The sequence below is a fragment of the Wyeomyia smithii genome, chromosome 2, assembly GCF_029784165.1.
Source record: "Wyeomyia smithii strain HCP4-BCI-WySm-NY-G18 chromosome 2, ASM2978416v1, whole genome shotgun sequence".
Taxonomy (NCBI): domain Eukaryota; kingdom Metazoa; phylum Arthropoda; class Insecta; order Diptera; family Culicidae; genus Wyeomyia; species Wyeomyia smithii.
The window spans coordinates 202,072,524-202,130,658 of NC_073695.1; the positions used below are offsets into that span (position 1 = coordinate 202,072,524).

The 58,135-nt window shown below is 40.5% G+C and overlaps 1 protein-coding gene across 3 annotated transcripts; it reads left to right on the forward strand.

Moving 5' to 3' along the window:
• The first annotated feature begins 925 nt into the window (after positions 1-925).
• Positions 926-23,375, forward strand: LOC129724385 (proton-associated sugar transporter A-like). 3 transcript variants are annotated; one of them, XM_055679264.1, is made up of 7 exons: positions 926-1,462; positions 20,350-20,414; positions 20,938-21,211; positions 21,274-21,536; positions 21,592-21,876; positions 21,947-22,860; positions 22,930-23,375. In XM_055679264.1, the coding sequence occupies exons 2-7, from the start codon at positions 20,378-20,380 to the stop codon at positions 23,158-23,160; spliced, it is 2,004 nt and encodes a 667-aa protein (XP_055535239.1). In that variant the 5' UTR covers positions 926-1,462; positions 20,350-20,377; the 3' UTR covers positions 23,161-23,375. The 3 variants fall into 3 exon arrangements, with proteins under 3 accessions (XP_055535239.1, XP_055535240.1, XP_055535238.1); XM_055679263.1 differs by lacking the exon at positions 926-1,462 and adding an exon at positions 11,157-11,262; XM_055679265.1 differs by lacking the exon at positions 20,350-20,414 and having other exon boundaries at positions 928-1,462.
• The last annotated feature ends 34,760 nt before the right edge of the window (positions 23,376-58,135 follow it).

Genomic DNA, 58,135 nt, shown 5'->3' on the forward strand with positions numbered 1-58,135 from the left:
ACTGTTGGCTCTATTCACGGTAAAGACACATAGGTACTTGGTTCATATTTCATTTTTAGCACGAATACTATTCAGTTTGAAGAGTAAAGGTAAGAAAAACACTGAGTGTGTGTCACACTTTACTCTAGGGCATCCAAAAATTTCCCTACTCAATTTACATTCTTCTGAGACGTAGTTTAGCGGTAAACAAATTAATTTGAATTTAATCTGCAATATAGGTTTCCGGGATGGCATACTGCACTGTTCATTCGTATAACTTCACCGGCAGCCCGTGAAAATCAATGATCCGGATCGGCAAAAACAACTGCTTAGAATAATATAGGGCAGTCTGTATACAGCAATCGCGGTAACCGACTTCCGTAATATGGTGAGTTCTACCTTACAAGCGGAGTAACGATATACTTAGAAAGATACCAATAGACAAAGTGGAACGAAAAATCAAATCATGGATCTTAGAGCAATAGTTACAACTATAAAAGAGAGATTCATCTAGAGAATCCTTATTTGAACTTCAATACTGCTGTAAGTTGTAACATACACTTTCTTGCGTTCCACATACACGCATACTGTGAGGGGTACTGTTTCGAGAACATCGTGAAAGTCCCTTTCAGCCACAGTTGGTCGAAGTCGATAAAAATTCGTCTAAAAAAATATAATAATAAAATACAATTTACACACGCAACAAAATATTCGTTTTGAAAGAAAAATCAATGAAAGTCTTAATTTTCCTCAGAATTTCAAAGTCATTTCAGGTAAATCGGAGATGTAATGAATTGTGAAACCTTTTGGTTCCACTGTGCGTAGCGGTGATGCTGCCAGACAATACTGATAAGCCTGTCGACGCTAGATTGATATGACCGAGTGCTGCAGCCGAGAATCACGGATTCAAGTTTTGGTACAATTCTTCTATAAATATGAAACCCGTTGCACTGTCAGCACTTAGTCGGTCCAAGTTCGTTGATCATTAATTAAGTCGGTACGAAGTTTTGTGGGTGGATTTTAAGGAATAGCTGCCTTCTTCGCGTTCGTGTCGCCTGTAGGTTCCGTCTACTGTTAGGTACTCGTGCTCATTAAAATTTAGTACTAGAGTGCAGAAATCATGTGTACCACATAGCAGGTTCCGTGGAGTTACATTTAACAGTCGAGTGTTCTCCTTCGCCAACTAGGCCAAAGACGTAGAACTCGCTGCCGTTCTGAGCAGCACTCCGCCGATAGAAAGTTCACCCTGGGTAGTGTCCAGCGAGGTGTAAACGTTATGTGTAAAGTGCCGGGTCTACCGTTGTATCTGATCCATTCCTACAAGAAGCGCCGCATCAAGATCGGTAATAGTAGAAACAATAGCAGCCTTGGTGGCGGCCTAAGTAAAAGACACAACAGTTGCAGTATTCAATTACTGCAGTGCCGCATCGAGTGCATCAAGAGTCAGATTTGAGCGAAAGGAGGGCGGCGGTCTAGCAGAGAGGTAAGTGGCCTAATTAAATTAAGGTTTTGGGAAACTGAATCGGAGAAATAATGGGGATGTTTGTTAGTTATTTCCATGTTTCTTGTAGTTAGATAATATTCACTTTAACAAATTTTTAATTGTTTTGTGACGCTTTAAATACTTTTTGTGCATTTTTGTTCAGTTCCGATCTATTTTTGCGTTCCTCACTGGGACCAGAAACATTGATATTTTGAGATATCGCACTTCTGGTATTCCTGAACGCAAGTCATTATATTGATTGAGACAAAAGATTGTTGCTCACTTTGTATACAGGATATGCCCTCAAGACATTAAAATAATCAAGCTCTAATTATCATTTGGAGTCAGATAAAACATCCCTGACGGTTTAATGTTGACTTTCACAGAATATACCTAAATATAGAAAACAAAGACGTAGTCCTTCACCAAAGAGAAAAGTATCTCTACGCTCTGTTTCCATTTAACCTATTGCTGGATAAACCTATCGTGTGTATTTTCTTTAGCCAGTGAACCGTAAGTAAGACAATCTCGGTTTATAAACACGCGGGCTTAAAATAAAGGAATAACTAGCGACAGTCGTTTGTGAATATTCATGAAGCAATTGCATTTTGCAGCTGTTTACTTGCTGCAGTCTGACGTCAAATTGAAAAAGAGCTCGATTATTATTATGCAAAACGATTCCCAGCAAGGAGTGCATAGGTTGAAGTTTATTTGAGTTCGATGTTTCATGATATTGGGGTTCATGTAATTCAATTCCTAGAAAATGTTGACAAAACAAACCTTGTAGAAGTTGTGTAAACCGTAGGTTTTTATGGTGTATGTTAATACTGCACTTTTTTAACCGCAGTTGGTCACTGAAATCAGTCAACCTGAAAACACGGTTGAAAAGTATTATACAACGATACATGAAAAAATAAACCCGTTCTAAATGCTTCTCTTTTAAAATATATATATGAAAATTTCGCGACCTATTTAAATAGTTCTGCAGAAGCAAATGAAGCAAGCAGATTATTATGTTTTTGTTTTATTATTGGAATTATTTGTCGTAGGTACAAAACCTCTAAAAATATTTAGTTTCGTGTGGTGCCTTTTTCTGTTTACATCAACCAGAAAATTAATTTTATTCACTAGTGAGCTTTCATAATCCATCACAAATGGATTAGAGTTAGGAACCCTTTTCCGGCTCATCATCGAGAGTAACAAACAGTACAGTTTTTTTCTTGAGTTCTGGCTGATGGCCATATTGGGTTTGAAGTCAATTTTTTCCCTAAGCAGTAAACAAAAATGCACACGAAAAATAGAGAAATGTTGTTCAATATAAGTATTATTTATTACCATTAGTAGCGCAGGCACTGCTAGTGATGGAAGGAATTACTAGTACACCCAATCTGGTCTACTTGGCATGCTGTTAGCAGGAAAAATGGTAAATTGTAATTGTAATAATTAAGTACACGGGTGCAAACTCCGTTTAAAATCAAATTCGCTTTTGAACGAAAATATGAATTTTGTAAATTCAGTCTGGAATTGAGTATGAGTCGCTGTATAAAAAGTCAATTACAAACTCAATTATTATCCACAACAATAAGTTTAGGTTCCTTTCTAGCATGAGAAGAAGGAGATATTGAGGAGTGAATTATATTAATTGAGCATACTGTTAAATTATGATGTTTGCCTACGTAAAACTCAAGAATCTCTTGATATTGTAGCTCGTAGAAACTTTGTCGCAGATCGCAGAGCAGTAATTACCTATAAACTTTGGTGAAAGGGCTTTTCAGATAGTTGCTCTTAAATTTTAATAGAACTAGGACCATTAAACTACTTAAACTAATAAAACATTATCCAATATGAGTATTCACAGAATCGGAAATATTATCAAATGCCGGAGTTAAACTGCAGATGTTTTGTTAAAATAAAAAGATAAAGAGGTTATGTATGAGACACGACCATAAAATTGACGTAGAAGTGCGACAGTCTAGCTTATGTCAGTGTATTTCTTTTAATAGGTTTGTGAGTACACATGATTTGGGTGATGAATTTGATGGTCCTAAGCGGTTAATTTTAGATATATTTAACTCAACAATTTCTAACCCCACGATTACAATAGACTATCTTGTATTAATATATCTCTGACTTTTATCTAATATTCGATAAAACAACTCTTTGCAATTAAGATGACGACCTTAAAAAGATTCAAAATGGTATCTCTCAATTTACAGTCTGTGGATATCATTCCGGCTTTGTAAATACTCATATTAGCTAGTATTGAACCATTTTTGGCTGTTTTCTGAATACTGGAAGTTATTATCTTCTAAAGGGGGCATCTGTCGTGTATTCCAGCTTCTGGACATCATCCTGATTAATTCAGTTTCCAGAAACCGGATTCCCGAACTTAAAAACGGCGACTGGGGTTGATTACCGACCTCTGGATATCTTCCAGGTTCCGAAAATACTCATATTGGATCTATTCGAATTAGTTCTCAACTCTGATTTGTCGAAATCTGCGTTCAAGACAAGGCTCTACTCAATAGTGAATTTATTTATTTATTTATTTGTCAGCGACTCGAACTTGTTACAACAGAGTTTCCATAGACTGTAAATTTTTCTAAGGCTCTAATTCTATTCTTAAAAATACAGTTAGAAATATTAGGGACATAGTAGGGACATAAAACGACACATTACATAACAATGAAGGACTGTCAAGATTCCCCTGAATCAGACCAAACGCAAAAATCCTCTGCAGCTTAGTACGTCTGGAATTAAGTGTCTCCAAGGCGATAAGTTTACAGCGGCTTTCATAACTGGGTAGGTTAGCTGGGTCAGACCAAGACAAGTGGCGAAGGACAAATCGAATAAAGCAACGCTGGACTCTCTCTAGTCGAATAATTTGCGTTGTATGAACTGGCGACCACACGCATACCGCATATTCCAAAATGCTCCGAACCAGCGAGCAAAATAGCGCCTTGAGAGCATAAATGTCGTTGAAGTCTTTGATGGTACGTCGAATAAATCCTAGTGTTGCGAACGCTTTAGCGGTTGTGATAGAGATGTGCTCGTCGAACTTGAGTTTACTATCAACGATGACTCCAAGATCTCGGATAGAAGCAACGCGTTGCAAGGTCTTTACTCCAATAGAGTAATCGAGTTCGGTTCTAGTTTGCCGGCGGGAAAATGTTATGGATTTACGTTTATTTCCATCCCGTTTTTGAGGCACCAACGATGTAGCTCATTTATATCCGTCTGTAGTACATAACAATCGAGGTGAGTCTTCACAATGCGATAAGTTGTTAAATCGTCAGCGTACAGTGAATTCTCACATTTCAAACGAGAGCACAGATCGTTGATGAATAATATAAATATGAGCGGACCGAGGACACTACCTTGTGGAACGCCAGAAGATGCGAGAATGCGAGCCATTGACGTTGACGAAAGCATTTCGCTCTGTCAAATAGGAGCGCAGCCAATTCGTAATTCAGCATGGAAAACCCAAGTAATTGAAATAGTTATCATCATGAATTCACAATATTCTGTGTTTTAGTCAATGCTCAGCTAATTTTTTAACCGATTGCAGCAAGTTGTCATTAAAAATTGCCAGAGTTATTGGTATTTGAATTTGGACAGTTTTCGTGACACTCTCGATATTTTCGGTTTTCAAATTTGTACCTATCCCTATCCTAGAATGTTGCCGTAAGACGTAAATTCTGCGTCAAAAAAACAACTTAAAATGGTCAAATATCATCCAATATGGGTATTTCCGGATTTGGGATAATGCCCACAAGCCAGACACTGTTTTGAAATCGAAAATGGAACCGTCCAGTTTTTGGAAAACAGCCAAAAAGGACCAAATACGAGCTTATATCGGGATAATGCCCGGAAGCCGGGAATTAACTCCAGACGTCATTTGGAAATCTGTTTCTTATTTTCTTATTTTATCGATGATGCTTATCCATAAAACTCGGTCTATGGCTGCTTCACTCCAGTCGCCCTTAAGCCCGTTGCATTCTCGCATCCTCGTCGACAACACACATCCAACACGATCGAAGTTTGTCTCGACGTCGTCGGCCTCTATCGGGGGCTCTGTTAAATGTTATCTTTGCGTGTCGCCTCTCCGTCATCCGCCATGTAATCTGCCGTATTTCATCAGCTTGACAATATCAGCATGTTTGCATACTTCGTACAGCTCGTGATTCATGGACCTGCGCCACACTTCAGTTTTCTTGTTTGCCTCCGAGTATTGATAGCAGGATTATACGCTTGAAGTCCTCCTCCCACGTCCACGATTTATGTCCGTGGAGGGCCACAGGGAGGATCAGTGTCCAATAGAGCGTAAATTTCATGCGGATCTGTAAGCTGCGGGACCTAAGCTGGCTACGCAATTCGTAATAAGCTCTGTCCGTTACCACAATCCGCCTCTTCACGTAGCGGTTCACCCCATTATCACACGTTACGACTGTATCAAGATAGACAAATTCATCAACCAATTCGAAAGTATCCCCATCCATTACCACCGCAGCACCTACGCCCTTAGGACTACCACGCTCTCAGCCAGACACCATGCACACTGGGGTCGCTTTTTACGCGGTTAGTTGTACCGCATTTAAAAGATTAGGTTCGATATATATATACTAAACTTATTTGACACTGCGTACAAATAATCTTCCGAATCGAGTAAAAACAATCCGCGTTACTGTAAAAATATCCGGTTTAAAAAACGCATAAAAACAATCCACGTAAAAGGTGACCCCAGTGTACTTTGTTTGGGCAATTTGACGGCTCTACGATTAATACCAACGTTACCGATGTCGTCCGCGAAGCTTCGAAGTAAGTGAGAATCGTAATGATGATGCCGCAGACTCAGCGTTACCCGTTCCAACATCGCGCCATACTGAACCATCACCACCTATCGTCTTGGAGCCACCAACCAACAACAGCCACCTAACTGAACCATCATCACCTGTCGACCAGCAGCCACCAGCCACCAACAGCATCACCACAGCTCACCTTAACTCTAACAGCGAACCAACAACAACTGCACCGGATCAACAGCCTAACGAAGCCATGTATCGGTCATTGCTTTACATCCCCAAGCTCACTGATCGACTCATCAAATCCTTCCGAAGACAATTCCCTAATTTGACCATCGCCACCAGAATCAATTCCACTGTTAGCAAATTCCATAGTTACGTAAAGGACCCTATAAACAAATTCGACAACTCAAATATTATTTATAAAATACCATGCATTGACTGCAGCAACTGCTACATCGGAATGACCACGAACAAATTGAATACAAGATTATCCGGACACACATCGCATGTAAACAAGCTGGCCAAAATTTTGGAAGCGAACACCGACACAAACACACAAAACAACGAACTAAGAGAGCTAAGAGAAAAGACAGCATTAATCGAACATTGTATCAACACCAAACACAGTTTCAATTTCGACAAGACTCACATACTAGATAGAGCCCCGAACTCACACCATCTGCCATTTTTGGAGATGTGTCATATCTATTGAACACCCAACACAGTAAACAGACGAGTTGATATAGACAACCTCAACACAGCCTATGCCGGCATATTACACAAACTAAACCACACAGAATCAAACAATATGCCAGATAGCTCAAGCTCAATAGAAGCAGAATAACTGCCATACTTATCCGACACTGAAATCCGACAGTTACCCGCCACTTAGTGTACTATATGTGATAAGGTTTGAAATTGTTTGTGACTGCCAATACCGACAACTGTTTATAATTGTAACTTTGTTTTTCGTTATGTTTAGTGATGTTAACGATTATGACCAACTAAATGTGTAAATGACAACTAGTTTAGTGAACAAACAACTTGACATAGTTCGACCAAAATTATTGTGAGTTTCTAAATGTTTAAAATATGTTTGTCTATTGTTAAATACAATTCTTTTTACCAGTTTCCCTTGAAAAAGACGCAAACCAAGCGTTGAAACGTCGGGACGAATTAAAACCGTGTCGTTCTAAATTTATTTAAAGACTGCTAAGCCGTAATCACAGCGATTTAAATAATATAATTCGTTGGGACTGGGTAACTGGGTAACTGTCAGTTTTTCCGTTGCGCTAATGGGGCACTGATGCTACCACGAACGCCGATTGAAAAAAATCTTTATATTACTTAATACCACGCTATAGCCATTCAGAATCAACGCCTTTTATCCACTGCATTCGAATATTTCGTTTTCACTCGGACTTTCAGCAGCACCAAACACAAAGAGCTGGGAAAGGCAGCCAGCACTCACCGGTGGCATACTCCCGTCCTCCGCACCCTTCACAAAGACTTCTAAGGAACCATGCTGGAACCATTTTTCACCGTTTTAAACGCGACTAAACATTAATCGACAGTGACAGAGAGATCCCGACACGACCGCTCGATGTGACTCTTACATCAGCCTTTCTCATCACAACGAAAACAATGGGGATTGCAATTCCACCCAATTTCTAAAGCACTTTAGCACAACAAACCGGAAAATATTTGCGAATATTCTAGAAATACACAAAAAAATCGCTAGCGAAAACATATTACGTCTATTCGCGATCGCAGCTTGCTACGATCTTCACTCCAATGAAAGTTGATTTCATTGGAGTGAAGTTGAAAGTTGAAAGTTGAGTTGTGATATCGGGTTCGATTCCCGATCTGGTCGAGGATCTTTTCGATCTGGAAATGTTCTCGATTCAGCACTGGGGAACGGTGTATCGTTGTACTTATCCTACAACATGCAAAATGTGCCGGAAACAATATCAGCCGGGTGCCAATCATGGCTACTTCGAGATTATGATCTCCGAAAAGACCGCACTTCGATGACTCGTACTACAGATACAGATACCTGCCCTTGACCGCAGTGAAGTTCAAGCCGTTCACATCCCCGACGATCTCTATGTCATGTTTTGGGCACTCTCCATTTGTTTTCTCAAGGAGTTCTAAAACTCCTTCGTTACGTCGTCGGTTTTATCGTTTTTCGGCGCATACATGTCAATAAGGCTGAATTTACAGAATCTGCTCTTGTTCCTCAATACGCATAGACGGTCGTTAATAAGCCTCCACCTAATGAAACGCTTCGTTTAGATCTCTAGTAGCTCTGTCGCTGCCACTGTAGTAGATGTGGCTTTTGAAAGAACTGCCCGCGGTCGGGTCTACCGCCCGCTATTCACGTTCTTCAGTTTTAGCTCAAGGTACCTCTTGTATGGCTGCTACCCTACCTTCACTTTTGAGCGAATCCACAAAAAAAAACGGGCAACTAATTTTATCGACCATTTTTGATTTGGTTGAAATTTTGCATAGACGTTTCTATAGGCAAAAGATGCCATTTTGTGCTATTGGTTTACTGTTTTGGAACACTACTCATTTTTGAAAAGCTAGAAAAATGCTATTTTGGGAAGATATTGATGATTATAAATATTTTTAGGGCCAAAATGGTTTGTTTGATCGGTGTAGATAATAGTTTTGTCTCACCGAAAAAAAAAACTCTAAAAATATTATTTATTTAAAAAAAAATTTAAATAAAAAATTGAAAATAATTATCTAGAAAAGCTCATATTTGAATAATCTGTTTTTTTTAATTTTTTTTATTTACCTCAATAATGTTACCCGTTTTCTTTTATAAAAAAAGATTTAAAAAAAAATGAGCTTTTTAGATCGGGTATCGAACGTCTTCGTCAGTGGTTTTCTTTGGCAGTTTTTCTGCAGCAATCTTATGTAAAAGAGGGCCGAAGAAAACCACTGACGAAGACGTTCGATACCTTTATTAATTTCAAATATTTCTTTTACCTTTTTTTCAAATACGAATATTTTTTTTAGAGTGTATTTTTTCTGAAAGCCAAAATTATTATCTACTACTTTGCCGATGACTTTACATCGATCAAACAAACCGTTTTGGCCCTAAAAATATATGTAATCATCAAAACCTTCTCAAAATAGCATTTTTCAATTACTTCTCAAAAATGAGTCGTGTTCCAAAAAATTTAACCAATAGCACAGAAACGTCACAAGATGCCCTGGTGTGCCAGTTGGAGCAGAGTCCTAATAGTATCCAATCATTGTCCTTTTCCGTTTGCCTAAGTCTATGCTGATAATTCCGATTCGGGTTATTGTGGTAATATTTTTTCATTTTATAAATTATCAAAGATACACATTTAAAATTTATTGTTGGGTCTCGGTAATTTATAGCCGGGAACGGCACCACAGGTAACAGCTGTCACATTTTTTTTTGTAAATCTTGGTTCACCAAATTAAAATTTCTGCACAAAATATCTAAAATAATGACAACTGTAATGTTTTTTCAACCGAGCACTCAGTGGTGCCGTTCTCGGCAATAAATTACCGAGACCCGGCAAAAAATGTAAGTGTGTAGTTTCAGTTTGTCCTACATTAGTAACAGCTTTTTCATCCAAACAACATTCATGAGACACGGTACAAAGTAAAGGCTTATGTCCAATGATTCAATTCTATGCAAAAAGTCCCGATTAAATTCTGCATAATGTTTTTGGCAAAAAAAAAAATAAAAAAAAGAATGATTCCTTTGCAGCTCGTTATTGATAACTTTTTTCTACTAGACATTTATTTAAACTACTTATTAGATTTAGATTTTACAATCGGATCTTCGCCCTTTTTAAAACGAACGAAATGATCTGTTTTCTTATCAATCCTTTTCTAATTTTATTTTACTGATACAATTTTGTTTTGCTTCAAAACTTCCTTTTTACTTGTGGTCAAAACCATAGAACGATTTTATGAGATGTTAACAAAATACTAACTATATATAAGAACTTGTCATTCTAATTAAACAATGCATTTTGGAGCGAAAAACAAACTTGATTTCAAAAGTTCCAAAATAATTGCTCAGCCAATTTTTACAGTAAGGGATCATAAAAACCTCAGCACAGTATACAGATTAAAGCACTTTTTTTATCTGTATAATCTATAATATATTATCGACAGTACCTGTTGCCTGAATAGTTGCGGAAGTGGAATTTTACATTCCTGTTTCAAATCATTGTTACCAGACCGGCCTAGATTTGGGTCAGCACTGAGTGCATCCGCAATGTTCCGTGTTGACAGATTAGCTCCGCTGGTGGTTGCAGGTATGACAACAACAATGTTCAAGCCATCAAAACACTTCAAGCTCAAGTGCCCTAACATCACGAAGTATCAACCAAAGATTTGAGGAGATTACCGTCGGTCTGGCTCGGTTATGTCTGAAGAAAAAAACCCCAAATTTATATTACCCCGAAGTCTTAATTGTTTCAAAACGATTTACGAATAGTAAAGCACTTTTCATATAAATTTATTATATGGTCGTAGTAAAAATTTGACAAGTCTAGAATAATAATTATATATATATATGAATAGTATTGATAACGCCTTTGTACAATATTCGTTCGAGACTGCCGAGAACGTTCACTATCATTTGTTGAAAATCTGGATTTGTGATCAATTCGTTATGAACTCATTGATGCATTCATCAAACACCGGAACCGACAAGTAGGTATGTGCACTAACTGTCTAAACGGTTGATCATCATCGGTCACATTACAGGGATTAAGGAAGGGCTGGCTCTTGTCAGTGAATGGCCACTTGCTAGCGCTTGACCGGTTACTATTATTAGCTGGGACGGGTCTAACGATGATCCTCGTACTGCAGTTTTTTAGAAACACTTGCCCGGAGTGGATCTTCCATCCACTGGCAGTATAATTTTTTTCTTCTACGGCGTGTCAGCTTGAGTGACACCAAGAGTGCAGTACCGGTTTTGACGTTTAGAATATCAGTGTTAGTATTAAAATTTGTTTTTTTTTTGCTGTTTGAGGAGTTGCCAAAGAAGAAAAGTGAACCGATTATTGGTTTATAATCAGGAGCAACTGAAGCAACAAAGTGTTATCTCGGTTTTATGATTCTAGCAAGAGGTCATGTTGTACACAAGCAAAGAGGTTTTTTTATGAGAGAATAGCGTCTAACCGTCTGAGGCTGTTTTGGTTAGCTTATGATAGAATAATGTTTTGATTTCATCAGCTGCTGATAATTGTAGCAGCGCTGTGCCGATTAAAGTTAGTTCCATCGGATAAACCATTGAGCTAGAACCCGAATAAATCAGCTGGTGTTACAGATGGTGGTTTATTGCAGAAGTCAAGAGATGATTGCCTTTTAGAACGAAAACTGTATTGATACTGCAAATTATCAGTGTAAAATTTACCAGTTAGATTAGCTGAAAACAAACTGGTGAATGTAAATAATTATTTTCTTTTATTGTAAGAAATGATGTCATTCGAATCACAATACCCTAGAGGTATATGTAGCTTCGAGTGATCAGTCAGTTTATGAAATCATAGAAGGTCCTCGCGAACTTCGTATTGGTAGGATCATTTTCAGTTACTAAGAGGAAATTATTACTCGTATTAGCAAACTATGGCAGAAGCGAAGTATTAAAGTGGAATTAATGTTATATTTCAAGTAGGTAGTTCAAGTAGTTCTCATTTGCTTTTAAGTAAAGCCGATTTCAGCGTTTTTAGTCAATGACTTCGACCTGTAAACAGTTTGTTTCAATATATTGTTTCTGCGGATGAGTGGTTTGTATTTTTACAAAGTAGATTCACAAAGAAGTGATAAAGGCGGAAGAAATGTGTTCTTGAAGCCCTGAAACAAAGGTGAAATCATGTGAACAATTTTAACCATACAATGTCATGATATACAGCGGGAGTTATAGTTATTGTGTTATCTAACACCTCAGAATAGTTGAAAACCGTAGCCAATGATATGAATGAATAGAATAATAAACGAGATGAAAAACTCTCTGAATCTAGATGCGGGTTTTTCACGATGAAGCAAAGTTGGGGCACAAACAAACAGACGTGCCTCTTCGAAGAAAAATCCTGAAAAATAATCGTCCTTATTCGAAACGTTACACTCATGCGCCACCATGTAGACTTATTGCCTACTAACTTATTTTCGTAAAACGGTTTTTGTCTTTGATAAAGAATGTGCACGCTTGCTTATAGCGACACTAGCGCCATTACTGCTCACTAAGCAAAATTTCAAAATAATCGTTATTTTTTTGGTCGATGAAATCGTCATTGAGTGGCACGTCTGTTTGTCTTTGATTGGGGTGTCAGTTTAGTTATGCGATGTCAAATTCGGTTTTTCGGTGGTGCCAACATCGCTGAAAAACGAAGTGTGTTATTATGGCTGTTTTTTAGCGAATTTATTAACATCTCAAGCAATTCTCACGTAGTACTTTTTCTTTGCGGTGGCCATTTATTGTGGGATTCTTGATGCGGAAATTTTTCAGAGACTCATTTGTGTTTTTCCGTAAGCCAGCTTAGAAGCGACGAACTCGGCGTGCAATTATTCTTTGACACCAAGCATTTAATTCTTTCAGTTTAGCTGCTGCAAAGCTGGTCTGAGTAACAGTTGTTTTTAGAGAGCTGTAATTATGGCGTTTTATAGGTAAACTAAATCCTCCTGTTAGTGAAACTAATTCCTTCCTAAAGTAAAACTGACCAGAGGAATATTAATCTTTTCCAGGGTATTGTAACTGGCGATATAGGCACGTGTAACGAGGTTTCGATAAGACTACTTCCTTTTGACATAATAAGTCCCCCTCAGAATAAACCTGGCCAAAAGGAAAATGCTACCAAGGATTTTTTTTTGAATTATCCAGAGTATAGAACTTTCAAACGAACAAACGGGCCATCACTGTCTCGATGATGTTTTTTTTAATAACGATATTGGGAGCACCGTTTCGTTATCCCTCGTGGCTAAAGTACGACACGGAAAGAATTCAATCGTTCTCTTTGCGTCTTGCGAAGCTGGGAAAATGACAGAACTTAAAAAAAAGGTGGAGCCACTTGCAACATTGATCTTAAATTAACATCGCGATATTATACAAGTTCATACATCGAACGGGACTGATCCTCATGCATTTGAGCGATGATTGAGTACAATTTGCAACTACATTGATAGACCTTTTTCAAAGTTATTACACATATCGGTGCACATACTGCGGTCAACATTCGCAACAGATACGCAGTAATTTGTTTTTCACCAGAACTCGACAATACTGTGCGTAAACATCTATACCGATTTTAACCGTTATGAACTCAGAAATTTTAATACACGTAAGCATTCGACAGGGTACCCGGGTACCCACCAAAAGGAAATGCTTCTTCAATTCTTGGCCAATTGTCGATCTTGACCCGTCAAAAGATTGTACGTTTTCATTGTACGGGGCCCATTGGGTTCTCGTAAATCCGGACCTTCGAGACCATGTTCAAGATCGGGAATCTGCTCCGAAACAGCCATTCCGGACAACTAATCAGATGGACTCGAAATAAATGAAAATCAACTCCTGGAGTGATTCCATGAATTTTGATACCAATGTTGGTCGGTTTTATTGGCAATTGTACTAATTTGACTCACCGGAACATGCGCCCGAAGATCCGGATTTACAGAAACCAGATGCGGTCACTGGTTCATGTTGGTCTCGGTTTCTAAAAGTAGACAGAATTTACATTCTTTTCACAGGCCAAGATCGAAAATCGGTCAAGAAATGAAAAAGCAAGAAACATTTCTTTAACTGGGTACCCGGGTACCCTGCCGAGTATTTAATGGGAAAAAAATCGAGGACCTGCCCTGCTGCTATAAACAGTCTGATGATGGGAAATGGTGTATTTCCAATTGAGGTAAACCTTGTTTTTCGAAGCAATAAAGTCTGAAAAGGTACCCGGGTACCCTGCCGTGTTCATAACAATTAATAAAAAATCCGGCGTGTTTTGCTGAAAGTGCTAAATCCGTATCAGAAAATAAATTACACTTCATTTTAAATATAAGGACGTCTAAAGGAGAACGGTTAATTTGACAGAGTTTTTTTTTGTTCCCTAGCCGCACAGTTGCAATATGCAACACGCATTGGCGGTGTGGACTGTTGCGTGACTGAGAGTACGGCACCTCCTAGTATCTGCGTCTATCAGACGAGAGAATTATTTGATTGTGTTTATTGCAAGTTGCAAGAATATTATTTTACGTCTTGCGAAACTGGGGAAATGACACGACTTGAAAAAATGCTAGTTGCTTAAACATGGGTCTGAAATAAGCAAAGCGAACAGAGACTGAGCTCGTGATTAATTACCTGGTGCTTTTTCAATCGGTTTTAGTTCTTTGTATCACTGGTTTGCAACTGAAAACTTTACCTTGCGATTAAGATATTTATGTAAAAGATCTACTTAGTGAAAGTAATTGTGCATGCATTCACAACGGCACATAGTGCGTACGATTTGACTGCGAACCTGGACCAAAAAAGATTGATTTCAAACTCAACATTTCAGAAATTTACTAATAAAAAGCTTTTGAATGAATCGCGGCGAATGAAAGAAAAGAAAACGATTGATTAAAGCAGATAGGTTAGAATACTTCTTCAAAAATATTCGCTCGAAAGGCTGAAAATTGAGGCAAATAGTAATTATTAATCCATCTGACTGCATCAATCTACATGAACAAAACTTAAACTATCACAACTATATTTCAAGCGGAGAGGTTAAAAAGTTTTGGACGGTTTTCGAAAGTTTCACAGGATTGAGAAACATCTAATAAATTAACATAAACGTATGCGTTAAGAAAATGGGCTTTTTTTGGATGGTAATAAAAAAAATAACTGAGACAGATAACACTGTGCTACAAATGAAAAAAAAAAAAATGCAAGAACTTCTGAAGTCACCTAGTGTAGGTTGTAGGTCTTGTTGAGTGTAACATTTGCTCATACTATAAATTTTCCAAACACCCCCAAAATCTGAAGTTATGGTCAAAATACGGTTTTTTGGACCTCAGTGCATAAATTTTGTTTAACTCAGTCATTTCTCAACCGATTTTCAATATATAGGCAGTTTTGGAAATAAAATAAATAGAGCTTTCAAAACATCTACTAGTTTGTACTAATATCACTGAAACATGTTGAGTTATTTGAGTTTAACTATAATTTTTTAGATTTTTTCACGCAATTTTTCAATTTAATTTGAAATTTGCCACTTGTTTTTGTGAAAAAGATACTACAAATATACTAAACTTTTGAAATAATATTCAATGACGAAACAAACAAAAGTGGTTTTGTGAAAATCGGTGAATATTTGGCTGAGTTATATATTTTTTAAGAAACCAGAATTTTTGGCTTCTATCCCACAATTATTTCGCGGTGCTACAAATGGTGAAAAAACACAAGAACTTCTGGAGTGACCTAGTGTAGGTTGTAGATCTTGTTGAGTGTGACATTCGCTCATACTAGAAATTTTCCAACACCCCCAAAATCTGAAGTTATGGTCAAAATACGGTTTTTTGGACCACAGGGCATACATTTTTTTAACTCAGTCATTTCTCAACCGATTTTCAATATTTAGACAGTTTTGGAAAGAAGATAAACAGAGCTTTCGAAACATCTACTGGTTTGTACTAGTATCTCTAAAACATGTTGAGTAATTTGAGTTTAAATATAATTATTTATATTTTTTCACACAATTTTTTAATGTGAGGTCTATGAACTGGGTTTTGATCATAACTTCTAATTTTAGGGGTATTTGAAACTTTAGGTATGCGCGCTATTAACACTTGACTAGAGCTATTACCCACACTAGGTCACATCAAAAGCTCTTGCATTTTTCATCATTTGTTGCACCGTGAAACAATTGTGCGTTAGATGCCAAAAAATCGGGTTTTCTCAAAAAACCCATAACTCAGCCAAATATTCACCGATTTTCACAAAACCACTTTTGTTTGATTCGTCATTGAATATTATTTCAAAATTTTATTGCATTTGTAGTATCTTTCTCACAAAAATAGGTGACAAATTTCAAGTTATGTTGAAAAATAGCATGTAAAAGTCTAAAAAATTATATTTAAACTCAAATAACTCAACATGTTTTAGTGATATTAGTACAAACCTGTAAATATTTTGAAAGCTCTGTTTATCTTCTTTCCAAAACTGCCTAAAAATTGAAAATCGGTTGAGAAATGACTGAGTTAAAAAAAATGTATGTCCTGAGGTCCAAAAAACCGTATTTTGACCATTACTTCAGATTTTGGAGGTGTTTGGAAAATTTCTAGTATGAGCTAATGTTACACTCAACAAGACCTACAACCTACACTAGGTCACTCCAGAAGTTCTTGTGTTTTTTCAGCATTTGTAGCACCACGAAATAATTGTGGGATAGAAGCCAAAAATTCTGGTTTTCTTAAAAAATATATAACTCAGTCAAATATTCACCGATTTTCACAAAACCACTTTTGTTTGATTTGTCATTGAATATAATTTCGGAAGTTTAATGTATTTGTAGTAACATTCTCACAAAAACAGGTGGCAAATTTCAAATTAAATTGAAAAATTACGTGAAAAAAACTAAAAAAATATATTTAAACTCAAATAACTTAACATGTTTTAGTGATATTAGTACAAACTAGTGGATGTTTTGAAAGCTCTGTTTATCTTTTTTCCAAAACTGCCTCAATATTGAAAATCGGTTGAGAAATGACTGAGTTAAACAAAATTTGTATGCACTGAGGTCCAAAGAACCGCTTTTGACCATAACTTCAGATTTTGAGGGTGTTTGGAAAATTTCTAGTATGAGCGAATGTTACATTCAACAAGACCTACAACCTACACTAGGTCACTTCAGAAGGTCTAAATCGCTTTAGCACAGTGTAATTGATCTTGATAAGTTTCCCATGGAAGGTAATCATGTTAACCTTTTCACAAAAAGAAAATTACGACCTTGTGTGTAGCCCTCCGGAAGTTAACCGGAACATTCGCCATGGCGGACGAAAACATGCGTGTAAGCATGTTTTTTATATCTGTCCTCGTTTTATTTATCAATTCCTCCTCGGTTTCCACGACAAAATTGTTGGAATAGATCTTACGCTTATGGTTTGGGCAGGAATCGTCGATGGGACGCAACTTGGGGACGTTGAGCGAGTTCGCCAACTTGGGTAGCACATCGATATTCAGCCGCTCCATCTCCTCCAACGAACGCTTCGAGTAGTGGGCCAACGCCAGATCCGGCCAAAACACCGCGTCTTCGGCCTTTCGATGTTTCTTGATGAACGACGCAACTTCCGGCAGGCATTTCGTACTACAAATTTCCCTGTTTGTTTCGTGTTGATTGTCAGCCACGGCAACACCTTCTTGGGGAACTTGTTGTGTGAAATAAACTTCACCTCGGTGTTCACTTCCTTCGTGGGGGAAGTAAAATACGAAGTGCCCTGCCAGTCGTTGCCATCCAGGGTGAGACAGGTCTCGTCGTCCATCACTACCGCCACGTAGTGATTTGCCGGGAAAATCGACTTGACCATCTTATTCAGGCGCTGCCGCTGCGTCATTGCCTGTAGCTCAGAGACTAGTGGACATCCGGCTTTCTAGCTGAACGTACGTAGCGATGTAGCCACTTTTCCCTCGGTCTTCCTCCTCAGCGTCCTTTGGAGCATATTGTCGCTCAGGGTCGTCGGCCGTCCGGAACCGGGCTTTCTTTCAATGCACTGTTTGTTGTCCAAAAGTGCCAAGAAGGTGTAGATGCCGGAACGGGCGTATGCGATGTCCAAGAACTACCCCACGATGCCCTTTTTCGACGCGACGGGGTACCGTTTTTTGAACGCGCACACTTCTGAACGAAGAAGCTTCACTGTTTTTGCCATCACGGTTAGAGTTCGACTGATAGAGCTGTCAAATTTTTTCTGCTGACTCATGGGTTAATATGATTTATGCTGCATGCGTAGTTTCGTCAGCGCGTGTAAAGGTAAACCCATGAAAAATCGTCAAATTTTGTCAATTTTTTTGTAACAACGAAATACATTTTGTTAAACCCTCTACGAATCGCTAGGTTTGTATTTCCCGTAATTAGCTCGTTTAAAGTAAGGTCGTAAACAATCTCTAGATCTCATTACCGGTACATTCAGGTTATTTGCACAGAAGGTGGGGAGAGTTAATGTCACTAAGGAACAATTTGGCAGCGCTCTAGCTGAGTTTCGCCGACACTGTAGAGCAGGGTTGATATTTGTTGACAGTCTTGAGTGAAAGTGAAAAAAGGCATCCAGAAACGTTATTTTTTTACAATCTTTTTAGAGTTCTCCCTTTCCGCTTTTTGCATGGAAGTGAACTGTCAAAACACCTCATTATATTTCATGCGATGAAAGCAAGACAACAAAATCAGTTTATCAGTTAACGAAGATTGTCAAGGCATCGGTCAGTGTCAATGAAAAAGTGTTTCGGTGAGGTTTATTTTGGTTGAGTAGACTGTTTGTTTTTCTTTTTCGCTTTGAAGTGAAGATCATTTGGTTGGATTTGTCGTCAAATTTTATTCCGTAACCATGAACGATGCGTGCGATCTATTTCATCTGAGTATAACAGCACGTTACTAGGACGAAAATCTAGTGTATCTGAAAGAGTGCTGCGATCATTGGAAGTGAAAATTGAAAATGATTGGCTGTAGTTTTCGAAGAATTTTGCTGGGGAAAATGACTTTTATCAGCACTGCTGTAGAGTTTCCATGTCAAGTAGAGTGGCAAGTCTGTAGGGTCGCAAGTAGTAGGGATTACGAAAAATTTTGGCAGCTCTAATGATGAATTCAAGATTTATATTTGCTTTAGCAATAGTATTTGAGTAATGGTCTCTAAACGAAAGCTGCGAGTCCAATAAAACTTCAAGATCTCTAACAACACCAACTTTGACGACCGGACATCCGTCAATTTCTTTAACCCACTCAAAAGCAGGTTTCTTTCTCGTGAAGGATAGGACACAGCATTTCTGTGCGCTAATGACTGGTTAATGTGCGTGGACACCATTTTTTCGAACATTTTAATTAGCCATTTTAGTTGAATGCCGTTTTCTACTGATTCGACGATAACGAAGATTTTGAGATCTACAGTATACGCAAATTTACAGCCAGGAAGTAGAAATAGACAGACATCGTTGAAAATGATCGAGTACAGTAAAGGTCCCAAGTTACTTCCCCGAGGCACTCACGGTAGGTTTCCAGACGAATTTTGCGTTGATGAAAATAACTTAGACATCATTTTTCAAGCTCTAAGTGTTGCCTTGATTAAAAATTACTAACATCTGAGAGTTTTTAGCCTTCCAACAACTAGAAGTCGCCATTTGGAACCCCAAGATGGCACCCGATATTAATTTCTCGTTGCAGGGCGTTATATGTGCTCTAGAAATAATAAATAATATAAGAAAATATTTGAATATTTTCTCAGTATTCTAGAAACTAGAAGACGCCAGCATGGATATTAAATGCTATCGAACCCCTGTTTGGAGTTTCAAAGCATAGAACCGGATCTGGACACATCTCGATATTGTGGAATATTCTAATATTTTTCTTGGTTTTACCCAGCTGTAAAGAAACCTGAAGTCGCCAATTTAATTTCAGAATGGTATCAGACAGGAATTTGCAAGGCAAAACGAATGATTACGATCAACAGAGCGGTTTTCTGCAGAAATTGGAATTTTCCCAAAGTGCTTAGAAAAATTTGACAATCCATTTTTATTTTGAATGATTTATTTTAAAAGTGATGTAGTTAACTAAAATGTATGAAAAATTAGAAATCAAACAATTCATTCGATCTTGTTTCGGAAACGATTTCTAGTTACCTTCTTTCTAGCGTTATTTGACTCAAGAGCATTTAAAAACTGATTCGAATTTAGGTAAAATTAAATGGGTAGCCTAAAACCAACATAAAAATAATACTTTTATGCAATTCATCGTAACAATAAAGGTAAAATTAAATAAAAAATTCTAAACCTGATTCCAGGGTACAAAATAACCATAGAATAAAAAATTGATGCACTACTTTGATTCTCAACTAATTTATTTTCATATGAACCAGCAACTAAAAAATTCATCCGTAAGGAACAATGCAAAGCTTACGCAATACGTTCAACGCCATCAAAGGTAGGAGTTTTTAACGGCAGCTACGGAGGTTAACAAGTTGTTACATATTTTTGTCGATTGGTATTCCACTAACCCTTATTCACATCTTTGATTGAAAAATACTGAACTTGGCATTACGTGGCAATAAGAGACGATCGGTTATCATCTCAATCACTAGCAGGGTTTGTGTTGGATTATTGCTAATGATTGGAATTTCGGATTACTTTTGATTTTGAATTATAGCGTTTTTTTTTTATTTTAACACAGACTAAAATTTGCGAAATTATAAGTGACTACGTTTCAAGGGAACCAAATTTGTAAATTCGAGAAACAAAACTCTTTAAACAGTCCGATATTATAACCAGAACGGTTATCATCTTATCAGCTAACGCTTCATCACTCTCTCCATCAGTTTACTTTCACTAACCGCACGGGGTTGATTTTCCGATTCAGTTCCACTCTGGAGTCCCCAAAAACTCTTTCATCTTTTCCGAAACGACACCGATGTTACGCAATCTTAAATGTGCCCTCAATTTCGTTGCAGTCAGCTTCCTCGAGAGCAGTACGATCTGGAAGCACCCGCAGCGAAACCATCGAACTGCGCGGCATTCGGCATCGAAGCGGTACAGGACGAACGGTCAGCTTCAGCGTCCCGAGTGCGACGATACCAACGAAGAGGACGACTACGGCAACATGGTAGCCGGAGCGGTGAGAAACTTTCATCACGAGCAGCGCAATGATCCGCTGGTGCGGGAAATGCGCCGAGTGCGTGAGATCAACGCTCAACGCTACAAGGAGGACTACTCGCACGTATTCCGGTAATTGTCCTTGACAATGGTCTCGTTCTATTGAAACATAATCCCGTTTTTTCCATCGCCAGGTCTAAAACCCGGTGGGACTTCATTCGGCTCTCGTTCGTTATCATGGGCATAGAGTTTGTTTATTCGGCAGAAACAGCCTTCGTTTCGCCAATTCTTCTGGGAATTGGTGTTGAACATCAGCTGATGACTCTGGTGTGGGCTATTTCTCCACTGGTGGGATTCTTTCTGGCCCCTATTCTAGGCACCGTCAGTGACCGCTGTCAGAGCAAGCTTGGTCGAAGGAGGCCCGTCCTGCTGTGGCTATCCCTTAGTTTGATTATCGGTGAGTTATAATCAATCAATCAATTGTTTATTTTCAACTGAACAGAACGTTTCAGGCTGTATTCTTGTGCCATACGGTGAAAACATTGGCAAGTGGTTTGGCGATCTGGGAGAAATCTTTCCCGAGACATCCCCTGGGAACGTTACAGAAGTATTGAACTCTAACTTGACAGCATTCCTACCGTATGAGTTTTACCGCATCGAACAAGAAGTTACGGAGCACGAGATGAACTACAAATGGGCCATATTTTTCACCATTTTGGGTACATTGCTGATGGACTTTAGTGCGGATACGTCTCAAACACCGGCCCGGGCTTACTTGCTAGATGTTTGTTTACCAGGTGAGGTTCCTCCACGAATTCATTTTCCAATCGGTCTTAATTCAATCTTCTGTTATTTCTCCAAAACCAGAGGATCACGGTCGTGCGTGTAGTACCTTTTCGATCATGGCCGGAATTGGTGGCAGTCTCGGGTACGCCCTTGGCGGCTTTAACTGGGATGATACCAGCTTCGGAGAGTTCCTCGGTGGAAGCATCAAAACCGTGTTTACCATTGTCACGCTTCTGTTCTTGGTCGGTTTGACGTTAACCGTGACTAGCTTTCGGGAGATTCCGTTGCCCGTGATGGAGAAGGATGACCTGCTGAAGCCGTTAACGGAGTCCACGATTAAAAAAGAGCGCGCGCGGCTAAACGATAAGATCTTCTTCATCAAGGATGTTAGTCGGACATTCGCGATGCAGCTACAAACGATCGACGGAAAGCAGGTCGAACAACCACCACCGCAATTGATTACCAACGCACTGACCGAAATAGAAAAAGGACCCACCGATAGCGATTCGGATTTGGAAGACGAGGACACAACCATGAGTTTAAAAGATTTTTTGAAGAGTATTTTCTTCATGCCAAAGTCGATAGCGATCCTTTGTCTCACAAATTTGCTCTGTTGGATGGGACATTTGAGCTTCTGCTTGTACTACACAGATTTTGTCGGCGAGGAGGTATTCCGAGGTAACCCGGCGGCCCCTTCCAAGTCGGAAGATTACCAACTGTACCTAGAAGGTGTCCGATACGGCTGCTATGGACTGGCGATCTACTCGCTGGCTTGTTCCTGTTATTCATTCACGATCGAAAAGCTTATAAAGATTCTGCGGGCCCGAATTGTCTACAGCGGGGGACTACTTATCGATGCAACTGGAATGATTCTGATGGCTGTATTTCCTAATAGGATAACTGTGTACGTGTTCAGTGCCACCGGAGGAATTGTCTATGCACTGCTATTCACCATGCCTTTTCTACTGTTGGGGCAATATCATGCAAAGGGACAGGTATGCGAAGTGTAGATTGCAACTGTGGTTCGAACTCAACTAACCGATTTCTTTTTTTTTGTTCCTCAGTTCAAAACCAGCAAATCGGACCTACCAGAAAAACCAGAACGAAAACGGGGTCTCGCTACCGATATAGCCGTTGTCGGTGGAATGATCTTCGTGGCGCAAATCATCGTATCGCTGGGAATCGGGTCGTTCATCTCGTGGCTCGGTTCGACGACTGCTGTCATCTATGCAGCGGGAGTGTGCAGCTTCCTGGCCGCCATTTCCGCGACGCAAGTCGTCTACATGGATTTGTAGAGATCGTAGAAATTCAAGGTTGAAACAATCACACCACCTGCAGTGGACTTCAGACTATACGAAAACTATTTTATTGCTATTATTATTATTATTATGAAATAGTTATTCTATATAAACAATAACTTTGCTAAAGGTATATTGTGATACGATATTTAAATTAGTTTAAGTTAAAGGTCACCTAGATAAGTAAAATAATGGAATGTTCTAAGATTCAAGGTTTGTGGTAGTTTGTTATTGTAGAGCATGATGACCTTCCTTCTGTTCAAAAGAAGAAAAATTCATTCGAATCGAGAACTCATTTTGTATTGGAATTACAGTACATTATACAATACTTTTCAGAATTTACGTGGTGTGAGTTTGTCGAAGCTATTGTCGACAATCCACGGTAACTACGGAGTGGGTTATTCAAACAAGAATGCCGACATAAGCTAAACTTGTTTTGGCTTGTTCTTAATGAGATGAGGTGAACGACTTAACTCTGCCTGTGACAGTCTATTTTAGTTTATTTAGTTCAAAGTCTTGAATTGTTGAATTATTGTAACCAAAGACGCACGCACCGGGTAGTATTGAGGAGATGGAACTAAAGGAGAACATCAACTTTGACAGCGATCCTCTGGATGGTGGGCCATCGATTTCATCACAAATCCTCCGTTCGCATAGCGAGATAGAGGAGATCCCGACGGTCATCATATGCTGCAATCAAACGGCTCACTTAATCACAACGGTGGCAACATAAGAGTCTGCTAAGCCAAGGGGAGGAGGCCGCGCACCCTCTTTACCCTTATAGCCTCATAGCAAACTACCTGGAGACCGGCAATTAGCTACCACTGGTGTGTTGGTGGTTGACCTGCCACATACGTTGCAGCTCCAGAACAATCTGAGAGGCGACTGCACAATCCACGCTCCAGGTGTGCGGGTCGTCGCACATCCTCTAGACTGGAATATCCGGAGTAGCTCCTGGCCCGCTCACTGCCATCATGACGCTCCTCGCACGTACAAAACATGGGATTACAACGTGCGCAGCATTCTCTTCCGTATCCTCGCACTCGGGATGCATGGGAGATCCCGCATGTCCAGTCCCCTTGCAGACATTGCCTGAAGCAACCATGGCTTGACAGGATCTGTGTCAGGTGGAAGTTCACTTCGCGACACCGGTACGTGGATACTTCTTAACGCATGCGCTATGGAGCCCCAGCTGACGCATTCTTCACGTCGAGCGAGACGATTGCGCGATAGCGAATGCCCATGCTCTTGCGCTGAAGTGCTACCTCCGCCGTCTTGGTGACGGGCAGGAAAGCATTCAACGTATACATATACTTCCGAAATACAAACTGGTTGTTTGCCAGACCGTTTACACCCTCCTCTCAGCACCTTGCATGCGGTTTCCAGCAGACAGATAGGCCTATATGCCGACGGATCCCCTGGCGGTTTCCCAGCCTTCGGCAGTAAGATCAATCTCTGTCGCTTCTAGTTATCCAGACATCTCTGCATGACTGCTCGGAACAGACCGGGGACCGTTTTTATCGCCATCCTGATTGCCAGGTTAGAGATGCCATACGGTCCTGGCGTCTTGCTCACCTTTAGGGAATTGGCGATCACGATGAGTTTCTCATTCATATCCCTTGCTTCCTTCTCAACCCTGACACGGCTGTCGTCGCTCACGGGTTGGATGTCCGGCAGGTTAGCCGACCATGGTCTAAATCTGAGATACTGGAACGTCACCCGTGAGACTCAACCGCTGATGGCTAAGGACTTGGCGCTTGGCGTCTCTGCTTTTACCCATGCTGAACAACCTTAAGCTGGACAGCTTGGTCTCCCCGGAACCGCCGTTAGGCATTACTTCAGGGAGAGGGTCAGTCGTGCTTTTTAGTACTTACCTCTACGGGTAGCAGAGTAACCTATTCGGGCCAGTTAGTTAACTACTACTAACTGGGTTAGTTACTTAACTAACTAGGGCATGTCGATGGTTTCCCGTCGATTGGTGCCCTGCAAAGTATTTACGATCTGTGATGCGGCTTGATGACCACATTCCAGATTTCCCTATTCTTGCACATCCTACGCACAACATTCTCTGGCGTGGTGTCCGTCCCACTTATTGCCAGCATTTCGTGCCTTATCCGCTCGAAACGCGGACATGTGAAGAACACATGCTCCGCGTTTTCTTCCGCATCCGTACATGCGGGGCACATAGGGAACTCGGCGTACCCGAACCTATGCAGGTACTGCCTAAAGCAGCCATGGCCTGACAGGATCTGTGTCAGATGGAAGGTTACTTCCCCATGGCGTCTATTAATCCAGCATGCTAACTCTGGAATGAATTGGTGTGTCCATCTACCTTTCGTAGTGTTGGACCACTCCCGCTGCCACCTAGCCATTGAAGATGACCGTATGGTGTTGCGTATACCCCTCGTGTCGCGTTGGTCGAAGCACTCTACATCCTCTTTGACGATGATGCTGGTGGGCATCATGCCAGCCAAGACACAAACCGCCTCGTACGACACTGTTCGGTACGCGCACGCGACCCATAGGCACATTAGCCTGTACGTACTCTCGAGTTTGCCACGATGGCACGAGGTACCCAAAACCTTGAACCACACTGGCCCTCCATACCTATGGACGTGGTCACACTAGCAAAGACTTTGCGCCTGCTGCTACGGACCGCTGAGCTGTTTGTCATCATGCGGGATAGTGCCGCTACAGCCATAGAAGCTTTCCTGCAGGTATAAACGACGTGGCTTCCGAATGTGAGTTTATCGTCGATCATAACCCCCAGAAGCTTCAACGAGCGTTTTGAGACGATAGTGTATGCTCCAGCACTGATCGATGCCTCCTGCTCCAACTTTCTGTTATTTACAACAATAACTTCAGTCTTATGGTGCGCTAGCTCCAATTTCCCGGAGTGCATCCAGTCTTCCACTACGCGTGTGAATAGCGCGGCCTTTAACTCCACTTCTCTAATTGACTCGCCATACCTCAAGAGTTATATCGTCGGCGAAGCCCACAATCACCACCCCTGGAGGGAGTGTTAGTTTTAACACGCCGTCATACATGGCATTCCACAGTACCGGACCCAGGATGGAACCTTGCGTTACTGGGAAGCTTTTCTGACCCTCGTTTGTGTTGTACACTAGCACTCGATTCTGAAAGTAGTTGCCCAGAATCTTGTACAACGGCATCGGCACTCTGAAGCTCTGTAGCGCTAAGGCTATGGAGTCCCAGCTGGCAATGTTAAACGCGTCCTTCACGTCGAGCGTGGCGATCGCGCAATAACGAATGCCCCTTGTTTTACGTTGGATTGCAACCTCAGTCGTTCTAGTGACAGAGAGAATTGCATCCACCGTGGACCTACCTTTTCGAAAACCGAACTGGTTGCTTGATAGACCGTTCTCACTTTCTGTATATTTCACCAGTCTATTGAGGATTACCCTCTCATGCACCTTGCCCGCCGCGTCCAGCAGGCAGATTGGTCTGTATGCCGATGGGTCACCTGGTGGTTTCCCGACCTTCGGCAACAGCACCAGCCTCTGGCGCTTCCACACGTCCGGGAAGAGGCAGTCGTCAAGGTATTTCTGCATGGCTTTTTAATAGTCGTCTTGATGGCCAAGTTCGGGATTCCATCTGGTCCCGGTGCCTTGCCTATCTTTAGGGAGTTTGCGATCTCGATCAATTCATCTTCTGCCACCCTTACCGCATCGTCTGCCTCTGCACGACTGCCGTCACTCACGGTTGGTGGTGACTCGTCAGCCGGAGGCCAGGGACTTGGTTCGTGGCTTGGGAAGAGGCCCTGAATGATCGTTTCTAGCATCGCTGGTGATTGTACAGCCGGGGCTAGCGCACCTCTAGTCTTGGTTATAACGATCCTGTAGGCGTCACCCCACGGTTTCGAAGTGGCACTGGCGCATAGTCGTTCGAAACAGGTTCGTTTACTGGCACTGATTGCACTCTTAAGCGTTGCCTTAGCGGATCTGAATGCGGCACCGCAGGACTCTTTGCTCGTTGGAACGCGCGCGTTGCATCCTCCGTCTTGCACGGAGGCATGCACTACGTAGGCTTGCTATCGTTTCGCTCCACCCAGTGGCGTAGCGTAACCGGGTGACACCCGGGGCGGAAAATTTGGCACCCCCCTTTTCCCATGGGTGTCACCCCCGCCGGGTTGCAGTGAAATCATTTTGTTACCCAAAATTGTGAGAGATATCACGTTCGTTTTCGATTTAACTAAATCTACCGATTTTTGAAAAAATGGTTGCGATTATTTTCTTAAAAGTAAATTTATATAATTTTCGACCTCCACCTAATTGATAGTTAATCCCACGGATATCACCCTTTTGAAGGTGACACGTATGAAAATTTTCCTCATGGGTGTCACCCCCTGAAGGGTGACACCCGGGGCGGACCGCCCCCGCCGCCCCCACCACGCTACGCCAGTGGCGCCACCAGTATGTCGGTGGTCTACCCTCTCTAGGTGGACGAGACCTAGGCATAATGGCGTCGCACGCCCATGACAACATCAAATTTAGATGGTCCGCACCCGGGTGTGGTTCACCCCCTTCGTGCTTCCATATGGCAACCGTTGAAGGATGGAATATTGGCCCTACTCCCTGCTTGCTTCCGCACGCCTACCTCATAGCGGACCGATTGGTGATCGCTATTCGTGTAGCTGTCGTCTACCCTCCAGTTCGTGATCAGTCCCGGGCTGCAGAACGTTACATCGATGATCGATTCCGTACCGTTCCTGCTGAAGGTGCATTTCGTGCCAACGTTAGCCAAGTCTAAGTTGAGCTTTGCCAAAGCTTCCAACAAAATCTGGCCCCTCTGGTTTGTATGGTGATTTCCCCACTCGACAGCCCAAGCGTTGAAGTCACCCGCAACCGCCGATGGCCATAGGCCCGTCAGTTCCACGGTTGCTTGATCGCCCATTTGTGCGAACGTTTCAGTAGACCAATTTGGCGGAGTATAGCAACTGCAGTAGAATACTCCATCCACTTTGGCTATCACGTACCTCTGCACCGCATAGCAGTGAATCAGGTTTAATTGAATCACCCTCAGGCCTGCTGTTTAGTAGCCGGCCGTGCAGCCGGACACTTGGGGCCTCCCATGGCGTGCTTGGCGACCCGTTTACCGGTGCATACCATACACTTGGGAGGTGCACCGCAGTCCCGTGCTTTATGGCCTGTGCCACCGCAGCGGCGGCATAAATTGAAACCTGTCGGGCCCTTTGCACGACCAGGATTTATGCCCCCGCTCAAAGCACCTGAAGCAAACGGGCCTTGTTACCCTCTGCTAGTGGGAGCTTCATGGCAGCAATCTGAGTCCCGGCTGGGCCCCTGCGGAGACAAACTGCCTCCGCGGTCACCACCACTCCACACTCCCTCTCAAAGGCTTGTGCTATGATGCACCCTCCGGTGATCTCATCCAGTTTTTTAAGCTGGAGAGTCACTTCTGGGGTGAGGGCTCGGATTTTAACCTCCTCGCCTAGCACTTCTTGGGCCGCCTGTTTATAGGCACAGCCCTTGCCTGTTGCCTCCTTACGGAGTTCGGGGATCATCTCGCCGATACGGGACTGACGAATTCACCTGACATCCGTTGCCAAGGTCTTTGAGCTTGGACTCGCCTCTCATGGCCTTCAAGACTTCAGCGTATTTAGACGTATCCGTCTTGAAAATTAGCGCGTCGCCCTTGCTCCTTCTGTTCGACCCCTGCGGCTTTTTATTGCGGTCGCCGCGTTTCGTGCGACGTTCCCGCTTTTGCCGCTTTTTGTCCACCACGGTGGTCCATTCACTTGCGCCCGTGGCTTCACCGTTTCCCGGTTCCCTACTTGGCTGGACTGACGTGCCAGCTTTTCTAACTTTTCTGGGGGCCGCTTCCCCCGAAGAGCCTCTAGTACGCTTGCCGGTCGGTTCAGCTGAACAGACTTCGGCAAACGATGCTGCAGCTGTTTGTGTGTATTTACACACAGGTGCAGCATTCCCTTTTTTAGGCTGGTTAAGCCTTGCGTCCAGCGCGAGTGCCTTGTTTTCGGCATCATTAGCCAGCTTAAGGGCTTCCGCAAACTCCCGCTGCAAATATTCATACGTAGCAACAAAAGACACTGCTTCAAGTTTCGAAATGTTGCTACGTTCGTCCGTGAACTTGAGTATTTCATCAAGTTGTACGGACACAGCCTCTACGCTCGGGAACTTATTCATGTGGCTTTCTACCACTGAGAGTAGCATAGCCCCAGAGATCTGTTCCCGTTCTATGGCGGTCTTAGGTGCCTTGCCGCCAGTCTTTTTCGTTCCGGTTGATGTTGCCTTAGGCGTGCCCGCCTTTGTCCCAACTCGGAACTCCCCTGTCGGTGTCTCAAAAGGTGTACCAACCTGTGCGCCGCCTTTACCGGCATCAGCCAGTCTCGGTAGAGACCGTGATGTGCCTCGCCTGGCAAACGGGTTTAGTAACCCGTCTGCCCCTTCCGCTACCTTCGCATCCTCGTCGTTTCGAAACATGAACATTTTGGTTGATAGGGTCCCCATTCCAGCCGCTATCCTTGATCATGGTGGAGTGGTCACCTATCTAGTCCCATGGTGGCCTATGCCGGAGCAGTGAGGTCATGGCTAGTGAAGGTCGCTATAGCCCCTCATAAGCAGCTATGACGCCTCCCGACCGGCGTAAATCAGGAAAGGGCATCTGACCCCACTCCTGCCCATCAGGCAATGACCGCGGAACGTACAGGAAGGCCGGCCAGGTTTTACGGGACGGAGACCCCTGCGACCGTATGCCACCTCGGCGTTTCAAGCCGTTGTCACACGACTTTAATAAGGGGCTCGGGGCAGGTGCCAGCCCTACGTCGTGGTATAAAACCGTATTCCATCTCAAAAACCTAAAACACACTGGTATCGGCCTCAATAGGTGGGTTAGTGCATTTGGGTGATAGAAGCGGCACTAAACGGTCCGTCGAAGCTGCTTACGGGTGGCCGTGGCTTTTACGGGGAATCGACTGCCCAATGCCCGAAACCCCACCACTCCCCAGGCAAGCACCCGCTGCCGGTCCGGGACTAATCGATACTATCACACACCTATCGGTGGTCACAGAACGCGTGCATGGCCTCGACGGTCGCCAGGCGTCGACCGTGGGGGCCTGCAGCTCAGCCAAGGCGCTTGGCGTGGAAAGAGTCCTTCGATGATACGCTACAGCATCGCAGTTGACCTCTCTGCAGGCGCCAACACACCTTTGGTCTTGGCCATTGCGATCCTGTAGGCGTCACCCTACGGATTCTTATTGGCACTCGCGTATAGCCTATCTTAACAGGCCTCCCTGCTAGGTTTTATCGCACTTTTTAACGCCGATCTCGCAGACTCGAATGCTGCAGGGTGCTCAATCCTCTGTTCATCGCTTCGCTCACGCTTCACCTTGCGTGGAGGCACGCATTGCGAAGGTTCGCTATCGCGTCAGTCCACCAGCAAACCGATGGCTTCTCATTCTCAGGTTGGCGAGTCCTGGGTATGGTGGCATCACACGCTCGCGATATTATCACAACTAATCGGCCAACATTCGGGCGAAGCCAACTGCGCGCTGCCTTCTCATCGAATACCGGATTTCAGTTGTTTATACATAATTTGCTTATATTCATTGAATTTAACAGAGAAAATGCAAAATATGTAGGTGGGTCAAAATACCCGCATTACCCTACATTAGCTTAGTGAGAGAGAGACAGAAACCAACCTCACAAAGTTAAAAAATTCTTAGATTAAATCGAAAAATAATCAACTGGATTCATAGAAAATAGTGTACAAAATGGTTAAACTGGATAGAATACACTCATTACATTTGTCACTGTCATTTTTTTCACATTTTTAAACGAAGTGCACGGGATAAAGAGCCGGACGGAATTTAGGCACCTCTCGGTACTGGAAAAACGACACCTTACTATGAGGTGATTTGTATTTGAGTTTACCATATAGATTTGAGTAGAGAAAACACTTTCCGGCTTCGTTGACCTAGACACATTTCATTTTCCAAGAGTAGAACACTTTCATAAGAAGTGTCATCCCAGAGCCATCGAATGTTTAGCTAATCAATTTTAAGGGTATATTCATGCTGTCTCGAATACATTTATTTCTGTATTGAAGAGAAAATTGCTTCAAATCAAGTTCTACTCAGGATTCTAAAAAAGTAAGCATTTTTTATTCACGTGACATCGTCAGATTGTAGTTTACTTGTTTATTGTTTTATATTTTCTTGAGTCTTGCTAACGACGTGTCACTATATGTAATGATTCCAAACAGATCTTGTTTCCGGCGCTCGGACAAGTGGCCTTTCCCCTCAAGTGCCAGAATCTCTTTGCCAGTAACGGTTTCTTCCAACAGGTGCTTGAGATTTGTCGGAGATAATTCGTTTTTCCAACGAATCGTTGAACAAGTTGTCTTTGTCCTGTAAAAATACTTCAAAATTGAGAAAATTGATATCCACTTTGTCGAGTCGGTGTATTACTTGGAATTGTATGTATATATAAAAAAAGAAGTTACTCACCAACAACATAGCTGGTAGTTTTGGTTGTTTATGGTTTTTATGCTTTGGTGAGTTGGAGACGAAGCAGCATTGTGTAACATAAAGAAATTTTTCCTTGTTTATTTATGTATCCTTTCTCATCATGGTTAGCAATTGCTGGAATATGTTATACTTTAGCAACATACAAGGCCGTATGAATAAAGGATATTGCTTTGATTCTCCCGTGTAAATGTTACGGGTGATATTCTTATATTGATATGGCCTATTATATACTCAATACTCATCTCTTGCTTGGGCTCTGCAACTCAGCATAGCAGTGAAGTTCTTTTTGTTGAATGTGTCTTTTTGGAGCATAAATTCATTAGATAGAGGAATGTATTCATGAGGCTGTAGATGAAACCATTTTGAAATTTGAGCTCCGACGAAATGATCAGTCGCAAATGTTTCATCGCCTGTTTTTTTTTGTTCTGATATGTACTTTTGATCCCATAAAAATGATTCTCAATCCGTAGATAGGAGTTTGTGCTTTAATTTTTTTTCTATTTATTTTAATCAGGCCAAACCAACACTGTATCTTTACTTATAGCAGTGCTAAAGTGCTTTAATTTTTTGCAATACTGTTTTATATTACCGCATCTACTGTCCATTTACTAGAATATATAATTAAATTAGTATCTGCCCATTTTTCCAACTCTCTTATTAAGAGACCTTTTTCGCCTTTACGGAAGGTAGAGGGGTTTTAAAAATCCTCTCAGTACGCACAGCTATGCAACTCGGTTACAAACCCTATTTTCATCGTGTGATGATTTTCATAACAAAACTACAGTGGTGGGCACCGCTAACCGAAAATTTAGCGACGCTAATCGCTAAGTCGCTAACCGGAAAATTTAGCTCGATAATCGTTAAACGCTAAACGCTAAACCCACATTAGCGGAACATTCGCTAATCGCTAATCGCTAACTTTTTATTATGTAAATAGTCATATCGCTATATTTATTGCTCGTGTTTTGTAAGATTTGAACCACTTTGATTTGTTTTGGTTAAACAAACGAAAACAATTACTTTTTTAAAGCTATTTACAGTAAGATGTTCACGAAACGGTATCCATATTTGATTTTGTAAAAACAAGAATAACAAAAGTTATTTGGCTTGAATTGAAAATAGATACTCTTAGGAATGTTTCTTAAAAATTCAATTATTATCTGAATCGAAAAAGTAGAACCAAAATTGTCATAATTTCAAGCGCTTTGCAATTTACCAAAGTTCTTGGTGTGCCGAAAATTCAATCTAGACCTTGTGCTTGTTCTTCAAAATGCTCCTGTGGCTTGTACGATAACAGGAACTCCATTCTAGGGTAAAAAACTGACAAAAATTTTCGCAGTAAAGTATGCAGTAAAGTATGTTCATCTTTCGAAGCCATTTCTTTCGCAGTAAAGTATGTTCATCTTTCGAAGCCATTTACGTACGCCATCAGCAATTCATAGTTTTCCTCAATATTTCTATTGTCGCTTCTCTACAAAATTTAGCGAATTAGCGATTAGCGTTTCGAAGGCCAAAATTTTAGCGACGCTAACAGTTTCGCTAACCAGCTCAAAAATTAGCGAAATCGCTAAATCGCTAACTGAATTTTAGCGTCGCTGATTAGCGAATTAGCGAATTAGCGGAATGGTGCCCACCACTGCAAAACTAAAAGGTGATTTATTTATATTTATCATCATACTCTTCTCTCTAGGTTCTTTCACAAATGAATATCATAAAGATAAAGCTTTGCACGGTATTCATATGCTCCAATGCATTTCGGAGAAAAATAATTAAACCGGCTGCTTGTACTAAAACGGCACGACAGAGTGCCACTTTGAAAGCACACACGTAAGTATGCGGCTCACGTTAAAGCTCCATGCACAGCTCCTGGCTTGCGGCAACCAAGGCGAGAGTGGAAAATAAGCTTGGAAAACAGATTAAAATTGTTCTGTCGTACTTAATGTGCTTATCAAAAAGCCGATGTTTTGATGCAATGATGGTGGGAGGGATTGTGAATGATATTTACAGCAAATGTTGCTCGATTAGATTTGTTCTATGGAAATATTATTTTGTCGTGTTTTAGTCAGCAGGAATAGGAGGGATGTTTGCATGGTTGTAAATGTTATTAGAATATGTTGATGGTTTAGCTTACCTCGGGTAGATTGTCCAAGGCTGCATATCGAGATTGGTTTATCCAGTAAAAGTGTACTCCAGTACTTTTGTGATAGACCAGTAGAGAGCCTTGACCAAAATGCTGCACTAACAAGATACATCATACTGAGTACAATTCAAAGAAAAGTGTGGTATTAGATTTCAATTTTTTTCTAATATCATCGAATGTTATCGAATCGAATGTTCTGAAATGTTCAGAAGAATTTCAGGTAATTAAATTGACATATTCAAAACTAAAGTTTAAAAAGATTTGATATGGCCGTTTTTGAAAGGACTTTTTATTGACATAATAAAATTTTTTCTAGGATAGGAATATTTTTTAAAATATTTTAATATTTCCAGAAAATTTATTGAAACCCATCTCTTGACAATGTTCTTCTAACTCTCGTGATTGCTGAGATATATTGATTTAAACAAAGAGATTTAAAAAGCTCAGGCCATTTTAAATGTTAGTATAGGTAAATTTTCATAATAAAACGTGTTTGTAAACCTTGCTAAATAAGTCAACTTTAATTTAGCGTGGTCTACACATCAACAAACCTTCATCAAACACTGAGAGGGTGCTGCTAGCTCTTCAGTTGAGTTGGTGCGAAATCTGTTATTTTGAATTTCCAAATTGTTGCCATCATAAGCTGTTCTCAATGGAGCTGAACTAATAGAAACAAGTTTGAGCAAATATGGTGGAAGAGACAGAACTCCCCATATTAGTATTTCAAAATAAGTTTTCACTATACTATTGTGATGGTTTTGAGACATTTTTCAATGAACCCGTTTTTCAAGTCCCTATTTTTAAGCTGCGCAAACCACTTTCTGATTTTTCGCGAGAGAGCAAATATTCAGCCCTAGTATACCCTAAATCGTTTTCCCCGTATCCCAAGTGGGAATTTCGGTTAGATTTTTGCAGAATGCATCGCCTTTTTGACGCGAGTCATAAAAAGATAGCAAATTCGTGCCAGTAGCTATGACGCAGCTACACTCTCCACAGAGTGCAGACTTCAGCAGATTTGTTGATAGCAAATAACATATCAAGATATTATTTTGCACGTCAATACAAGGGAATGGTAAGTTTGAAACCGCAACCAACTTTTTGGTTATTGAGGTTTAGCAATACAATGATTTTCGGGAAGTTCATTTAGACTGATTGTCTGTGGCCTGTGACTTTTAGTGCAGCTCACGTTTATCTGTGTGAATGGTATTTCATTGTCGGATGAGTGCTATATAATTCGATTATTATTATATGATGGCTATTACGTGCAAAATCCGGGTTCAAAAGTTAAAAACCGTAGCTGTGATGCTTGAATCAACAACTTATCAATGAACAGTGTTTAATTATTTAGTGGCTTTTATTCAAGAAAATATCATCGTGAATATGGTGATTCTCGAAAGATAAATAATAGTTCCCCCTTAGTTTTCGCTGGTTTGGTTGAAATAATTGTTGGAAGTCATCCATTAATCTTCCAATATACAGTGCTAGTAAAAGCTATAGAAGGTATTTTATTATATTAAAGTTCAATAAAGTGAAAATACAATCGAATCGAGCTTTTAAATTTAGTTGTAAATGATATTTGCTTTTAAAGTTCCAAAGTAGTCAATCTAACATTTGTTATCGTCAATTTTTAATTGATACGAAGACAACATCAGTAATAAAGCTGTTGAAACTACATTCGTTTTTTTAGGTTTATTACTATGAATTGAAAATGAATGTACTCCATCAGCCGTTGGAAGTATAAATGGAATCTTGACACTATCAGTTCCACATGCACCAGACAGTGCGGCGAATTTTTGACAGATAGTTTGCCCACAGACTAACAGACATAACACTTCGAACATATTTTCAATAAAATCATCGTTCGGACGATTCTAGTACTTTTCGTTAGTAACACTAGCACCATCTGCTGCCGTGTTCGCGCTGCGTCATGTATTTCGACATCAGCGCTACGGCATGTGTCAAATGGGGAACCACAAAATATGTATGAGATTGCATGACAGCGCCCTAAGCGGCGTTTTCGCGCGAAGACTATTATTGGATTGGGAATTTGAAATGATCGTTTTTTTGTGACGATGGAGCTAGGTTCCAGTGTTACGTCTGTTAGTCTGTGGTTTGCCCATAGAAATATTTTTTCCTTTCAGTGTCAACGCCTATAATGCAACATATGCACTTGAGACTCTCATTCAACTTCACCACTACTCGACTAACTGTATGCATCTATTTCACACATAAAATACTTATTGACATAATTAATCTTCATTTTCATTAACAACGCGCTTTAAAGACAATACTTTCACTCATGCAGTTAGTATCAGTGGCAAATCATTGAAAAATTCGATGGAGACAAAATATTTTTGGAAGGGTTCGAAAATTCAACTAAGTTATCTCAACACACACTTCCCGGTCACTGATACTTAACATTTTGATAGTAAAACTAATGGTAGGTAAACTGCTGGGCAGTGCGTACCAGCGGTACACACGTACAAGTTGTCATAAAATAGACCACAGTGTGGTCCAAAGCATAATGTCCAGCAACTCCCATCACTACCTCCCCGTGGTACCGATGCAACCAACCTCCACGTGGGATACAAGCAACCAAGGGAAGATCAGTAAACCGGTGGAAACTTGGTCGTATGCTGACAGGAATGGAAGGGGGAGCTGTTCTTCTAGGAGGGCAGCTTGCCTGAGCATCTGTTCTCCTTGTTATGGGCGGTCCAAACAGTGTCTGGTCTGGAGCGGACGACTGAATTATGGAATGCGGTGTCTCGCCAGCTACACTCAAGACGGCAGTCCCGTCTCGAGACTAGGCATCCGCAGCTCTAGTAAGGCAGCATGCCGAAAAATTAAAATACTACGAACAATCAAGATATAAATAAGAACCGGAACAATCGGCAACGATCTAGGCGACGAAATAAGGACGACTATTGGAAGCTTGGTACATATAACTGTAGATAGCTGAGTGCCCCGGGTGGCGATCGATTCTGTTGGATCAGCGTTACTACGTTACAGCGTTCTACGCCGTTACTTCGACATCGTTGCGCTCCAGCAGCTTTGTCGCAAAGTAGAGGAGCAACAGAGGATTTGTAGCCGCTGGGTACAGTACTACCAGACCGGCGGCACAACCATTGAGCAGTTGTACAACGACACTATCCTCAATGTGCCTTGCCCTCACGAAGGAAGACTCGAAGTAGAGAAAGAAGCGGAATACGCACAGCTGTAAGACTATACGATAGCAGCTCGCCTAGAGACATCAAGATCGTCATCAGGGACATGAAAACTCCGATCGGTAGGGAATACATATACAAGCCCGCACAGTCGCTCACCGTGACAAACAACAACGGTCAGCGATTCCTGTAACTTCGCAGCTTCCCGAGGACTAGCAGACGGAAACACCTTCTTTTCCCGAAAGGACATCCACAAAACTACCTGGAGATCACCTGAACAACGTACATCAAACCAAATTGATCTTGTTCTTATCGACGACCGGTTCTTCTCAGACATTTCGAACGTACGCATCAATCGCAGTGCGGATATTGGCTTAAACCACAATCTAGTTGCGGTATCTTTGCGCTCAAAACTGTCGACCGTATACAACGCGTGACATTGCCGAACCCTGCGGCTCAACATCATGCAGCTCCGGGATTGTCAGGCTGCGGACGAATACGCTCAACAGTTCGAAGCGGTACTACCCACAGCGGAGGGCGCATCGCTTCTCGAGGACGGCTGGTGTAGCATTCGCACAGCTATCGGAGAGACCACAACGGCGTCACTAGGAGTGGAAGCACCTAGATGCAGAATCGACTGGTATGACAGGGAGTGCGAGGCAGCGGTGAATGAGAAGAACCGGACGCTGGCGATATACCTTAAAAAAAGCAAAGCCTTGGTGCTACAGTCTCTCTCGAGTCTCGAGTCAAGACTCGAACATACGACAACTGGCTTGTTAGGCCAGCATCGTACCTCGAGACCAGCTGGGGAGACGGGCGATATACCTACCTTTCTCCATTTTACTCGAACCCGAATCTCCCTGGTACCGCCGTTAGGCATTGCTTCAGGAAGAAGAGCGAGTGTGCTTTTAGTGGACCCCTTGTTAATATATTGACTTTGCTGCTTAGGCAAGGTTGGCCTCCACTGGTATTTCGATGGCTGTCCCGTCGATTGATGCCTTGCAGCGAAAGAACAACCTGGGAAGCAGCCGTGATGACTGCTCTCCAGGTACCCTCTTCTTCGCACATCCTTCTCACTATGTTCTCCAGAATAGTATCCGGCTCGCCTAATGCCAACATTTCGCTCCTCACCTGCGCGAACGTGGACAAACAAATATCACATGCTCAGCGGTTTCTTCGGCGTCCGCACATTGTGGGCACATAGGTGACTCCGCGTGCCCAAACATGTGCAGATACTGCCTGAAGCAGTCATGGCCTGACAGTATCTGTGTCAGGCGGAAGTTAACATCCTTATGGCATCTCTCGCACCATCCGGCTATCTCCGGAATGAGCCGGTGTGTCCCTACCTACCTTTGGTAGATTTGGACCATTCCCGCTGCCACCTGGCCATCGAAGTTGACCTTCTGGTGGTTCGTATACCTCTCGTGTCACGTTGGTTGAAGCACTCTACATCCTCTTTGACAATGATGCTGATAGGCATAATGCCAGCTAGGACGCATATTGCCTCGTATGACACGGTTCGATACGCACATGCGACCCTCAGGTACATGAGCCTGTAGGTGCTTTCCAGTTTACCGCAGTAACTGGAAGTACCCAATGCTTGCGAACACACGGGTTCGCTAAATGGACGCCAGTATGGATGTTGCCACTAGCTAGCTAGCAGCTTTCGCCTGCTGAATACCTCCGAGGACATCATGCGCGATAATGCCGCTATAGTCATGGAAGCTTTCTTGCAGGTGTACACGCAAAAGTTGAAGTCTTGTACAATCATTGTGTCTTCCCGATTCGCACAAATGTTGCACAGAAATCACACAATAAATATGTGAAACGCATAACGCAACAGTTGTACTGCGAATACATTGACATAGATTAAAATCAGAATATGCATCATATACCGACACTTTATTTCTCACATCGAGTGTATTAGTGACTGCTCTTTCTCTCGTGCTCGTGGAGTTTTTCATGTACGTGCGACGAGACTAGATACGTCGAATATAATTTGCAGGTTGCTCTTTCGCTTCTTTTTCGGTTCGGGTTGCGACGCACAAGACGATGTCTCGTCGCTTTACGAAACGAGCGAGACACCCGTGCTGTACATACTAGATTCAAGTGTTGTTAGTCTCACTCATACTGTCGATGCGTGCTTGCTGCTATTCAGAGGAATGCATGAAGAAGAAAAAGTATCTCGAAAGCGTGTGTGCAAAAGACTTGAAAAGCGTAGCATATGTCTCGTCCTCAAGCAGAAAGGAGGAGAAAGGTTTTGCTTCTCGCTCGCTTTGCAATGCTGCTTGATACCAGTTGAAACTGTTTAGGTGTAGTAATTTGGAGCTGCCAGATACATTGGAGAAACGCTAGAGCATTAATTGCGTTATGCCCAACACGCAATCATTGTACTGGTTCCGAATTACATCAATAATTGCGCTAAAAACGCACAATTTTGTACTGGTTTCGCACCATCCAACTTTTGCGTGTAGTCGATGAGGCTCCCAAACGTGAACTCGTCGTCGACCATCACCCCCAAGAGCTTCAAGGAACGCTTTGAGGCAATAATGAATCCACCGGCACTGATCGCTGCTTTCTGTTCCGATTTGCGGTTGTTCACCACGATGACCTCTGTCTTTTGATGCGCTAACTCCAGTTTCCTGGAGTTCATTCAATCCTCAACTACGAGTATGGATAGCGCGGCTTTCAACTCGATGGGCGATATACCTGGAGAGGTCAACGAGAGAGTTCAAGACCAATTACAAACGGGCACGGAACGACATGGCTACGTCACTCAGACGAAAGAAGCACCAGCAAGAGGATTATAAACATGAGGAGCTGGAGCAGCTGTACCGTGTCAGTGAGACGCGTTCTATGTTATAGTTATGTGCCGCAAGGCAACATGTGCAACGACGCGGATGGGAACCTTCTCACGAATGCTCTAGCGGTAGATGACCGAGTACCAGCCCCCGATGTTAATGAAGTTCTATGTGAGATCGGGAAGCTAGAGAACAACAAAGCCGCAGGCAAAGACGGATTGCAGAGCGAGCTCTTTAAACTAGAGATAGAGACGCTGCCTAGAGCGTTGCAATGGGTCATTTCCAGGAGTCGGGAGGAGGAAAAACTACCACACGAGTGGATGGAGGGAGTCGTCTGCCCCATCTACAAGAAGGGCGACAAGTTTAAGTGCCGCAACTACCGCAGTATCTCGTTTATTGATGCCGTCTACAAAATACTCTCACAGATCCTGTTCCGTCTTCTATCATCTTTAACCAGGAGGTTTGTGAGCCAGCACCAAGCAGGCTTCATCTGAGCCCGTGCCAACAAGGACCAGATCTTCTCTATCCGACAGATCTGTACTCGCGACAACGTGCCCACACATCACATTTTCATCGACTTCACGGCGGCCTACGATACATTTGATCGGGAACAGCTATGGCAGATCATGCACGAAAACGGATTTCCGTATAAACTTACTCGATTGATCAAGGCCACCATGGTGCAAGTGACGTGTTACGTGTGTTTTTCGGAGATACTTTCGAGCCCTTTGAATCGCGCAGAGGTTGAAGACAAGGTGGTGAACTCTCCTGTTTGCTGTTTAACATTGCCCTTGAGGGTGTGATCGGGAGAGCGGGCATCGACACGAGGGGCACGACTTTCACAAGGCCTGTTCAGCTTCTGGGATTCGTGGATAACTTTGACATCATAACAAGTACCTTTGCGACGGCGGAGGAAACTTACTTACAAAAAATATGTCGAAAAACGAAGTACATGCGAGCGAGAGGTTCCAAAGAGAACAACATCAGCCCCCAACTCAAGTCTCTGTAGACGGCGATAAGTTTAAGGCGGTCGACGCGTTCGTGTATCATGGATAACTGGTGACCGCCAACAATAACACCAGCAAAGAGATTCAAAGACACATCCAGGCTGGAAATCAAACCTACTTTTCACTTCGGAAGACACTTCGATCGAGTCGAGTGCGACGACGCACGAAGTTGACGCTGTACAAACTCCTAAAATGATCGGTGGTCCTCTACCTAATCGAGACAACAACGCCTCGTGGAGGACGTTAACGCTCTTGGAGTTTTCGAACGGAAAGAGCTGCGAACTTTCTACGGTGCAGTTTAGACGGACGATGAAGAATGGCGATGGCGCACAAACCCTGAGCTGCACGCACTGCTTGAAGAGAACCTTATTGCACACCTGGCGAAAGTCAATAGGTTGCGGTGGGTCGGTCACGCCATAAATATGCCGGATGACAACCCTGTGAAATTACTTCTCTTCAGCAATCCTGCCGATCGAAGGAGACTTGCGGGTGGTGAGACGCCTGGGGACTGACGAAACACTGCTCAAAACCGAGCAACATGGCGAAAACTTGTTGATACAGCACGAGCCACCACGGCTCACATCTGATTGGTAAGGTAAGCAAGGAAGCAGGGCTACACATTTTCGAGGCATGAAAAGGAAACTTAACATTTCGATTCGAGCAGTTTAATTACCATTCAATTTTGTTTGGCAACTGTTATCGAATCACGATGAACATTTTAACTGTCTAACGTGTTCTGAATACGAGTTTCTTTTCCGTCGGGTGTTAATCGGCTCATTTCCAATGAAACAGTAGGATTCAAAATTTCCAGGCGATAGTAACGTTAGTAACCTCCGCTTTCAATTGGCAATGATTTGTTTCTTTTTCAAGCAGTTCAGCTGTCAAAATGAGTTGTTTAAATTCTAGCCACTGTTTCCATATCATATCAAATCATAGGTTATGGAAGACACAGAATAATCAACATATTATATTACCATGTTTACTGTGCTGCTTTCTCTAATGTCAGCTTGAAAATAAAGAAATATTGCTCATTGATAATTTGTCGTATCAAACATTATGGTTTCTAATTTCGGAACCCGGATTTTACACGTAATAGCTGTCGTATAGTAATAATCGACTCATATAGTCGCCTATCCGCCATTGAAATACCTTTCACACAGATAGGTGTAAGGCGCACTAAAAGTCTTTCACAGGGCACAGACAATCATTCTAAATAAATTCTTCCGAAACATTAAAAACCTAATCTTTATAATTTGGAAAACGTTTTTTCGAGTTCAATAATCCATTAAATCCGAAAAACAATACCTGGAAATGTTGATTACTATCAACAAATCTGGCGAAGTCTGCACTCTGTGACGAGTGGCTGCGTCATAGCTAATGGCACGAATTTGCTATCTTTTATTGGCGTGCGTAAAAGCGGCGATTTATTTTGCAAAAATCTAACTGAAAATACCACTCGCTCACGGGAAGATAGTTTAGGGTGTACTAGGGCTGGGTATGCCGCCAAAACCTTTTTTAAGTATCTCGTTCGAAACTATGATAAGTGTGAATAAATCGTTTTATAAAAAACAGTTTATTTCTGCTCAAATATTTGACATATTTACCGTTTATTTAACAAATTCTTTATCCATACTTGTTCACTCAAAAATATATAACGTAACCAAAAGTCTGTCGTGGTCGATATTAGATAATAAAAATTTATGTGATATTTAATATGCATTATTAGCGGAATTTGATTCTCACTAGTTATCTGAAAAAAAAATGATGTTATGGTTCATCGAGAAAACCCGTGCTGTTGTATTTTGAATGTAATTATTTTGGGTTGTTAGTTTTAAAGAAGTACTTCTTCAGTATACATAAACTTAAATGTATTTAACAGGATTCCTCAGTAATCGTATTATTCATTACGTACCGGAAAGTTTATATGATATTAACGAGCAAGTTAGAGTTATAAGTAAACTTACACTCAAAATTATTATCGCCTCAAAAATTTTATGCGTATAGCTAGGGAGAAAACCAATAATTGTGATCCCAATCCCAATTTCAACCCCAATTCTATTCCTAATCCCAATTCCAATCCCAATCCCAATCCCAATCCCAATCGCAATCCCAATCCCAATCCTAATCCCAATCCCAAACCTGATCGAAACCCAATCTTCAAAGACCGTTACGTTTCGAAATTTACTACAGGTTTATGGAATGAGTAACCTGTGTAACGATCCTACTTATTTCCATAGAAATGGTTCTTTTCAATTAGACCTCATTCTTACCAATGAATATTCAAAAGTTTTGAGATTTAATCAAATAGATGCACCATCCTTTTCAAGCCACGACATACTTTTTGCATCCCTTGATTTCAACACTAAATTTGTGGCTAATGAAATTGAATTTAGAAATTACAATTCTCTTAATATAGACGATCTTGTTACTGCATTTCATGATATCGACTGGACAAATTTCTACAGAAGCAATGTTTCAAATGACCTTTTAAATTTCTTTAATACAGCTATGCTCTCGCTTCATGAAAATTTCGCGCCGTTATGTACAAAGTCCAATGGAAAAAAACACAATCCTTGGTATAATAACAACATTCTCAAAGCGCAATTAGACCGCGATTTAATTTACAGACAATGGAAAACTTTTAGAAATGAGAGCGACTACCGTCAATATAAGATTCTTCGCAATAAAGTGATTACGCTTATCCGGAAATCAAAACAGGACTATTACCAACAACAGTTTAGTCGTGGTTTGTCATCTAGAGAGACATGGAGGAAACTCAACGTAATGGGGGTAGGAAAGTGCAATCTCCCAATAATTTCTCTGCTCATGAAATTAACAATGCTTTTGTGGAGTGTTTTTCCAATACGAACACCAACTTCGAACCTATTAGATAAAAATTTATAGGCGATGTTTTATATTTTAACAATATCTTCGAGGTAGATGTTATAAACGCTATGTACCATGTTGAATCCAATGCGGTTGGGATGGATAAACTACCAATCAAGTTTTAGCGCACAATATCTCCATTAGTTATTAGAGCAATCACGCACATTTTTAACTCAATTATTTGTACCAGTGAGTTTCCGTGTGAATGGAAAAAAGCCAAAATAATTCCATTTAAAAAGAAACAATGTCTGAATTCAATCGAAAATCTGAGGCCAATCAGCATTCTTAGTGCACTATCTAAAATTTTCGAAAAGCTACTCAAAACACGAATATGTAACTTCATTAACAGCCACAATCTCCTAACTCCGCATCAATCTGGTTATCGCCCGAAGCACAGTACAAAGACTGCAATGTTGAAAATTTTTGATGATATCGGAGTGGTGCTAGATAGAGGGAACGCGGTTGTACTATTATTGTTGGATTTCTCCAAGGCGTTCGACACTATTTCACATAAAATTATGTGCACTAAATTGAAATCCTATTATGGTTTTTCCTCTCACGCGGCAAAACTAATTTTTTTTTTTTTTTCAAGGGGGGATTTGTTAGTAGCTTAAGTATTTATGATAAATATTAGTAAATAATGAGTATGTGTGTCCAATCACAAATGGTGACTTCTCAACACTGTTAGAAATTTGTAATTTTAATTGTTAGGATTTGTTTGCTTTCGCAATTAGGACTTATCATTCGTAGGGATTTAAACCTACTTGTCAGAAAAGGGGAAGTAAACTTACAACTAACTTAATTGCTAACTTATTGGCTATAAAGAGAGCTTATCGTAGCAATTGAGGATTGCAACGATTTTTGTCGAAAATTGTTAATAATTTTATTTGACATAGCTTCTAATGGTTCAACACCAGTAAGTCTATGTAATTCGAGTGTACCAAACCAAGGAGGACGCTTCAAAATCATTTTCAGAATTTTATTCTGAATCCTTTGGAGCGTTTTCTTCCTTGTTGAACAGCAACTTGACCAGATCGGTACAGCATAAAGCATTGCTGGTCTAAAAATTTGTTTGTAAATCAAAAGTTTGTTCTTTAAACAAAGTTTAGAATTCCTGTTAATGAGAGGATATAAACATCTCGTATATTTGATGCACTTGGCTTGTATACTCTCAATGTGCTCTTTGAAAATAAGTTTTTTATCATAAATTAGTCCCAAGTACTTAACCTTGTCGGACCAACTTAAAATAACCCCATTCATCTTGACAACGTGATTATTGTTTGGCTTGAGGGAAGAAGCCCTAGGCTTATGCGGAAAAATTATCATTTGAGTTTCAGAAGCATTGAGAGAGATTTTCCACTTTTGCAAGTAGGAAGAAAAAATATCTAAACTTTTCTGCAATCGACTGCATATGACACGAAGACTTTTTCCTTTTACGGAAATGCTTGTGTCATCGCAGAACAATGACTTTGTGCATCCTGGAGGCAAATCAGGAAGATCTGAAGTGAATATGTTGTACAGGACTGGACCCAGGACTGAACCTTGAGGTACACCTGCTCTGACAGGAAATCTATCAGATTTTGAATTCTGATAGACAACCTGCAGAGTTCGATCAGTAAGATAATTTTTTAAAATTTTGATTAGGAAAATTGGAAAATTAAAAGTTTGCAATTTCGCAATCAAACCTTTATGCCAAACACTGTCGAATGCTTTTTCTATGTCTAAAAGAGCAGCTCCAGTGGAATAACCTTCAGATTTGTTAGCTCGTATCATATTAGTAACTCTGAGCAATTGATGAGTTGTGGAATGCCCATGGCGAAATCCAAACTGTTCATTTGCAAAAATTGAATTTTCGTTGATGTGTGACATCATTTTGTTAAGAATAACTCTCTCAAACAGTTTACTTATTGAAGAAAGCAAACTGATTGGTCGATAACTTGAAACTTCAGCTGGGTTCTTATCCAGTTTTAAAATGGGAGTAATTTTTGCATTTTTCCATAATTTGGGAAAATATGCAATTTTGAAGCAGTAATTGAAAATTTTCACTAAAAAATCCATTGTGCTCTCAGGGAGATGTTTGATTAGTATATTAAAGATTCCATCGTCACCAGGTGCTTTCATATTTTTGAAATTTTTAATAATTGATTTAATCTCATTCAAGTTAGTTTCAATTATTTCTGCAGTTAAAAAATTCTGGGAAGAAATTAAATCAAATTGACGTGTGACTTCATTTTCAATTGGACTCACAAAATTCAAATTTGAGTTATGAACACTCTCAAACTGCTGAGCAAGTCTTTGAGCCTTTTGTTCATTGGATACAAGAAAACGTTCACCATCTTTTAAAACTGGAATAGGCTTTGAAGGTTTCTTAAGATTCTTCGACAGCTTCCAAAATGGTTTTGAATATGGTTTCAATTTTTCAACTTTAGTCTCAAAATTTTGATTTCTCAGAAGAGTAAATCTATGTTTAATCTCTTTCTGTAAATCTTTATAAATAGTTTTAAAAACAGGGTCACGAGAACGTTGATATTGACGTCTGCGGACATTTTTCAAACGAATTAGAAGTTGAAGATTTTCGTCAATTATTGGTGAATCAAATTTCACTTGAGCCTTTGGAACAGAATAATTTCTGGCATCAACAATTGCACATTTTAATGCTTCCAAAGCGGAATCAATATTCACTTCGTTTTGCAAATCAAGCTCATTATTGAAATTTCTCTCAATATGAGTTTTGTATCTTTCCCAATTAGCTTTGTTATAATTGAAAACAGAGCTCATAGGGCTTAAAACTGATTCATGTGATAAAGAAAAAGTTATTAGAAGATGGTCAGAATCAAAGTCAGCATGTGTGATCAAATCACTACATACATGACTTTGATCTGTCAGCACCAAATCAATTGTTGAAGGGTTTCTTACAGAAGAAAAGCATGTAGGACTATTCGGAGACAAAATAGAATAGTATCCTGAAGAACAATCATTGAATAAAATTTTGCCATTGGAATTACTTTGAGAATTATTCCATGAACGATGTTTAGCGTTAAAATCGCCGATTATGAAAAATTTCGAACGATTTCTGGTGAGTTTTTGTAAATCACCTTTAAAATAATTTTTGAGCTCGCGTGTGCATTGAAATGGTAAATATGCTGCGGCAATAAATAAAATCCCATGTTCAGTTTGAACTTCAATTCCCAAAGTTTCAATAACTTTCGTCTCAAGATGGGGAAGAGCACGATGTTTGATTCGGCGATGAATAACAATTGCAACTCCACCGCCGGAACCCTGAATCCTATCATATCTATGAACCACGTAATTGGGATCATATTTTAATTTTATGTTAGGTTTCAAAAATGTTTCAGTAATAATTGCAATATGCACATTATTTACTGTTAAAAAATTAAAAAGCTCATTCTCATCGGCCTTCAATGAACGAGCATTCCAATTTAATATTTTAATTGTTTTATTTAAAATCATTGCTAAATTTTAAATTAGAAACAATTTTAATAGTAAAATTTGTGCCTATTTGAATGGCTTCAAACATTGATTTTGCCTGCAACATGGCGTTCATAAGATCGAACATTGCCTGTTGCAAAAAAGAAAGTTTACCTGCCGTAATAGGCCCCAGGCAGTTGACATTAGAAAAAATATTAGCTGGAGTAATAGGTGTACAATTATTTTCTAGCGTGTTTTGCTTACCCATATTAACGGTAATTTTCGAACTACCAACACTAGGCGGTATAATGTTCGAACTACCTGTAACCTGTGCATAAGTTAAACGGGTATGCAAAGGAGTAGGTAAACTATGCGTCACTGGTACGCTTGGAGAATTTTGTTTTGAAGTTGGTTTTAATTGAGAAATTGAATTTTGTTTACCTTGCCTTGCCTTAACAATTGCTAAACGGACTGGGCATTGATAAAAATTTGACATATGGTTGCCGTTACAATTCGCACAGCGAAAATTTTTACTCTCTTTCACAGGACATGTGTCCTTTTTGTGAGAAGAGTCTCCACAATTAAGACATTTTTGGTCCATGTTACAGAATTTGGAACCATGGCCATAACGTTGGCAAGTACGGCATTGGGTGATATGCTTTTCACCTCCGCCATACTTCGTATAAGTTTCCCACTTTACACGCACATTATACAAAGCATGTGCTTTTTCAAAAAATTTTAAGTTGTTAACCTCATTGCGGTTAAAATGAATTAAATAATTAACAAGGGAAATTCCAGTTCTCTGACTGTTTTCGCCTCGTGATTTTTGTTTCATTAGAATTACTTGGGTAGGGGCTATGCCAAGTAATTCTGTTAAAGCAAGTTTGATCTCATCAACGGTTTGATCGTTGGTGAGACCTTTCAAGACAACCTTGAACGGCTTGGCGTTCTTGGTGTCATATGTAAAAAATTTGTACATCTTGTCAGTTAAATACTGAACAAGACGATCACGACCCTTTACTGAGTCGGCTAATAAGCGGCATTCACCTCTACGGCCAATTTGATAGGTAACTTTAACGTCAGAAACAAACGTTGAAAGTTCCTTTTTGAATATATTAAATTCAGAAGAAATAGTTACCACAATAGGTGGAACTTTCTCCTTTTTTAAAGATTTTATATTTTGTATAGTTTCATTATTGGTAACTTCCATTTCACCAGCTTCTTGCTCAGGCAAAATATCAAAAGGATTGTCACTACAGACACTCGATGTGTCAGAAAGAGATGCCTCTCTTTTCCTCCCCGCAGCGATGCGAGGTTTCTTTTTCCGTCCAGCCATTTCAGGTGATACGAAAAAAGTTAAAACAAATGTTAAATTCAAAAGTAGGTAGTCTTGAGAAAGACTGATGGGAAATAACTTTCAGGTAGTCTTTAAAAGACACACTGACAAAACACAAACTTTGAAGCTATAGGCAGTCAAAGACCAGTCCACAAGCAACCGAAAAAACGTCTGATCTGTAGGACAGTTCAAGACGCACTGCGGCAAAACTAATTGTATCGTATTTAACCTCACGATCCCAGGTAGTGCTGAATAATGGTATATATTCTTTGCCACAACCAATGGGCCCATTTTATATTCGCTCTACATAAATGACTTACCAAACATACTCAAGCATTGCCAGATACATCTATTTGCCGACGACGTACAGCTTTACTTTGACTGTACTGACCTCACATCGGCAGAAATCTCCGCTCAAATAAATAGTGACTTGGCCAGAATCGCCGATTGGTCCTCTGTCAACAAGCTTTCCCTTAACGGTAAAAAAACTTACGCATTATTTATTAATAACAAGCTTAGTAATAATAACCAAAAACCAGTCCTACTTCTTAACAATAATTCCGTTGTATTTGTGTCGAGTGCAGTTAGCTTAGGTATTACAGTGCAATCCAATTTCGAATGGGAACAGTATGCTTTCCAACTATGCGGTAAAATATATAATCCCAATCCCAATCTCAATCCTAATCCCAATCTCAATCCCAATCAAAATCCCAATCCCAAGCCCAATCCCAGTCCCAAGCCAATCTCAATCCAGTTTAGTGTGTCTAACTCTTTATTAATGAATTTAACTACTTTTGATTTTTAATCGAGCAAATAAAATAACCTGTTTTGTTTTGAACACATCAAGAGAACGACAACAAGGCGTTTACTCCTCTGTTAACAGAATTTTACGAATAACTCGACTGTAAATATATAGTAAAGCGGGCAATGTATGCAGTTTGCGAGGATGCGAAAATGAACGGGAATAGAAGGTGTGACTTTTAGGCTTAGAAAAAATTTTCCCTCGTCCAGACGGGACTCGAACCCGCAATCTCCGTTGTCTCCGGCAAGGTGTTTTGGCCAATTAAACTACTGGGAAAGGTATAAATAGTTCTAAACCAAAGTCGAATCACCCTCTACTATTGTGTTCCCGTATCTCAGCACGCTAACGATGAACTGCCCACACTGCCCGGTGGGAGTTTATTTTTTATAACTCTTTTTTTCTAAGCCTAAAAGTCACACCTTCTATTCCCGTTCATTTTCGCATCCTCGCAAACTGCATACATTGCCCGCTTTACTAAAACTTAAAATGTAAGTCATATGACAAAAATGAAATTAGTTCGTAAAGTCAATCTAGCCAACGGAGCTCTTCCGTGATACGCGTTCGGAGTCTAGCCACCGCTTGAGGTGTCTCATCGCTTGCGCCGCTGTAGATATAATAAGTCATTATACACTGTGTGCGTGAAGAGATCACTCTCTCAGTTATAAAAAATAAACTCCCACCGGGCAGTGTGTGCAGTTCATCGTTGGCGTGCTGAGATACGGGAACACAATAGTAGAGGGTGATTCGACTTTGGTTTAGAACTATTTATACCTTTCCCAGTAGTTTAATTGGCCAAAACACCTTGCCGGAGACAACGGAGATTGCGGGTTCGAGTCCCGTCTGGACGAGGGAAAATTTTTTGTAAGCCTAAAAGTCACACCTTCTATTCCCGTTCATTTTCGCATCTCGCAAACTGCATACATTGTCCGCTTTACTAAAACTTAAAATGTAAGTCATATGACAAAAATGAAATTAGTTCGTAAAGTCAATCTAGCCAACGGAGCTCTTCCGTGATACGCGTTCGGAGTCTAGCCACCGCTTGAGGTGTCTCATCGCTTGCCGCGCTGTAGATATAATAAGCCATTATACACTGTGTGCGTGAAGAGATCACTCTCTCAGTTATAAAAAATAAACTCCCACCGGGCAGTGTGTGCAGTTCATCGTTGGCGTGCTGAGATACGGGAACACAATAGTAGAGGGTGATTCGACTTTGGTTTAGAACTATTTATACCTTTCCCAGTAGTTTAATTGGCCAAAACACCTTGCCGGAGACAACGGAGATTGCGGGTTCGAGTCCCGTCTGGACGAGGGAAAATTTTTTGTAAGCCTAAAAGTCACACCTTCTATTCCCGTTCATTTTCGCATCTCGCAAACTGCATACATTGTCCGCTTTACTAAAACTTAAAATGTAAGTCATATGACAAAAATGAAATTAGTTCGTAAAGTCAATCTAGCCAACGGAGCTCTTCCGTGATACGCGTTCGGAGTCTAGCCACCGCTTGAGGTGTCTCATCGCTTGCCGCGCTGTAGATATAATAAGCCATTATACACTGTGTGCGTGAAGAGATCACTCTCTCAGTTATAAAAAATAAACTCCCACCGGGCAGTGTGTGCAGTTCATCGTTGGCGTGCTGAGATACGGGAACACAATAGTAGAGGGTGATTCGACTTTGATTTAGAACTATTTATACCTTTCCCAGTAGTTTAATTGGCCAAAACACCTTGCCGGAGACAACGGAGATTGCGGGTTCGAGTCCCGTCTGGACGAGGGAAAATTTTTTCTAAGCCTAAAAGTCACACCTTCTATTCCCGTTCATTTTCGCATCCTCGCAAACTGCATACATTGTCCGCTTTACTAAAACTTAAAATGTAAGTCATATGACAAAAATGAAATTAGTTCGTATATGTAAATATATAGTTTCCATCACAACGGTCGTAAAGTTCCGGATCTCTTAAAGTTATGTGTTAATTTTTTTCTTAATATTCTCAAACATCAAGAATGCTACTGGACAAAAAAAACAATTGCACAAAGCTGAATACAAACCGGTTCTGGTTGCAACCGTGTTCAGTTATAATCAACAAGGAAATTATCCACCGGAATGAATCCTGACAAAAAAGTGGCGAAGTATAACCATGTCATCGTCATCTAGCCAAGCCTCTGAATATATGTTGGCGGCCGCAATTCGATTCGCAAGACAACACAAACGCGCGCAGAGAAATAATCTTTATCCGCACTCCCCTACGTAATGGCACAGCGAGCTTCGGTAAACAACCTTCGAGTGCCTAATCTGCCGAGTGCCAGCCCGCCAATGATATATTGCTAAGATAGTAACAATCCGGACGGATCCAGTTCGATGCGGTGCGGGAACAGGTGAACGCATAAGCCGTGTACGAGCATGACTTGAATGATTTCTGCACACAAACCGATTGACCGCAGCATATCCAGTTCCAATAATGTTACAACTGAACTCTGTAGGTGCCATTTAAGAACGCAGTGGATTTTTGAGGCTTGAAATTGTTCAATGATAAAATCATTAAATCATAAAAAAACATGAAACCAGCGTTAACATAGGGTTCACGTCAAATCTAGACAGCAAGTTATATTTTTTGTTTCCATCTCATCTTTCGATGTTTACATTAAATTCAAATAATATAAATTTATTTTGAAGAATTCGATCAAAAATTAGGTATTTTTATACTTACCATTATACTTTGATTAAAGAGTTTTGTGGATTTACAGTGCATAAGGGGCCATCCACATACCACGTGGACAGATTTTTGACGATTTTACCACCTCCCCCCCCCTCCCCGTGGACAAATGCCCATATAAATTCTTTTTTTTTGCAAGGAGCGCGTGCACATTACACCCCTCCCCCTCCCCCTTCAGCTGTCCACGTGGTATGTGGATGGCCCCTAAAGTACTGTTTAATCAAGCCTTTAACTCTTAAAGAGCAGAAATGCTGATTCAGAGCAATCAATCGTTAGTTAGTGACAGATAATCTGGCAGCATGACCGATACTGTGCGTGCTTAAATTCCGAACTCCATCAGCGTTTGCATTTGCAGTGTTTTTATTTTGATTTTTCTTTTTGCTAAAATTAATGTCTATTGGGTGGGGAGTTGGTGCGAGCTGCTGTGGTATAGAGTGGGTGGGAGTATGGAACGAATTCTGCGAGTTCAGTATAATAAGTATAAACTATTGCTTGAAATTTATAATGTCTTGATATTTATTACCAAAAAAAAATTAGAGTCCCTAAACTCGAAGAAAGCCACATTGTTAGAAGATGTCTTATTGTGAATTACGAAATCTGCGATTTTAATATGTGTTTTTACATTCGCATAATACAATATTAATAGAAACGTAGACGAGTTTCTGTTTATCTATGGAATAATTTGGACTACGAGCGTTATTATTCTAGGATTGCTTGGTAATCCTGTTTCAGCAGACAAATAATAAAATATTTGTCTATTTTCATTTTTATATGGTGTTTCGAATGTTTCTTCCAAATTTTTTCAAGATTCCTACAATTTTGTGGTTAAATATTTTCTAATAATCTGATGATAGAATATATGTACTTTATTTTAAACTCTCCATGTTTTTAATTTCTATCACTTTTCACTTAACACATCTGTGAGCAGATACGTTTTTCAACACGAAGACTTTTCAATGAATCACCAAAAATAGGCTCGCACTCTTCAATGGTTTCTTTCGATATCACAGCGCTTTTCTCTAGTACGGGTGAAGAAAGCTATAAACCATTTGGAAGATTTGCTTCTCTCCCAAAAACATAACAACACTTGAAAAATAAAAGCATGAGGGATGGGTCAAAGGGGGAGTCTGAGAATCATTCCATCCTTACGTCCTTTAATATCGCTGCCGCCAAAAATTTAGCCTTGGAAATGCTAACTGTTGAATTTCTCGATTTGCAGTGAAACATGGATATTTTTTTTCAACAAACATCTAGTCTGTTCTAGATATATATTTTTATGGCTCTTAGAATGTTTCGCTATAACCTTGTTGAAATCTTTAGGCACAGGCCTTTTTTTTCTTTGTACACATAAACACCGTTTCATGAGAATATTTCACATTATTCGATGTAGTTGTGTTCAACTCAAAATTTCAAAACACGTTGAATCAAACCAAAATTTGAATATTGAGTAAATTTGTTCTTCTATTTTTTTTTGTAATTAGTAAACAGCATCGTGCTCAACAAGTCGCATCCCCGAACAATCAAGAAAATATAACTAGGAATATTTGGCATGGACCTAGGCAACGAGAAACGGACCACGATTGGTAAGTCGCTACCTGAAACTGCAGGATCGCGTGATCAATTGGAAGGTAATATGAAGGAGATATGAACGCCCAGGTTGGTAGGACCTCACAGCCTACGCAACGGTTTACGATGCATCAACTTCGCAGGCCTGGTAATTAAAAGCTCCAATTCCCTCACTAGAAAATCCATGAAGTCTCCTGGAGATCACCTGATTGATCGGGTTTTCCCAAATTTCACAAACATATACTTCTTTTCGGGGTGCGGATATGGACTTAGACCATTACCTAGTAGTAGTACATGTGCGCTCAAAATTCTTTACAGTGGTTCACAAAGCCGTTTAAGCCACACGAGACACCACCAAATATCAATGAGCTCGAAACGAGTTGACCATGGTCTTGAGGAGAAAGAACGCCAGCAAGAGGACAGAAATTGTGAAGGGCTGGAGTTACTGTTTCGAATCAATGTATACGCAACGACAAATGATAAACCCGATGACGTGAAGGAGGAGTTCTATGAGCTTCTAGTTGAATTATATCGGGTGTTCCCAAAACATAATATGAAGGTTGTCATCAGGGACGCAAACGCACAGGTTGGACGCGAGTAGCTCTTCCGTCCTATTATTCATGGACACAGCCTCCATGCTACTAGTAAAAAGAATAGCCTGAGGTTGGTGAACTTCGCCGCAGCCTGAGATATGATAATCTATAGCATATACTTTTTACGAACAAAAATCCGGAAACACACTCTTAGATCGACCATATTCTGGTTGACGGTCGGCATTTCTCAGGCATCATCGATGTGAGGTTCTTGCGAGGTGCAGACGTAGACTCAGGTCATCATCTCCTAGTAGAAGGGATTCGTGCCCGGCTGGCTAACGTATACAAGTCGCGCACTTCGAGAAGAGACATGACTGGTCATCCAGAGGTTGTCAGCTGACGGAGTTTCTGCTGAGCTACCTTGGAAAGTTGATAAGCGGATTGGTGAACCGGTTGAAGATCTGAACGAACGGCGAATTAGCATTATGGCGTGAGAGGTGTCGGGCACAACCGCAGGATCCATACGCAACCAGTGGTTCGATGCGGAGTGTCAACAAGTGACGGACGAATCTTGTGACATGCCAGATGAGGAGAGATCTCTAACGGAAGTGGAGGAATGCTTCTTCAGGTACGTCACGAGAAGCTTATATGAAGTGGTAAATGAAAACACGCACCGGACTTTGAAAATCCCTTCCACGTGCAACGACCCGATGAGATACTGATGGTCATGGCCATCGCATGCATGCGTTGGAAACAACGTTAAACGGCGAAGAGCAAAGAGCCGTCGACTAAAACAGGAGAGAACTAGTAAAGGATGGACAAGCTGTGGATTCTCCAAGCTTGGACGAGGCCAGGGACGCTTGTAGAGAGTTTGAAAAAAAAACATAAAGAAGCTGGAGAGATGACCTCTTAGCCGAATTTTTCAAAACCAGGAGTGAGCAGCTGTTACGTGCAGTCCATCGGCTTATCTTAAAAGTTTGGGGCTGTCTATGACATAGTCAACGAATTAATGAACCTTGGTACTCTCGTGACATATGACAACAATGTTAGCCGTGGAGTGAAGAGACACACACAAGCGAATGTGGAAGCAGTTCTTCGATGAATTCCTCAACCTTAACCTTAGACTGCCTCCAGCGATATCAGTTCTTGCAGTCTGAAAATCAAACGAAAAATTGGGTCACTCAAAACAATAAAGTTGCAGGCTAGGGCAGACTGCCGAAATAACTCTATAAACATGGTAAATAGAAACTAGCAACGGTACTTCACTGGGTAACTTCCAGGATTTAGGTGGAAATGAGACGGTCGGAAGAATGAATGGAAAGAATAGTATACTCCATCCATAAACACAGCGATCAACCACAATATAGCAACCGTGGCATGACGATGATCATCGCCAGTTTCAATTCCAGATTATGCTTCTCCGTCTCTCTCCAATAGCTGAAGGTTTTGTAGGGCAGTATCGAAGGTTCCCAGACAACCAGAAATCGCATAAGATTGCACGGATTACCTCGTATAAAGTTCTATGGCACATCAGTATCGTATTGCTGTATGAACAACGTATGTGTTTAATCGCATATGGTGTTATTTTGCGAATTTCTTGCGATGAGTGTAACATACTCGCATAGTAATACACATAAACTCATATCATGCCTGTCCAAACTCGTAGTAAACTGACAAAGTGATGATTATACGTATAAAGCAAAAATCTCTAGTTTCCAAATAAGAATACCCGAAAATATTTCATCGGTGAAAATTTGTTTTTTCCTCGATTTTTCATTTTATATTTAACAAAGTTACACATTCTGATTTTTAAAAAAATCTAGGAACCAGGTATCCAAAATCAGAATACAACATTTTTTTCCGCTTAAAATTACTGAAATTTTCGTGCAAAAAACATTCTTTCTACGTTAATCCAGCTTTAAATGAGATCAAAAACACTTCATTTAATAATGTTTATTCTTCATCTTTTACGGCTCAATATTGAAAACCTAGTCTTCCGAAGAAAACACCAAAAAATTCTGCAGATCTTCTAGAAAGATCTCGAAGCCGCCATAAGGTGAGATTTTTGCAACAGAAGCCAAGGATACTGAATGTCCAACGAATTTTATCTGCAACTTCATCCAGGCTGAATGATACTCGACAGATGGGCATCAATGAATAGGATGAGGATCGATTTTAAATGGTGAGAGCGTTCTTTTTTAGTTTAGCATTTCGCTATGATTGTGTTTAATATTGGTGCAGTTCGACAGTTGAATTTCTGCATCCTCTTGTCAATAAATATAACATGCTATTAAATACGGGTCAATTTTTTTGATACAAATGTATCAAACAAATTGAAAGTCTGAAAATAATAATAAAATCTGCAAGATTCTAATATTATTTTGAGGCGGGGCTTACCGATTGGAAAATTACTCCGGAATGTACTGCAAGTACTCAGTCATTCTGTAAAGGGTCTTTGGAAGGTCGGTAGAGCTAACACCTTCTAGATCCCGAAACAAAGATAGCTGCAGAAATGAAAGATAATTGCAACCTGTCTTTTTTTCACTACATCACTGCCAGACAGTGGGATCTAGAAAGGTTCCACACACACACACAATATTGAAAACCTAGTCTTCCGATGCCCATAAATGTTATTTAGTGTGCGTAGCAATTACCATGGTGATAAAACGATTTGAAGATTTTTCATCATCAAAGTAAGCAAGTATTTGTATTACTACATTTAAAAATAGTTATTTATAATGTGGTGAATAGTAAGTCCTTTTCAGATATGTAGCTTGTAATTAAAAACATTATTTACCCAACTAGATCAGTTTTATCCTTCATTACATTTAAAAACCTTTGCAGTTAAACCTGTTTTTGTGCGAAATTTATTTTGTGCGACTTTTTGTATGCGGTTTTTTTATTTGTGCGACTGGTTTTGTGCGATTTTTTTTTGTGCGGTACATGAGAAAGGACCACATCCGTTACGTTTTTTTTCGATCCTTGAAATGAATTTCAACGCATTACATGAGCATTGCGTCAGCAATTTGCTATTCGAGCAAGTTTTACGTAGGAATAAACCCTGTATTGTTAGCCTATGAAGTACAGCGGTTGGAGAAAATATTATGTTTAAAAAAGTTACGTTAATCAATTGGATGTGTTAAAATATGTTCTTATAGATATTCAGAATCAGAATCATCAAGTTTCGAGTTTGTTTTTAAATGAGATTTTTTTATGTGGTCCCTAGTCACCGCATAAAAAATTGATTTTTTTATAATGTTGCAGAAACATTGTTTTATTGTGAAGTTTCAAATGATTTTTTGTGCGGTTTCTATCTCTCGAACAAAAACAGGCTTGACTGTAATAGTAATAGCTCAAACATAAAATGATAGAAGCTGAAATATTTGATACAGCAAAAAAATGAACTTTAGAATGTGACTAATGTCGTATGCTGAAAGTCAGCACATATTTTAGGTTTGTAGTTCAAATGGTTTTCTTGCATTTCATAAATTTTCTTGTGAAAAGCTTCGGTCGTTTGTTCTGAATATTTTGCTCTGAATATTGTGATCGCTTGCAGAACTCTGGCTCATGAAATTCCGTCCGTCATATGTTTGAAGGACAAACCTAACGAAAATTTATAAATAAACAAAATTCAAGACAGTTAATTATTATGAAGTTACCTTTAGAAAACCTGTACCCCATATTGTAGCAACTGCCACGAAACACTTCAAAATAGGTGATATAATTTTAGTATAATTAATTGAAAAGTCTTTGTATGACCTGCTTCCGACTTTGATCAACGCGTTCAAGTTGTTTGGCCGTTTTGAAGCACAAAATGCACACTTTTTCGCGGTTTTCTTCGTGGCCATACATTTTGAGTACATATTGCTATTCAACTGAGTGAAAAGCCTAATATGCAGTTGAATTTTTCTTTTTCAAATTGTTTTATCACCATGGTAATTGCTACGCACACTAAATAACATTTATGCGCATCGGAAGACTTGGTTTTCAATATTGAGCCGAAAAAGATGAAAAATAAACATAACTTAATGAAGTGTTTTTGATCTTATTTTAAGCTGGATTATCGTAGAAAGGA

Excerpts from the sequence above, each read along its gene's own strand:
- LOC129724385 (XM_055679264.1), top strand. The coding sequence starts at position 20,378 with ATGCAAAGCTTACGCAATACGTTCAACGCCATCAAAG. Across the intron at positions 21,212-21,273 it reads GACTACTCGCACGTATTCCG|GTCTAAAACCCGGTGGGACT; the intron begins GTAATTGTCCTT and ends TTCCATCGCCAG. Across the intron at positions 21,537-21,591 it reads ATCCCTTAGTTTGATTATCG|GCTGTATTCTTGTGCCATAC; the intron begins GTGAGTTATAAT and ends AGAACGTTTCAG.